The 72,089-nt window shown below is 40.5% G+C and overlaps 1 protein-coding gene across 1 annotated transcript; it reads right to left on the bottom strand.

Annotated features, from left to right (window-relative positions):
* Positions 1-13,824: 13,824 nt before the first annotated feature.
* LOC128653541 (tubulin alpha-1C chain) lies at positions 13,825-56,397 on the bottom strand. The gene is made up of 5 exons (XM_053706911.1): positions 56,243-56,397; positions 49,799-50,021; positions 44,207-44,355; positions 43,413-44,093; positions 13,825-14,201 (listed from the first exon to the last, which is right to left on the bottom strand). Exons 1-5 carry the CDS (start codon positions 56,243-56,245, stop codon positions 13,908-13,910), a joined length of 1,350 nt encoding a protein of 449 aa, XP_053562886.1. The 5' UTR covers positions 56,246-56,397; the 3' UTR covers positions 13,825-13,907.
* Between the last annotated feature and the right edge of the window lie 15,692 nt (positions 56,398-72,089).

Raw genomic sequence — 72,089 nt, 5'->3', positions numbered from 1 at the left:
CAATATAAAATTCTCACAGCTCTGCTGAGAGAATCTACCTCCCTCCAAAGAAGTTTGAAGACCCCTGAGATCTGTCAGAGATGAACCGGATCATGCAGGAAATATAAGAGTAACTGACTGGAATTTTTTGATGCGTAGCAAAGAGCGCCAAAAACGGCCCCTCCCCCTCACACACAGCAGTGAAGAGAAACGAAACTGTCACAATTAAAACCAAACAACTGCCAAGTGGAAAATAATGCCCAAATATTTATTCACTCAGTACCTCAGAAATGTAAACGATTCTACATTCCAGCAAAAACGTTTAACATGATAAATACTTATTAAAAGGATTAGTGACTTTTAACAGAGTAGTTCCGGTGAAATACCATCCCCAGAATACTGAAGTGTATACATACATGTCATTATAACGGTATGGCAGGATTTTCTCATCAATTCCATTCAGAAAATAAAAACTGCTACATACCTCAATGCAGATTCATCTGCCCGCTGTTCCCTGATCTGAAGCTTTTACCTCCCTCAGATGGCCGAGAACAGCAATATGATCTTAACTACTCCGGTTAAAATCATAGTAAAAAACTCTGGTAGATTCTTCCTCAAACTCTGCCAGAGAAGTAATAACACGCTCCGGTGCTATTGTAAAATAACAAACTTTTGATTGAAGTCATAAAAACTAAGTATAATCACCATAGTCCTCTCACACATCCTATCTAGTCGTTGGGTGCAAGAGAATGACTGGGACTGACGTAGAGGGGAGGAGCTATATGCAGCTCTGCTGGGTGAATCCTCTTGCATTTCCTGTTGGGGAGGAGTTATATCCCAGAAGTAATGATGACCCGTGGACTGATCACACATAACAGAAGAAATAAGTCATTATTATAATTATATAAACATATGTTATAAAATAAACCTACTTTTTTTTACTGAAATGAAGCTTCTAAATATGTTTGCTTTAACTTTTTAATTTCTGTAAAATGAGCATTAAAGACCTCCCATAAAAATAGGCAGGGTTTATGTAAATTATTTCCGTGCCCCATCCAATAGGGATGTGTTCTGCCCATTACATTTTAATATTCATAGCCAGGCTGGCTGAAGGTGAATGTTTTGGAACATAAATTATATATTATTATAATAATGGGGATCCTGACAATGTGACCCCTGACCCCCCCCCCCCCACAGATTGTTATTCCTCTGACCCCAGCTACTGAAATCATGTGTTATTAATGACAACCAGCTGCCTGTCAGCAGTCACTTCCTGCAGTGCTCAAATCACAAACATTATACAATTACACTACACGCTCCTTAGCACTGCACCACCTTTTATCAGTAGCTCCATATATACTATCAGACATTAGTGGGCGGCACACCAGAGCGTCTCAGCGCTGAAGATTCACTGATGGTGATTGTGCTAACTATCAAAATAAGAAGTCCAATGTTTTGGAACTTGCATTATCACAGCCTCCATGCTAGCCCAGCTTCCCCCAGCCCTGCCGCCAGCTGTCAAACAGCGCAGAGATTCACGGAGCTAGCCGGCTCCCCTCAGCATTACTCTCAGCCTCAAACCTTCAAAAGTGACTCCGGACTTCATATAGAAAAACTTTATTATAACAAAAAAGCCATAAGAAAGAGTTTTTTTCTATATGAAGTCCGGAGTCACTTTTGAAGGTTTGAGGCTGAGAGTAATGCTGAGGGGATCCGGCTAGCTCTGTGAATCTCTGCGCTGTTTGACAGCTGGCGGCAGGGCTGGGGGAAGCTGGGCTAGCATGGAGGCTGTGATAATGCAAGTTCCAAAACATTGGACTTCTTATTTTGATAGTTAGCACAATCACCATCAGTGAATCTTCAGCGCTGAGACGCTCTGGTGTGCCGCCCACTAATGTCTAATAGTATATATGGAGCTACTGATATAAGGTGGTGCAGTGCTAAGGAGCGTGTAGTGTAATTGTATAATGTTTGTGATTTGAGCACTGCAGGAAGTGACTGCTGACAGGCAGCTGGTTGTCATTAATAACACACATGATTTCAGTAGCTGGGGTCAGAGGGGTCTCTTCAGCGCTGAGAGCTGTCTACCCTGCTTTCTGATGACGTGCCACAGAAGAACTGAGGGGAACCAAAATGCGCATGCGTTACTCAGAAAATGTTATATGCGCATGCGGGCCACCATGATGTTTCTACCTAGGTAGAACATCTTTATAGGGTATGCAGAATGAGGAAAAACTGGGTTTGGCGAAATATGGAATTTGTTTTAGAAATAACAAGAAAAGGACAGGAAACTTTTAATAGGTACTTATTGTAAATATGTATAATACTTAATGATGTTTTATAAAAAAATTAAATATTTTTTGAGTTTACTATCCCTTTAAGGTACGCGTCTTAAAGGGACACTGAACCCAATTTTTTTCTGTCGTGATTCAAATAGAGCATGCAATTTTAAGCAACTTTCTAATTTACTCCTATTATCAATTTTTCTTTGTTCTCTTGCTATCTTTATTTTAGTTGAAATAATCTTTATTGTACAACATATATGAACAAAAAAAAGTAAAGAATGCAACACATCTCTTACAATTTCTCTTAAAGACACCCTTTCCCCCTCTCTTATAGAAAGAGTCCCCTTTTTTTTAAGAGTTTATCATATTAGTTCTGGTTTAATCAACCAAGTTTAAAGCGTGAACCGTCTCTTTCATTAAACCACATGCTTCAACTCTTCGGGTTTGGAAAGTGGTCTCGGTCTGTGTGTCTAGCAATCCTTCTTTGATATTAATTGAGAATAGAGGATATGATTTTGAAGCTGCAGAAAAAAGTTCGGACTCCCTTGTTTTCCTCTCTTTCTCTATTTTTGTTGTTGCATTTTCTTAAAACAAATAACTCATTTCTCTTCACCCTCTAATCTTTCCTCTCTCTATATCATAACGTTAAATCTTATGTGATCAACATTAACCCATACAACACCCCCATCCCTCCCCCCCTTAAACTTAAATTCAAACAAGAACTTGCCTGTCTTCATTCTGCTCCTGTCGCTGATCCAGGGAGAGAGCCCCACCAAGTTCAAACCTGCAAACGTCTATTAATGTCACCCTTCGTCTCTCGTCTCCCTGTATATTTCCTAGGTCTTGACTGTCTATGTAAACATCTTTTTCTTTTTTGTGTGTAAGGCTTAGTAGCCACTCAGTATCCAATAGTTCCAAACCTTAAGGAATTGTTCATGGTTAGCCTGTATAAATGATGCTGACTCAGTTAGCGTATACGTGATCTTAATCTTTTCCATTACCTCTCCCCATGAGGGTATCCCCATTTTCCAATAACGAGCTACACTTATCCTGGTGGCTGTGCAAAGAGTGCGTATGAATGTATTTGTAGCTGAGTTAAATGGTTTCACTCGCTCGTTTAGTAGAGCCTGAGTTAGGGTTAAATTAATATCTTCAGAGAGCACCTCACTCAATAGTCTAGATAAATTGGTCCATATGTGTTGTATCTGTGGGCATTCCCACCACATGTGAATATAGGTTCCCACTTCCCTGCACCCCCTATAGCAGTTCCTACTCCTGTTTTGGCTGTAGTGCGAAGTGATAATTGGAGTTAGATAACATCTAAAAACTGTTTTTATACAGTTTTCCTTAAAGTCAGCACTGATCATGCCTTTACCTGAGTTCTGAAATATCTCTTCCCACTCATCTTTTGTGTGTGTGATGTTAGTGTCTCGTTCCCATCTGTCCATCAAAAGGGACTTTGTAGCAGCTTTAGTTGTTTGTAGAGTGAGATAGATGGTGGAAATTAGTTTTTTATGTCTAGATTCAGTGCAGCAAAGTTTTTCCATTGTAGTCATGTTTGTCTTTCTAGTGTGAGGTAACATCTTTGAGACAGCTGACGCCACTTGCAAATACAAAAACCATTGCAATTTGTCTGGTAATATTTTTTCCTGTATCTGTTGGTATGTAGCTATTTTTCCCCCATGGAGGAAGTCCACTACTCTGTATAGCCCCTTATTCTCCCATTTTCCTAACTGTCCATGATAATCTTGACATAGTAGTGTCCTGAGTGGTCTTATTAGAGAGTCTGATGGCATCAGCTTCAAATTAGTAACTAGGGAATGCCACATTGTCATCGTTTCTGTTATTGGGTTTGGGGCTTTTGTCAGTTTTTGTTTGTATTTCGCGTGATCCCATAGTATATCGTCTGAATGGTTGTACCCAGCCATCAGCGTTTCCATTTTAACCCATACCAGTGTGTTATTTTTTTGGCTCAGAAGTGTAGCTTGCGCCAGTCTCGCTGAGTGGTAATAATTAGTCAAATTTGGCACCCCAACCCCCCCCAATTGTCTATGTTGATTAATATCTGTGAGGGTACCCTAACCTTCTTGTTCCCTCTCAAAAATCCTATTAGATCTGTCTGAAGTTTGGCCAGCTCGGGTAAGGGGATCTTTATCGGTAAAGCCCTAAAAAGATAAAGTAATCTCGGGAGAATATTCATTTTAATCGCCGTCAGTCGGCCGTACCACGAAAAGCCACCTCCTCTCCACTTTGTAATCTCTTTTCTAATGGATTTGTATAAAGGGATGTAATTCAATTTATAGAGTTGTGTATGGTCATTTGAGATGTAAACTCCTAAGTATTTAATTGCCTCTTTGGCCCATATAAAGGAGAAGTTAGTTTCAATAAGTTTTTTAGTGTGGGTCGGAAGGGCTATAGATAGTGCTTCACATTTGTCTTGATTGATCTTATATCCTGAGATACATGAATAGTCTTGTAATATTTGATATAGGTGGGGCAGGGATATCATAGGTTTAGTCAGTGTAAGGAGTACGTCGTCTGCAAATAGAGAGATTTTGAATTCTTCTCCCCCTATTGAGACCCCATGAATTTCTGGGTCAAGGCGAATCTTTGCCGCTAGAGGCTCTATACAAATTGCAAAGAGGAGTGGCGATAAGGGGCATCCTTGTCGTGTACCATTTCTAATGTCTATTCTTTTGGATTGGTAGCCTGCTGCTCTTATGTGTGCTGTAGGATATGAGTATATGCTTTTTATTGCTTGGAGAAACGGTCCCTTAAATCCCATCTTATCCATGACTTCCAACATGAAGTCCCAGTCTATTCTATCGAACGCCTTCTCCGCGTCCAACGAGAGGATCAGAGAAGGCGTTCGCGTCTTGCTGAGGTAGTCTATCAGGGAAATCGTGCGTCTAGTGTTGTCCGGGGATTCCCTATCTGATATGAACCCTACCTGGTCCGGATGGATCAGGGTGGGTAAATGTGTTTTAAGTCTGTTTGCCAGAATTTTAGTAAATATCTTTATATCTTGGTTGATTAAGGAGATGGGTCTATAGCTTTGGCATAGTTTTGGGTTCCGTCCTGGTTTGGGAATTACGATTATTTTAGCTTGTAGTATTTGCTTCGGAATCTCCATTCCTTGTAAGATGTCATTGCAAAATTTAACTATATGGGGAGTGAGAGTTGATTTAAAGAGTTTATAGTATTCCCCTGGGAATCCATCCGGACCAGCCGCCTTTCCTGGTTTAAGTTCCTTAATAGCTAAAAGGACCTCCCTAGCCGACACCTCTTCGTTTAGCATATCCCTAACCTTACTATCTATTGGTGTGAGTTTGGCATCATTCAGGAATGTATGTAGTAGTTGTCTGTTCTGTTCACTCTGCGTCGTCTTTTTCCCGTCATATAGGTGGGCATAGTAGTTGGCAAAGTCGTCAGCTATCTCCTGTGGGTTTGAGGTGCATGTACCGTCCTCCCTCTGTATAAGTGGTATGGAGAAAGCTTTTGTTTTCTCTCTAAGTTTGTGTGCCAAGTATTTGTCTGGTTTGTTGGAATAAAGGAAATAGTGTGCTTTCAATTTATGAGCTGCTCTAAGAGATGCCCTATTCATGATCGTTGACAATTCTAGTCTCTTGGTCTGTAATTCTTGAAAAGTTGTAGGTGATAAATGTTGTTGGTGTAGTCTAGTAAGTGCGTCTATTTGAGTTTGTAAGGAGTCTATTTGGTTTCTGTTAGCTTTGGTCAGGATTGCCTTTTCTTTGATGAGTAACCCTCTGAGATAGGGCTTGTGTGCTGCCCATGTGTAGATAGTATTAGTCGTAGAACCTGTATTCAGGGTCCAGTATTCTCGCATAGCTTGGGTGGTGGAGTCCAATACGTCTGGTTTTTGTAATACTCTAGGGTCATAGTTCCAGGCCCTCACTGAACTAATATAGAATGTATCTTTTATGGTCACCTGAACAATGGAATGGTCAGACCATGCACATGCGTGTATCGTAGATGATATTAAGTCAGGAATCCATATCTGGCTCAAGTAAACATAATCTAGCTTTGAGTATTTTTTGTGCACATGTGAGTAGTAAGTGAAGTCTGATGTCTTCCCATATAGGGTGTCCCACGAGTCTATAATGTTTTGTGTTAAAAAGATTTCTTTAATTTTCTTAATCATGGAGTTGTGTCTCAATTGTTTTTGAGTCAGTCTTAAGTTATTTGTTAGTTGGTGTGCATACATTTCCACATTAAAATCTCCTCCCAATAGTATCCTACTCTGTGACCATTGTGTCAATAAATAAGAAATGTGGGAAAAAAAATGAGATCTGTGTCTCGTTGGGTGCGTATATGTTGCATAGAGTAATATGCTTATCTCTTAACCGTCCCCTCACTATTAAAAATCTCCCTTCTGGGTCGCTAGTCGTCTCCTCCAGCACAAAACCCAAGGATCTATGGATTAGAATTGACACCCCTCTCTTTTTTTTATCGGTTGTTGAATGATAATTTTGAGTAAAGTCTTTCGTCCAGTATTTTGGGACTACATTTTTTGTGAAGTGTGTCTCTTGCAGAAATATTATGTTAGCTCTAAGTCGTTGGTATTGGGTCAATGCAGTTCTGCGCTTTGGATCTGTGTTAAGGCCCCTCACATTATGTGATATTAAACGTATATCCCCGGTCATTACTTACAGTTTGATGTCTGGGGCTCTCCCCCCTGGATCCGCCGCCTCTACATATTTTGTATTTCTTTCTTTAAGTTGATAGATATAAGTCTCTTTCCCTTTTTCTTTTCCTCTTTCTATCTCTACGCATATCTCGGATAAATGACATAAACAATCAGAAACAAGCAGGTAAATAAACAGGTTACATAGTGATTTCATCCTAGCATTTCCTCCTCTATAAATGAAGACAGTACCATTACTAAAAAACAGGTTTCTCTCACAATTCCCAACTGTTTGCAAAAGAAAAAACAGTAACATACAAACAATAACTTTACCCCCCCTCTCTCCCCCTTCAGAAATCTTAATGTTAAAACATTATACTCCCACTGCTAGTGGATAGTCAATAGGCAAAACAAATATTTGTATTTGTTCTAGATAGTCTATATCTTGGGTGGCTTTTGGTCCATTCTTCAGCTAGCTTATTATGGCGAGTCAAATATTCCAAGACTGTATATCTAAGGAGACAAATTAAATTATATCATATTACCTCTTGGATTTGTGGCTGTCGTAAACTAGAAGGAGAGAATTCACTCTCTTTGGGAAGTTATCTATGTATGTTCCCACATTGTGGGATAGATAAGACTTAGCTTAAAGTTATATGTTGGATTGAGATATCATATCTTGACTTTTTTCTTTGCTACTCTTGTCCATTTTTGTCTTTGTGATTGGTGTGCTCCAGTGGATGATTGCAGCATATCTTCTTTTTGCTCTGGATGCGGTAGTTCAGGAGTTTCCAAATTAAGTTTATTACAAATCATTGGTATCTCTGCTGGTTCTTTGAGGCTCATAGCTCTCCCGTTGTGCATGATGTGTAGATTAAAGGGGAACCCCCACTTGTACCTGATCTGATGTTTCCTCAAGATTGAAGTAAGAGGTCTTAGACAACTTCTTCTCTGTAGTGTCTTGACACATAGATCCTGGTAAAATTGGATCACCGATCCTTGAAATTTGAACGTGGGATTTTTCCTCGCTGCTGCCATTACTTCTTCTTTTTCTGGAAATCTAGCGAATTTAACCACCACATCCCTTGGTGGAGCTTCCCCCTTTGGCTTGGCTCGTAGCGCTCTATGTGCTCTTTCTAGTTGAAATTTTCCATCCTCTGTGTCACCTGTGATGGCTTGAAAAAGCTGGTATAAATAGATATTTATTTCCTCTGCTGAGATAGATTCAGGGATGCCCTTTAAACGCAGATTGCATCTGCGGCTTCTGTTTTCAAGATCTTCTAATTTGTCCTGCAAATCAGTGATCTCTTGTTGCTGCGCAGTTAATTGTTGATTAACATTAGTAAGATCTTCTGTTACTGAAGTTTCTGCATCTTCCAGGGCCATAACTCTGGAGCCCAAATCAGTAACATCTTGCTTTATCTCCGTTAGGCTATTAGTCACTGTATTTTGGAATGCATCAAACTTATCCCACAGTTTCTCAAAGTTTTTGTTAATGTCTTGTTTAGATACCAGGGTTCTCAGATCTGCCTTAGTTGCAGGGATAGTCATCTTCATTTGTCTGAGAATCTGTTTCAGAGTCTATATCTTCTTCTAAGACAGTGTTCGTTGGTTCTAGCATTTTCTCCTTGATAGGTTTGAAAAACAGAGTAGCCGCTGGTGCTTTAGTTCCCTGAGAGGATTTAGTTTGTTTTCTAGCTGACATATTAGTGATGAAAGGACAAAGTTAAGCAGAAGGATGCTGTATTATTAGCAGTAAAGATTCGTGCAGAGCCCTCCAATTCTGTATAGTCTCTGATAGTTATAGGTATCTGTGTGCTATATTCCTGTACCTCAGTACTGTAGAGGGCTGTTTATGTCTTCCCAAAATCAAGTGTTTTTTATATTAACTGTTGCCAACAGATTCTTCATTTTGTGGCTATTATGATTTCTCTCATTTTATTGTGCACTCCTGTAGCTGTGTCTTAATTCAATACTATGCTGTATCAGGGTGTATTTATATATGAGGCTGCATTGCTTTCTAACCGTTGCTTTTATGTGCCTATTATTGCAGTACTGTTATTTTCTTCCCTGCCATGTGATATCCATAGCATCGTTGTTTTGCTTTTGGTGTATTTGACTGATTTTTCCCCCTCTGATTTTCTGTATGAACCGTTACATTAATTGTAGAAAGCAGAGTTTTATCTCTTATCTATTTATTATATCCATTTTGTTCCTGAGTATTAGTTGCCTAGTCAGATATCATCTATCCAATGTTTCTACTGAAACCACATGGCTTATTTTCTTGTATACTTAATAGGCCGTTGAGCATATGAGCGCTATTATCTTATTGCTTCGCACCCTTAAATTATCAAAACGTTAGGTGAGTATTTTGCACAGTGTTTGTTCGGCGTGTCGCCGCTCACCTTATGTAGCCCAGGCTTGAATCGCTCAGTAGATGTCCCGCTCCAACTTTTCAGCGTGGCTTATTGGTGTACCTCTCAGCTTTCTGTCGCCTTCACTTTTATTTCTAGTCAGTGCTGCTTACTTGTAAGCTGGGCAGGTTTTCAACAGCTATCCCCGCTGTTTTGTTGCTCTCCGCTGTGAGTCTCTGGGTGCCTGACAGGTTCCGTCGGCTCTGTAAGTTAGACCACCTCGTGGTCAAGATGGCGGATCACTCCGCATAGTCCTCTGTGCAGCCGTTGCTTTTCGGCACGCTCCGTGTCCCAAATCTTCACCTTTCTCCTCCCGGCATTTTTACCGTGATTTCATAGGTCTCTACTGTTATTTGTGGTTAGCTGTTTGCCTTCTATAGATATATATTTTTAAAGCAGTGGTTAGCGGAGCTCCTCTATTCCGCCACCATCCTTGTTGAGCTCCAGGCTCCGCCCCCCTGCTATCTTTATTTTAAAAAGGCATCTAAACTTTTTTTTGGTTCAGAACTTTTTATTGGTGGAAGAATGTATCCACCCAATCAGCAAGGACAAGCCTGGTTGTTCTCCAAAAATGGGCTGGCATCTAAATGTACATTCTTGCATTTCAAAAAAAGATACCAAGAGAATAAAGAAAATTTGATAATAGGAGTAAATTAGAAAGCTGCTTAAAATGTCATGCTCTATCTTTATCACGAAAGAAAATGTTTGGGTTCAGTATCCCTTTAAGTCTACAGTGGACATGAACAGACACTCTTTAACAAGGGGAAGAATGTACCTTATTGTTTCCATCTTGAATGTGAGAACCTTTACAAATTTGTTGAGTCCTTTCAAATCCAAAATAGGGTAGAACATGCCCTCCGTTGTGGGAACCACAAAGATTGGACTAGATCTCTTTTCCCTTTTTTGTTTGCGGAACTGGGACCACTACTCCCCATGGCGCAGAGTTCGTCCACACAACAGGGAGAGCTCTTTACGCGGTTTTACAAAACTCTTGAGAGCGAGACAGTACCTCGAAGGATGAAACCAAAATACTATTCTGTAGCGCTATTTAACAATGTCCAGAACCCAAGGGCCCTGAGGGAAGTAAGATTATTCCTCCTGAAAGAAGGAAAGTCTGCCCCACCATGACCTGCTCACAGGCCGGGGGTGAACCTGTGATGTTGACTTGTCTTGAGAAGTCTTCTTAGGCTGCCAGTTCTTAATACACCCTTGAGTAGACTTCCAAGTTGCCCTAGGGGACTCAGTCTTAGGTGTCTCCGCACCCCACTGACTCTTGTTTAGCCAAAAAGACTCCGCCTAACGATTATTAGGCTTTGATTTCTTATCTTGTTGTAGGAAAGATCCCTTGCCACCTGTAACAGTAGCAATAAGAGCCCAAACCTAGATCAAATAAGACACTTGCCAATACAGGGCAAGCATAAAAACTAAAACTTAAACGTGGTCCGCAGACCACGACTTAAACAACAGAGCTCTCCTGGCCATAACTGCAAAACTGGCGTTCTTAGCATTGATGCAAATAATCTGTAGCATAACATCCCCGACTGGCATTTGCCAGTTTCAGAGATTTAATATGACCCTGAATCTCCTCTAAAGGAGTTGACTAATCTGTCCTGCTAAGGATTTACACCAGAACTTAGTTGCCACAGGGACTGCAGCGATTCCCACAGCAGGGTGAAACAGGGCGCCAGACTAAAGAGTCGCCAAAAAAGGATGTGCTGTCATTTCTTAAGTGAGATTGTAGTGCGCTTGGCTAATGTGGAGATAGCTCCATCTACCTTAGGGTCGCTGTTCCAGACCTCCGCATGGGCAGCTGGAATGAGAAAGGATCTTCTAAAGACCGCTGAAGGAGCAAATGGGGTCCTTGGCTTTTCCCCATTCCCTAGAGATGATCTTCACAATAATCTTGGGTACCAGGGAGACCACCAGGACCCTAGGCCTAAACACCGTTTCCAGTTTTTGAACCTGGTCCCCTTCTAGCAGCTTAACCCTCAGAAATTCCCAGGACCTACTTAGGAAAGAGCGGAAGTTTATTAGATATCAGTCTAATCATGCCCTCTTCAGAGTCCTCTTGACTCACCTTCAGAAGGGTCAGAGCAAAAAATTTCTCCTTCAGAGCTAAAGCGTCTTCTTCAGAAGGCTGCCCAAAACTATCGGTCACGGCCTCTGCCATCACACCAGGGCTACATGTCTGAGAACAATGCTCAATCTTTCCCCTCTCTCATACAGGTCTAGTGTTTAGGTTAGCAGACACAGCCGCTTCTATGCAAGCCAAGATAGACTGGTTGGATGGCCCACCCCAGCCAGAGCTGAGCCACTTTCCGAATTAGTTGGCTGTTGAACAGGGATGTCTACATCAGCCGAGTCATGAGAAACTGTAGTAGTGCCTTCCAGGGATCAAGCCGAGAAGGCTCTGACCACTTGGGCCTCCTGAGTGAAACGTCAGGACATATGATAAGCAGCTAGTACAGAGCTGTGCTGGAGGGTTTACAGTTGATAGTTTGCAAAGCATACACTTATCAAAAGTCACAGAGAAAGATTCCTCCAGATTTTCTAATAGCGTAGAATCGTCCATGAGTTATTTGTGAACACACAGCAGGGTATTTAGGTCCCAAGCACTAAATAACCCCCTTCTAAGCCTTGTTGAAGGCGGCTTAACCACTCCGCATTGAGCCGCATTGCCACTGCTCTCCCACAGGACTACTGTGCAACTGAAGCAGGAAAAGGCGTTAAAACGCCCTAGGGCGGGAACAAGTTGCCTCCCACTTCTGCAGGTTGTATTAACACATAACCTAGCCTTCTATTACACCCCTTGACAGGGAATATGTAACACTGGTCACTGTCCTGTAATTAACATGCCAAGTTGATAAATGTGAAGACAGCACAGAAACAAAACAAATCTCACCTCTTTATTAGACATTTCCATGAAAGAGGGGCAAACTTACCTATCATAAGTCTGATAACGAGGTGTTTCACACTAGATTGCACACAGGGAATTTAGGTTAAACTGGAAAGGAGGCATGGGAAATCCAACATCAACCAGCACAATAAATACCAATACTCCATTGAGATTTACATGGCTATATCATCCCCGGCTCACTGAGCCAATCCATCTTTATTTCTTCTTAAGAAAACACCTTTCTGCCTACCTCCATGATACGAGGCAAAGAACTACTGGAGGGTGGAAGTAGGAGGGGTATTTATAGCCTTTGGTTGTGGGGTCTTTGCCTCCTCCTGGGGGCCAGGAATAGTATTTCCACAGGTTATGAATGTTATTGTGGACTCACTGCAAGTTGAGGGGGGGGGGGGGTGTATATATATATATATATATATGTTTTGAAAGGTAAATACATTTTTATTCGTTTAATGGAGTGATGCCAGGTCATAGCTCTAGAATGTAGGGATGTTTTGCCTCAGTGAACAGGCAAAGTAATCCTGCATGTGATTATCTCAACATCCTATGAAAGAAATGCACATTTCACCTGGGGACATGTGACATCTCCACAAAGAAGATCTCACAGCCCAGCTAAACTCCTTTGTTTACCCTATTTTCTCACTCTATGCTTTCTGGACAGAATACACAAGAACCTTGGGCATGAAAACCAAGCACTTCATAGTTTAACCTGTTCAATTCTAGAGGCAAACCATAACTGAGGAATGTTGGGAGAAGTAAATCAGGAAATATCACATGTTATTCATGAATTCACTATCATTTAAAAGCAAATATATAGGGGTCTATTTATATATGTGCGGACAGACATGATCCGCTATAGCGAACCATGTCCGCCGCACATCGATAAATGCCGACAGCATACGCTGTCAGCATTTATCATTGCACTAGCAGGGGGTGTCAATCAGCCCGATCGTACATGATCGGGCAGATATACGCTGCCGTCATACGGCGTATGAGTTTAGGAGCACGGTCTTAAGACAGCTGCTTCTTAACTCCTGTTTGTTAAATAGACCCCATGGACTTTATCATCTGAAAGTAATCAGACAATATAGTTCTAAAACAGTACTTTGAATGTCAATTAAATCTTCCCCATAATGAACAAAAGAATAAGCCTTAGCTAAAATGTAACTTGTATTAAAACAGAATTCTTGCACAAACTTAACTCCCCCTGAATCCCCCCCCTAATGTCAAACACCAAATCATAATTTCTGAAATATATTATGAGCAATCTATTTGAGTTTATAAAGTGTACTAAAATTTGTGTTCTCCATTGCCCCAATATTGAAATAATTCATAATAAAAAACGTTTTAGAAGTTCCTTTGAGTTGTTTATTGCACTAAAATTTAAATTGATATTACAATAGAAACCTTTTTTCAGTGCATTTATTTGGGGGGGGTGATACATATATTTATAAAAGGTATAATCACTTTTACACTTTCTTTATGTGCTCAAGCGCCAATGTTACAATCTTAATTAACTGCTAGTAATTTCAGTTGACTTAGTCATCAGAAAAAAAGGGTGTCAGACCAAGACACATAAAACACAATATCCACTTTTGAAAGAGATTTTATTTCTAAGTCATAATAGGAATGATAATTTTTGTTGGATAAAATACTTTTTCAGGCAAATTTTATTAATACTCCTCTCCGTCCTCGTCACCTTCCACAGAGTCGGTACCAACCTCTTCATAATCTTTTTCCAGTGCAGCAAGATCCTCTCGTGCTTCTGAAAACTCTCCCTCCTCCATTCCCTCACCCACATACCAGTGTACAAAGGCACGTTTTGCATACATTAGGTCAAACTTGTGGTCTAGACGTGCCCAAGCTTCAGCTATTGCAGTTGTATTACTAAGCATGCAGACGGCTCGCTGTACTTTAGCTAGGTCTCCACCTGGCACCACAGTAGGAGGCTGATAATTTATTCCCACCTGAGAATTAAGAACAGTTTAAGAACAGGTTATGAAAGACAATTTAAATTTATAAGATATTAAAAGCTTTAAAACTTGAGACCATACGACATTTAGACTTTAAACTAGATTAAAAAAAAAATAGTGTTAAGTAATAAAAAGGTTAATTGAATTTGTGTGGTGTGGAAAGGTTTTTATAGGGTATATTATATAACATGTAAGTCTATATATGCACATAAAGTCAAAATAAACATAGAAATCAGATAGGAGCATGCAGTTTTAAAAACACTTTCCATTTTACTTCCATTATCAAATTTTGCAGTCTTAAAGGGACACTGAACCCAATTTTTTTCTTTTGTAATTCAGAAAGAGCATGATAAGCAACTTTCTAATTTGCTCCTATTATCAATTTTTCTTAATTCTCTTGCTATCTTTATTTGAAAAAGAAGCCATCTAAGCTTTTTTTGGTTTCAGTACTCTGGACAGCACTTTTTATTGGTGGATGAATTTATCCACCTATCAGCAAGGGCAACCCAGGTTGTTCACCAAAAATGGGCCGGCATCTAAACTTACATTTGTGCATTTCAAATAAAGATACAAAGAGAATGAAGAAAATTTGATAATAGGAGTAAATTAGAAAGTTGCTTAAAATTTCATGTTCAATCTGAATCACAAAAGAAAATTTGGGTACAGTGTCCCTTTAATATTCACACTTTCTGGTGAACAAGATCCTACTGAGCATGTGCACAAGTTCAAAAGGTATACGTATACTAGCCTGTGATTGGCTGATGTCTGTCCCATGATACAGGGGGGCAGAAAATGAGAAAAAACTGAATTTATGCTTACCTGATAAATTACTTTCTCTTGCGGTGTATCCAGTCCACGGATTCATCCTTTACTTGTGGGATATTCTCATTCCCTACAGGAAGTGGCAAAGAGCACACAACAAAGCTGCCCATATAGCTCCCCATCTAGATCCACCCCCCAGTCATTCGACCAAAGGTTAGGAAGAAAAAGGAGAAACCATAGGGTGCAGTGGTGACTGTAGTTTAAACAAAAAAATTTTACCTGACTTAAATGCCAGGGCGGGCCGTGGACTGGATACACCGCAAGAGAAAGTTATTTATCAGGTAAGCATAAATTCTGTTTTCTCTTGCAAGGTGTATCCAGTCCACGGATTCATCCTTTACTTGTGGGATACCAATACCAAAGCTTTAGGACAGGGATGAAGGGAGGGAACAAGACAGGTACCTTAAACGGAAGGCACCACTGCTTGCAAAACCTCTCTCCCAAAAATAGCCTCTGAAGAAGCAAAAGTATCGAATTTGTAAAATTTGGCAAAAGTATGCAGTGAAGACCAAGTCGCTGCCTTACAAATCTGTTCAACAGAAGCCTCATTTTTGAAAGCCCATGTGGAAGCCACTGCTCTAGTAGAATGAGCAGTAATTCTTTCAGGAGGCTGCTGGCCAGCAGTCTCGTAGGCCAAACGGATGATGCTTTCAGCCAAAAGGAAAGAGAGGTAGTAGTCGCTTTCTGACCTCTCCTCTTACCAGAATAGATAACAAACAAGGAAGATGTTTGTCTGAAATCCTTAGTTGCTTGTAAATAGAACTTTAAAGCACGAACTACATCAAGATTGTGTAATAGACGTTCCTTCTTCGAAGATGGATTAGGACACAGAGAAGGAACAACTATTTCCTGGTTAATATTCTTGTTGGAAACAACTTTAGGAAGAAAACCAGGTTTGGTACGCAAAACTACCTTATCTGCGTGGAACACCAGGTAAGGTGAATCACACTGTAAGGCAGATAATTCTGAAACTCTTCGAGCAGAAGGGATAGCTACTAAAAACAAAACTTTCCAAGATAACAGCTTAATATCTATGGAATGTAAAGGTTCAAACGGAACCCCTTGAAGAACTGAAAGAACTAGATTTAGACTCCATGGCGGAGCCACAGGTTTATAGACAGGCTTGATTCTGACTAAAGCCTGAGCAAACGCTTGAACGTCTGGTACCTCTGCCAGACGCTCGTGTAAAAGGATAGACAGAGCAGATATTTGTCCTTTTAAGGAACTAGCTGACAAACCTTTCTCCAATCCTTCTTGGAGAAAAGACAATATCCTGGGAATCCTAATCTTACTCCACGAGTAACCCTTGGATTCACACCAACAAAGATATCTCTGCCATATCTTATGGTAGATTTTTCTGGTGACAGGCTTTCTAGCCTGAATCAGAGTATCTATAACTGACTCAGAGAAACCACGCTTTGATAGAATTAAGCGTTCAATCTCCAAGCAGTCAGACGTAGAGAAACTAGATTTGGATGCTTGAACAGACCCTGAATTAGAAGATCCTGCCTCATTGGCAGTATCCATGGTGGGACAGATGACATGTCCACTAGGTCTGCACACCAAGTCCTGCGTGGCCACGCAGGCGCTATCAGAATCACCGAAGCCTTCTCCTGCTTGATTCTGGCAACCAGACGAGGAAGGAGAGGAAACGCTGCTAGAGCATCTATCAATACCGCCTTGGGTAGAGAGGAAGTTTGGTGTTCTGACGGGACGCCATCAGATACAATTCTGGAGTGCCCCATAGCTGAGTCAGCTGGGCAAATACCTCCGGGTGGAGTTCCCACTCCCCCCGGGTGAAAAGTCTTACGACTTAGAAAATCCACCTCCCAGTTGTCTACTCCTGGGATGTGAATTGCTGAGAGATGGCAGGAGTGATCCTCCGCCCACCTGATTATTTTGGTTACTTCCGTCATCGCTAGGGAACTCTTTGTTCCCCCCTGATGATTGACGTAAGCTACAGTCGTGATGTTGTCCGACTGAAATCTGATGAATTTGGCCGCAGCTAGTTGAGGCCATGCCTGAAGAGCGTTGAATATCGCTCTCAGTTCCAGAATGTTTATCGGGAGAAGAGTTTCTTCCCGAGACCATAAGCCCTGAGCTTTCAGGGAGTCCCAGACCGCACCCCAGCCTAACAGACTGGCGTCGGTCGTTACAATGACCCACTCTGGCCTGCGGAAACAAATTCCCTGAGACAGGTGGTCCTGAGACAACCACCAGAGAAGAGAATCTCTGGTCTCCTGCTCCAACTGAATTTGAGGAGACAAATCTGCATAATCCCCATTCCACTGTTTGAGCATGCATAGTTGCAGTGGTCTGAGGTGTATCCGAGCAAAAGGGACTATGTCCATTGCCGCTACCATTAATCCGATTGCCTCCATGCACTGAGCTACAGATGGCCGAGGAATGGAATGAAAAACTCGGCAAGTAGTTAAAAGTTTCAACTTTCTGACCTCCATCAGAAATATTCTCATTTCTACTGAATCTACTAGTGTTCCTAGGAAGGGAACCCTTGGGAGTGGGGACAGGGAACTCTTTTTGATGTTCACCTTCCACCCGTGAGACCTCAGAAAGGCCAATACAATCTCTGTGTGAGCCTTGGCTCTGTGAAAGGACGGCGCCTGAATTAAGATGTCGTCCAAATAAGGCACCACTGCTATGCCCCGCGGTCTTAGAACCGCCAAAAGGGACCCTAGCACCTTTGTGAAAATTCAGTGGCTAAACCGAATGGAAGAGCCACGAACTGGGAATGCTTGTCTAGGAAAGCGAACCTGAGGAACTGATGATCTTTGTGGATAGGGATATGCAGGTACGCATCCTTTAGATCCACGGTAGTCATATTGACCTTCCTGGATCATAGGCAAGATTGTCCGAATGGTCTCCATCTTGAATGATGGGACTCTGAGGAATCTGTTTAGAATTTTTAGATCCAGGATTGGTCTGAAAGTTCCTTCTTTTTTGGGAACCACAAACAGGTTTGAGTAAAAACCCAGACCTTGTTCTGCCATTGGAACTGGGTATATCACTCCCATCGTATGTAGATCTTCTACACAGCGTAAGAACGCCTCTTTCTTTGTCTGGTCTGTAGACAGACGAGAAATGTGGAACCTTCCCTTTGGAGGGGAGTCCTTGAATTCTAGAAGATATCCCTGGGTAACAATCTCTAATGCCCAGGGATCGTGAACATCTCTTGCCCAGGCCTGAGCGAAGAGAGAGAGAGTGTCTGCCCCCTACTAGATTCGGTCCCGGATTGGGGGCTACCCCTTCATGCTGCCTTGGTAGCAGCTGCAGGCTTTTTGGCCTGTTTACCCTTGTTCCAGCCCTGGTAAGGCTTCCAGGTTGCCTTGGGCTGTGAAGTGTTACCCTCTTGCTTTGCAGCTGTAGAGGCTGAAGCGGGACCGCTCCTGAAGTTACGAAAGGAACGAAAATTAGCTTTGTTTCTAGCCTTAAAGGGCTTGTCCTGAGGGAGAGCATGGCCCTTTCCTCCGGTGATTTCTGAAATAATCTCTTTCAATTCTGGCCCGAAAAGGGTCTTTGCCTTGAAAGGGATATTTAATAATTTTGATTTTGACGACACATCAGCCGACCATGACTTGAGCCAAAGCGCTCTGCGCGCCATAATGGTGAAACCTGAATTTTTTGCCGCTAACTTAGCTAATTGCAAAGCGGCATCTGTGATAAAAGAATTAGCCAGCTTTAGAGCCTTAATTCTATCCATAATTTCGTCATACGAGGTCTCCGTCTGGAGCGACTCCTCCAGCGCCTCAAACCAGAAAGCCACTGCAGTAGTTACAGGAATAATGCAGGCAATAGATTGGAGAAGGAAACCTTGAACAAAAATTTTCTTAAGTAAACCTTCTAACTTTTTATCCATAGGATCTTTAAAAGCACAACTGTTTTCAATTGGTATGGTTGTGCGCTTAGCAAGTGAAGAAACAGCCCCCTCTACCTTAGGGACCGTCTGCCACGAGTCCCGCCTGGGGTCAGTTATGGGGAACATTTTCTTAATAATAGGGGGGGGGGGGGGAACAAAAGGGACACCTGGTCTATCCCACTCCCTAGAAACAATATCCGCAACCCTTTTAGGGATCGGAAACGCATCAGTGTATACAGGGACCTCTAGGTACTTGTCCATTTTACACAATTTCTCTGGGACCACCATAGGGTCACAATCACCCAGAGTGGCTAATACCTCCCTGAGCAATACGCGGAGGTGTTCCAGTTTAAATGCTAATGAATCTGACTCTGCCTGATGAGAAACCTTTCCTGAGTGGGAAATTTCTCCCACAGACATCAAATCCCTCACCCCCACTTCGGAGTGTTGTGAGGGTACATCGGATAAGGCTACCAAAGCTTCAGACTGCTCATAATCTGTTCTTAAAACAGAGCTATCGCGCTTTGCAGGAAAAACTGGCAGTTTGGATAGAAAGGCCGCAAGGGAATTATCCATGACTGTCGCTAGCTGTTGCAATGTAATAGGGGCAGACGCACTAGAGGTACTAGGCATCGCTTGAGCGGGCGTAACTGGTTGTGACACATGGGGAGAGGTAGACGGACTATCCTCATTACCTTCAGGCTGAGAATCATCTAGGGCCACACTTTTAAGTGCAACAATATGATCTTTAAAAAGTGTATAGACATATTAGTGCAATTGGGACACATTCTGAGAGGGGGTTCCACCATGGCTTCTAAACACATCGAACAAGGATTTTCCTTAGTGTCAGACATGTTTAACAGACTAGTAGCATACACTAGCAGGCTTGGAAAACACTTTAATCAAATAAAAAAACACAATTTGAAAAAACGTTACTGTGCCTTTAAGAAATTAAAAGCACACAATTTTACAAAACAATGAAGAATGCACCAATCATTTTGAAATTTTCACAGTATGTACCTAAGGCTTTATATGATTGCACAGCAAGTTTCAGAACGATTAACCCCTTAATGCCCAAACCGGAGCAGCCTAAAGCCAACAACCGGTTAATTAACTACAGCACCTTGCCACAGCTTACTGCTGTGGCCCTACCTGCCCATAGGGATCAGTTTTGGGGGAATAAAGCTTCTTTTAGGCCCTCAATCAGCAGCTGGACCCTCCATATGAAGCAGCATGCAACAGCCTTTCAATTTTAACTGCGCATCTGAGGCGCGAAATTAGGCCCCTCCCACTCCGGAGTTGTAAGGCCTACAAAAATCACTTCTAAGTGACTACATTTATGCCATGTGGATAATAACCCCAGTAAAACACTCCAAAGTGCTTAAAAAGGTGTCTCCAACGAGTATATCTTAAATAAAATAATAGATTGCCCTGCATTAGTGTCAACCAGCCTATTTAGCCCTGTCATGTAAGCATTCAATTCTATACTAAGTCTCGGAACATAGCTTACCCTCCCCCACATGGGGATCTTGTCAGTCTTCTAGCATTATCTCAGTCTTGTCTAGAAATAAATCACTGAACATACCTCATTGCAGTCAAGCCTGCAAACTGTTCCCCCCAACTGAAGTTTTCTGGTACTCCTCAGTCCTGTGTGGGAACAGCAATGGATTTTAGCTACAACATGCTAAAATCATTTTCCTCTCAGCAGAATTCTTCATCACTTTTCTGCTAGAGAGTAAATAGTACAAACCGGTACCATTTCAAAATAAACTTTTGATTGAAGATATAAAACTACAAATCTAACACCAAATTCACTTTACCCTCCCATAGAGAGACCCTAGTGCTTAGAGACGGCAAAGAGAATGACTGGGGGGTGGAGCTAGAGGGGGAGCTATATGGACAGCTTTGCTGTGTGCTCTCTTTGCCACTTCCTGTAGGGAATGAGAATATCCCACAAGTAAAGGATGAATCCGTGGACTGGATACACCTTGCAAGAGAAAAAGTGCTTTTAAAAAAAAAAAAAAAAGGTATAGAAAATAAAAGTGTCCAAAAAAAGCATGTAAATATTCTACACTAATCAGACATGTGCCCTACTCTTGCAAATCTTTTCGATTATTATTGAATATTGAAAAACCTACAGTTTAAAACGTCAAATAGTTCCTGGCTGCAGTGTCCGATCCTCCCTTTAAAAAAGAGGTAGTTTGGTGCTACACGATCCTCAGCCAATCACAAAGTACATGCTTTTTAGCCCTATTTCGCCCGAGAATTAATCTTATATGGGCGTTTTTGTCAACGCTGACGTAGGTCATATGAGCAGTGCAGTTAGAATATTGTTAGTGACGTTTCATATTGGGCCATTCTTGAGTAAGGTGATTGACAGACCCACGTATTTAGGTTGGATTCACAATCTGCAATGACATGTCTTTTAGGGACACTAATCCTCTTATTTTATAGACATATATATATATATATATATATATAAATTGCCTATATTTAACTACAGCTGCATGTGAAATTGTTGTCAATTAGGAATGCTATTTACAGATTATGCTTGGAAATACATCGTTATGATCGCGTATGCCATAAATTTATATAAATTTCAGACATTTGATAAAAGGAATGAATTAAACTCATTTTTTAATATTAATGCAGAGTAAAATAAAGCTGAAAAAAAAGTAGATTCTTTACAGAATAATGGCTGATCGTTACAATTCTAGCAATGCAGTGAAGTTCTTAACATACATGGTACACACATACCGAAAAACTTGCTATATTTTTTTTTATTGCAAAGGTGAGTTTCAGTCATCCTTTTTATCAAATGTGTATAAATTATATATATTTATGGCACAAAATTGTGTGCAGTAATAAAGATGCATTTCCAAGCATATCGACTTATACTTGCATCTTTTATAGTTGTCTTTATATTTTAAATATTTAAAATGTAAATAGCCTTTATATTTAAAACCAATTTATTATTAAAATAAAAATAAACTTTGCAGATTCATTGCATTGGTAGGATCGTGATGATCAGTGTTTTTCCGTTTCCTGTGTCCAACACACTCTGTTCACACCACTTCGTCCAGCCCATACTCCAACCTACTTGATCACAGTAACACCCTGTATGGAACTACATGAGTGTTACCGTGACGTTGCAGAGGCATACGGATTATTGTGCGCATGTGCCGTCAGCCATGATGGAAGGTATTGATATGTGCGTACGATTGCACTTATTGGGAGTTTAACGTTTGCTTCTGGAGGGCTTGGGCTAGGTTATTACAATCATAAGGTAAAATACTTAAAAATGATAAATATTCGCTAACAACATTATATTGCAATATAACTTTTGATGCTGAGTTTTATGCAATGCAAAAGAGAATATTTGTGAGTGTTCTATCCCTTTAAAATTCAGAGTAAGTGCTATTGCATTGTTCTTTTTTATGCACTTGTTAATTATGCAGTTATACTGCATTGAGTGGTCCTTTAAAATATGTTCTAAACTGGAGTGTACTGTGGGAAAACAGAATATAGTCACTTAGGCAACAGAAATGGGTAGTTAAAAAAGTTTCTTACTAATCTCCCTTTGAGCACCATAGGCAAAGACCATTAAAGGGACATGAAACCCCAAAAAAAAATTCATGATTCAAAAAAAGCAAACTATTTTAAACAACTTAATTTATTTCTATTATCAAATTTGTTCCATTTTCTTGTAATCCTTTTCTGAAGGAGCAGTAAAGCACTTCTTGGGAGCTGCCTGGACACATTTTTGCAGTGTTTTTCAACCAGTGTGCCGTGAGAGATCCTCAGTAGGCAGGCAAGCAATATTTTAAAAATGTCACAATGTTGTCAGTTTTTTACTCTGGGCCGTTTTTTTTTATTTTGAGTGAGATGATGACTGAGGGTAACTGTGCAGCGGCAGCTCGCCTCCCGGACCCGTGTTCACACTTGGAAGGAACCCCCACAACATGTGCCTAGTGCCGGCTCTACCCGCAGCACCACGCGACACTTCAATCCCCCATGCATGCTGGCGCAGTTTTGCTCCTCCTCCACATATAAGCTTGTGCTCCTCTTTTCCCAGTTTGCGGGGGGAGGACAACTTTTCCCAGTGCGGGGATGTTCCTCTTTCAAATGTTGAAATATTGGGAGGTATGTGACAGGATCATCAGGCAGGCATCATTTACAACCATGACATATTGACATTCATTCACAGACAATCATTATGATTGTTTGTGAATGAATGTCAATATGTCACATATAGTTTGTAAGAGGCATGACAGCACAGTACGTGTGTGTGTGTATGTATACATACATACACACACGCGCTGTATTAGGCTACAATGTGTGATTTTGTAAAATTTTGGGATGGTGGTGTGCCGCAGGATTTTTTTTAAATGTAAAAATGTCTGCCACGGCAAAAAAAAAAAAAAAGGTTGAAAATCACTGCATTATTGGATGAGTTAATGAAGTCACTTGTTAGTTATGCAAATCTAAAAATGCATTTATGTGACGCCACCAGTCAGCAGCTAGGTCCCAATAGTTATGCACATTCTTTAAATAGATACTCAGTACAAAGTAAATTTGAAAATAAGTGAATCTAAGTGTCTTAAAATTACATGCTCTATCTAGTTTAATTTGACTTTCCTATCCATTTAAATGGAGAAAAATAATTAACAAAGTGGATTATAAAAAGAAAGCAATTACTAAATGAGCAGATTTTCACACATTTCAAAATTCCCTTTGCCGTCTCACCCAGTAACTTTTTGCACATGCTCGCGGTTGCCTCAGAAAGTGTGCACATAAAAAAAAAACCTGCACAATACGATAATGGAAGTAAATTAGAAAGTAGCTTAAAACCACATGCTTTATCAGAAACAGGAGTTCTTAATCCTTACTTTAGTATCCCTTTAACATTCTTTTTACATGAATGCAATGTGACTTTTCATTCAGAAGATACATTTTGCCTTTGTCTAGTATCTCAGATGTATTTCCAAAGAGATTATAAAGATTTGTAACAGATTGGGCTTCCATCTATATTAGTTTAAGTTTTAAACCAGAACTTCCCTTTCCAATAGCCCTAGAGTTCATGGCAACATAGGATATATCCATGTAGGTGACAAAGACGCTAAAATAAATCAAATTTTCTAGGTCAGACTTAAGTTTGCACGCATTGAAATATGTTACCAGCTCACCTGGTGTGGTTGGGTTGAAAAGGAGGATATTGAGATCTATAAACGCAAAAATATTTATCATTTGAATTTTATAGAATAAAAAAAGTGACATGAACCTCAACTTTTTTCTTTCATGATTCAGATAGAACATACAGGTTTTAAAACATTACAATTTACTGCTATTATCAAATCTTTGTTTTCTTGTTATACTTTGTTGGAAAGCAAGATGGTAAGTTCAGGAGTGTGCATGTGTCTGCAGCACTATATGGCAGCAGTTTTGCCACAATGTTCTACAACAGCAAGACCACTAACTGGCAGCACTATTTCCTAGTGCTGCAGACATGCGCACGCCACCTATCTGGATATCTCTAACTAACATGAAGCAAATTCAATAAGAGAATACAATTTTAAAAATGTTTCCAATTTACTTCTATCATGTCGCTTTAAGCAAAAAATGTTAGGTTCCCTTACAGATAGCAGGAGTTATTATGAAGAAAAGAATGCAATGTCTGGAAAATTTAGGACAACCAATGTAGTTGTCAAAACAAGGTAAAGAGCCATTACTACCAGCAGCCTATAGACCTATCATTACGGATTACAATATTAATGAACATTCTTTGCTTTCAGATTTAAAATAAAAAAATCCTCCGGTTTTAATTATTATTATTATTGTTGTTTTGTAGAGCGTCAACAGATTCCGCAGCGCTATAAACATAGGCGGAATACAAGAAAACATTTATAGGGATCAGACAGGTAGAGGGCCTTGCCAAGAGTTTCACTGTTGTAGTCAGCTCTAAAGAAGGTGATCTACAAACAGCATGGCTCTTAAAGGACCAGTCAACACATTAGATTTGCATAATCAACAAATGCAAGATAACAAGACAATGCAATAGCACTTAGTCTGAACTTCAAATGAGTAGTAGATTTTTTTATAACAAATTTTAAAGTTATGTATATTTCCACTCCCCTTGTACCATGTGATAGGAATCAGCCAATCACAAATGCATATACGTATAGTCTGAATTCTTGCACATGCTCAGTAGGATCTGGTGACTCAAAAATTGTAAATATAAAAGACTGTGCACATTATTTTTTAATGGAAGTAAATTGGAAAGTTGTTTAAAATTACATGCTGTATCTGAATCATGAAAATTTAATTTAACCTGAGTGTCCCTTTAAGCTTACAGTGAGAGGACAGACAGGAAGAGATGTGAGAAAGACAGTGACACGGGTTAGCGAGGAAGGAGATAGGTCTGGTGCAGAGAAGTAGATTTGGATGTTGTCTGCATACAAATGATATTGGAACCCGTGGGACTTTATTAGGGAACCTGACATGTCGATTGAGAAGGGGACAGAGGACAGAGCCTTGTGGTACCCCAACAGAAAGTGGTGACGGGGCAGAGGAGGCCCCAGAGAAGGCTACACTAAAGGTACGGTTCGACAGGTCGGACGAGAACCACTAGAGGGCTGCGTCACAAATGCCGAAGGATTGGAGGGTTTGGAGCAAGAGGGTGGTCAACAGTATCAAAGGCTGCGGACAGATCAAGGAGGATAAGCAGAGAGAAGTGGCCTTTTGATTTTGCTGTAAGTAGGTCGTTGGTAACCTTAACGATTGCAGTCTCTGTGGAGTGATGGGGACGAAATTGGGATTGCAGTGGGTCGAGTAGGGATTTTAATGTAAGGAAATGGGATAGGCGTGCATATACTAGCTTTTCAATATACTTTGAGGCAAAAGGGAGTAGGGAAATAGAGCAGTAGGTGAATGGGGAGGTTGGATCAAGAGGTTTTGGAGGATAGGTGTGACCAGTGTGTGCTGAGGGGTCGAAAATGTGTGCGAGTATAGGGTAGAAGAGAGGGAGGGGAGCAGCTTTGAGGGGATAGGTAGTGAGGTGAGAGCTCAGTATAAGTGCCGAAACTTAACAGGGGAGAAAGAGCTAAATTTATGGCTATGTGGGTTGTGGTTGATTGTGAGCATTTGAGGGGGTGAGAGAATGGAAGTATGTTGAGAGCTGATTTAGTTTATGATGAAGTCAACTTTGTTATTGAAGTGGCTGGCAAAGTCTTTAGCTGACAGAAGTTGTATTAGGGGGTGGGCGGAGAAGAATATTAAAAGTGGAGAAGAGACTTTTTGGGTTTGAAGATTAGCGATAAGAGTAGAGAAGTAGTGTTGCTCATAGAGATTAAGGGCAGAATAGTAGGAATTCAAAATTAACTTATAATGAAGAAAATCAGCTGAGCTCTGAGATTTTCTCCAGTGCCACTCAGCAGTATCGGAACATCTGCGTAGCTACCGTGTCAGAGGAGTATGCCAGGGCTGAGGATGAGTGTGTGATTTCCGAACAATGGTAAGAGGGGCCAGATTGTCAAGGACCGATGTAAAGGTGGAATGATAGTGGTAGATAGATTGGTCAGGGTACAAGAAGATGGATGAGATGTTAGAGGGAATTAGCAAGCTTAGACCGCAATGGTTTTATAATTGGAAGCAAGCGGTTTTTAATATTAGGACATTTTCCTCTGACAGCTGCATCTCCACCTGTCTAGAGCAATCCTTTCTCCAGCTTGTTCTTCCCAGAGATTAGTGGCTGTGAGAAGGTTAATAGAGGACAGCTCTAACATGGACTCTGTATAGCATCTGAACTTTACACCATAGTGAAACTGTTTCCTGTCAAAATAACTTACCATGGTACCTAAAAGCAATTTGTGTTTCATAGTTAATAAAAAAAAAAATCTGGATTGGAGATGAAGCTTTCAAAGCATATATGTTGTACTGCCGCTGAGACCTAGATGTAATTTTGGATATTTAAGCAATGCACTTTAACCCACTTCTGTGGGGACAGTGCAAAAACACTAAATGAAAGGCACTTCACTTTTACTAGAACAATTGAATTAGTACTGGAACATTCCACTGGGCTACCTTTGAGGGATATGGAATAATGGCTTTTTGGTAGTGACTGGGTTTAACGGACAGTTCACTATAAAATGGTTCTCTGAATGTGTTACCCCTGACTTGTTATACTAACTGCAGCGTATAAAAATGATTACTAATTAATGCTTCTTTTTGCAAAATAACTGGATTTGCTCTTTATTTTTTTTATTGTTCAACCTTTTGATAATAATATCATCATACATACACAAAATACTCTGCTCCCAGGGATATCAAACAATTGCAAACAGGTTAAACAAATCATCTTTGTTAAATATAGGTGTAGCACAATTATTGGCACCCTTTAAGTCAATACTTTGTACTACCTCCCATTGCTAAGATAACAGCCGAGTCTTTTTCCTATAATGCCTGATGTGTTTGGAAAATACATGGCAAGGGATCCGAGAGCAATTCCTTCATATTTTGAGGTTGACACTGGTAGAATCTTCTCTTCAGTTCACCCCACATGTATTCTATGAGGTTTAAGTCAAGGGACTGGGATGGCCATGACAGGACCTTGATTGTGTGGTCAGTAAACTATTTGTGTTTTTTTTTTCTTTTTAATGTTTTTTGGATCATTGTCCTGCTGGAAGATCCAACCATGGTCCATTTTAATCTTTCTGTTAGAGGCAGTCAGGTGTTATAATATCAGTTGATAATTAATATAGCCAATAATGCCATGTAGCCTTAGAAAATATCCAGGTCTTCTGGCAGAAAAACAGCCCCAAAACAGTTAAGAGCCACTACCATATTTAACCCTGAGCATGAGGTACTTTTCCATATGGCTACCTCTCTGTGTGCGCCAAACCCACTTCTGGTGTTTATTGCCAACGATGTCTATTGTGGTTCAATCTGACCATAGAACCCAATTCCATTTAAAGTTTCAGTAGTGTCTAGCAAACAGAAGATGCTTGAGTTTGTTTTTGGATGAGTAGAGATTTTCCTTGAAACCCTTCTAGTTTTGGAGAAACTGACCCAAAGACACAACTAACTTCTGCAATTCTCCAGCTGTGCTCCTTGGAGATAAAGTGACAGTTTACACCAGAGTTTTTATTGTTTAAAAAGATAGATAATCCCCTTTATTACCCATTCCCTAGTTTTGCACAACCAACAGTTATATAAATACACCTATGTGATTACCTTGTAATTAAGCGTCTACAAACTGCCCACTTATTTCAGTTCTTTTTAAAGACATCCATTTTAGCCAATCAGAGCTGGCCTCACATACATTTAAAAATAGTCTGGATACATATTTGTATATAAACAAGTAAGTAGTGTAAGTATTTTAAATTTGTATAGGTTGAACTTGATGGACTTCGGTCTTTTCAACCTTATCTACTGTTACCTGAACTGCATGTGCATGAGCGCCCACGAACTAACACCCTCTAGTGGTAAAAAAACTGTCAAAATGCTTTGAGAGAAGAGGCGGCCTTCAAGAAATTAGCATAAGAACCTCCTCAGTTTCAACTAAAAATACCAAGAAAACAAAGCAAAATTGGTAAAAGAAAATGTATGCTTACCTGATAAATGTATTTCTTTTTTGACACGATAAGTCCATGGATCATCTTAATTACTAATGGAATATTCACCTCCTAGTCAGCATGAGGTAAAGCACACCACAGCAGAGCTGCATATATAGCTCCTCCCTTCCCTCCCACTCCAGTCATTCGACCGAAGTTAGGAAGCGAAAGGAAAAGCCAAGGTGCAGAGGTGTCTGAAGTTTACATACCCCACAAACTGTGTACAAGAACAGGGCGGGCCGTGGACTCAGTGTCAAAAAAGAAATAAATTTATCAGGTAAGCATACATTTTCTTTTTTTCAAGACACGATGAGTCCACGGATCATCTTAATTACTAATGGGATTCAATACCCAAGCTAGAGTACACAGATGATACGGGATGATACTGTTATAATTCCCAATCAAGTTACTCTTGTATTAGGAACAAAGGAACTATTTTCCAATTCTACCTTCCACCCGAGATACCACAATGTCTGTGTGTGGATCTTGCTGTTTTAAGAATAGCTCCTGGACTGGGATGTCGTACAGATAGGACACCACTGCAATGTCCCGTAACCGAAGCACCGCCTAACAGCGATTCCCAAACCCTTGTGAGAATTCTGGGAGCTGTGGCAAGACAGAATGGAAAAAGAGTCTAGAAAGACAAGGAACGCGTGAGATCCCTATAAATGGGAACATGCAGGTACGCGTCCTTTAAAAACCACTGTTGTCATAAACTGACCCTCTTTGATCAAAGGGAGAATGGAATGAATAGTTTTGATTCTAAAGGATGGTACTTTAAGAAATTTGTTTAGACTCTTAAGATTTAAAATTGACCTGAAAATTTCCTCTTCTTAGGGAATCACAAACGGATATGAATAAAATCCAGACCCCACTTCCAGGTCAGAGAAATATCCTACACCGTGTAAGAACGCTTCTCTAGTTTGTATCTCTAGGACACTAGTCCTATTGCCCAGGGATACTGAGTGAAGAAGAAAAGTCTGCCCCCTACAAGATCCAGTCCCAGATCAGGGGCATGCCCTTCATGCTGTCTTTGGTTGAATAGCAGGTTTCTTGGATTGTTTTCCCTTATTCCAAACCTGATTTGGTCTCCATGAAGGTATATAGACTGTTCCTGCTTGGATGCACACAAGGAAGAATTTCCCTTGAAATCTTGAAAGGAACAAAAAATACTCTGTCCTGTTCGTTTCACTTATCCTGAGGGAGAAAATTACCTTTACCTCCCGAGATATCAGAGATAATTTCCGTCAAGCCAGGTCCCAACAATTTCTTCCCCTTGTAGGGAATTGCTAAAAACTTAGACTTAGAGGTCACATCCACAGACCAAGGTTTTAACCCTAATGCTCTGATCTGGAACAGAGAAACCTATGCTCCCATTTTGATAACTTGAAGCAAAGAATTCGAAATAAAGGATTAGCCAATTAGAAAGCTTTTATCCTATCCTGGATTTCACCCACGGGAGTTTGACGTAATAGCATCAGATAACGCATCAAACCAATATGCCGTTGCACTAGTGACGGTAGGCACTGCATGTGGGCCATAAAATTGTGGCATAGTTTGACAAGACTTCTAAACCGCAAACGCCTTAGGTGTAGATTCTGAAAAGTGTGACATTTTGGAATAAAATTTAATTTATAAAAAAAAAAAAAAATTGTACTGTCTCTTTAAATTTAAAAAATAACTATTTGTGTGAATAAATAAACTAAAATACACAATTAATGCAGAAGTTATCCAACCCTCAGCAAAACATTGCTGAGGTGCCCTACTAATAGGTTAAATTATAATTATGCTCAAAAACCTAAGAACAACATAACTGTAGTAATGTATCAGATTTATTGTTCTTTTATTCCAGTCGCTGCAACAGGGAGACTGATGGAAGTTAAACCATGAAATTGTGTTTAGCAGGGACTATCATATGCTCTCATGACCAAGTGCAATATGATCCTGACGTAGCTGTATTGTCAGCGACCACTAATTACTACGTTTCCAGCAACAGAGTTAGAGATTAGAGTGTGCAGCCCAAATTGGCGCCACCCATAGCTCCGCCCTTTGTGGGCGTCACAATGTCAAGCTCCCGTCTTTGATATGATGCAGCCTTTAACCCACCAGGTGCGCAGCCCAAAAAAGCGCCACCTGAAGCTCCGCCCATCGTGGACGTTATAATATCAAACTCCCAGTCACTATTATGCTTGATAAGATGTCTTAACCCACTAGAATAATGGGGCTGATATTACAGCCATTATGCCACCGGAAGCTAACTGAAACAAATCTATCTGGGGCAAATTTGGCTACCACATTATATATTGTAGCTTAGCAAAAAAAAATAAAAAAATAATGTGACCAAAGAGTCTTCTCGTGAGCGTTCTAATCGCAAGCTCCCTTTACTCCGCCCAATACAAAGCCCCCAGAAAAAGCCACCATCTCCTCAGCCCCAGTGCCTGCTAATAAAATGCTGTCACTTTGAACTCACTCCCTTTAATGTATAGGAGCTATATCCCACTAAATAAAGTACTTCACTCATCTGAGATTTCAGACCCAGAATAAAAAGTCAGCACTTCCCTTTCAATTCTGCCCGACAGCAGGGCAGCTCAGCAGGTTTAAGAGGTCCTCTCCCTCCCATAGCCCTGTGGATAAAGATAAAGCCTGAGTCATCTTACTTAAGCTATTAGGATTAGGGCAGCATCAATGTATGGGAGGCACAGTGAGAATTATGTCCCACAAGTTTCCATTGCTCTAAAGCCACCAAAGCTCTACTGAAGAGACTGATATTGACTATGGCTACACCCTAGAACAAAGCAGCACAATCTTGCACTACTTTAAAAATAATAAACTCTTGATTGAAGAATCTATACTAACACCTCACTTTACCTCTTCCTATCACCAACGTAGGCAAAGAGAATGACTGGGGTGGGAAGGAAGGAGTTATTTAACAGCTCTGCTGTGGTGCTCTTTGCCTCTTCCTGCTGACCAGGAGGGGAGTATCCCATTAGTAATTTAGATGATCCGTGGACTCATCGGGTCTTAAAAAAGAAAAGTATATTGGAAAATTGTTTAAAATTACATTTTCTTTCTGACTCAAAAGTTTATTTTGGACTATACTTTCCCTTTAAGGCCACTCGAACCATCCTCCACAGAGCGTTGAGACAATATTGACACGTCCTCTTCCATGTTGATTCATAACATTACCAGTTAACTGGAACTTAAATTGTTGCTCTGATGGTGGAAATGGACATTTTCAATGCTTAGCTATCTCCTTAGAAACACTTACCATTTTGTGAAACTCAACAACCTTTTGCCAAACAGCCATATTCCTTTGTCTTCTTACCCATTATTATGAATGACTAAGGGAATTTGGCCTGTGTGTTACCTCATTTATACCCCTGTGAAACAGGAAGTCATTGTTGAACAATTTCCAGTTCCTAGTCGCCCAGATGTAGCGAATATTGTAAACTATCAATGGGAATAAACTTTTTTTTTTTTATAAACCTGTGGTGTGTTTGCAATTGTTTGATATCCATGAGAGCAGGGTATTTTTATTTTTTGAACAAAAGACCACAACATCTTCAGTGTGGAAAAAGTTGCTGTTAGGGGTCTGCTCTATGCTATGCTGCAGGTTTAATTGACAATGTCCCGGTAAATAGAATAAACTGATATTAATCCATGCAGCAGTGAGTCTATGGGGTCAATTTATCAAGCTCCATACAGAGCTTGATGCCCCGTGTTCTCAGCGAGCCTTCAAAAGACCACTGCTCCATAACCTGTCTGCCTGCTCTGAAGCAGCAGACAGAAATCAACCCGATCAAATACGATTGGGTTATTGACAGCCCCTGCTAGCGGCCGATTGGCCACGAATCTGCAGGGGCGGCATTGCACCAGCAGTTCACAAGAACTGCTGGTGCAATGATAAAAGCAGCATTTATCGACGTGCAGCGGACAAAAATGGACCCCTATATGGTCAAACCTAAAATTTGTTTGAGGGTTTTAATAGGTTTCAAGTAATTAGACATTAAACATGTATTTTATAATCTGCAGGTTTGATCGCCTTTAGATCTAGAAAACATAATTTATGCTTACCTGATAAATTCCTTTCTTCTGTTGTGTGATCAGTCCACGGGTCATCATTACTTCTGGGATATAACTCCTCCCCAACAGGAAATGCAAGAGGATTCACCCAGCAGAGCTGCATATAGCTCCTCCCCTCTACGTCACTCCCAGTCATTCGACCAAGAATCAACGAGAAAGGAGAAACCAAGGGTGAAGTGGTGACTGGAGTATAATTTAAAAAATCTTTACCTGCCTTAAAAAACAGGGCGGGCCGTGGACTGATCACACAACAGAAGAAAGGAATTTATCAGGTAAGCATAAATTATGTTTTCTTCTGTTATGTGTGATCAGTCCACGGGTCATCATTACTTCTGGGATACCAATACCAAAGCAAAAGTACACGGATGACGGGAGGGATAGGCAGGCTCATTATACAGAAGGAACCACTGCCTGAAGAACCTTTCTCCCAAAAATAGCCTCCGAAGAAGCAAAAGTGTCAAATTTGTAAAATTTGGAAAAAGTATGAAGCGAAGACCAAGTTGCAGCCTTGCAAATCTGTTCAACAGAGGCCTCATTCTTAAAGGCCCAAGTGGAAGCCACAGCTCTAGTAGAATGAGCTGTAATTCTTTCAGGAGGCTGCTGTCCAGCAGTCTCATAGGCTAAACGAATTATGCTATGAAGCCAGAAGGAGAGAGAGGTAGCCGAAGCCTTATGACCTCTCCTCTGACCAGAGTACACGACAAACAGGGAAGACGTTTGTCGAAAATCCTTAGTTGCCTGCAAGTAGAACTTGAGGGCACGAACTACATCCAGATTGTGTAGAAGACGTTCCTTCTTTGAAGAAGGATTCGGGCACAGGGAAGGCACCACGATCTCTTGATTGATGTTCCTGTTAGTGACTACCTTGGGTAAGAACCCAGGTTTTGTACGCAGAACTACCTTATCTGAATGAAAAATCAAATAAGGAGAATCACAATGTAAAGCTGATAACTCAGAGACTCTCCGAGCCGAAGAAATAGCCATTAAAAATAACACTTTCCAAGATAACAACTTTATATCAATGGAATGAAGGGGTTCAAACGGAACTCCTTGTAGAACGTTAAGAACAAGGTTTAAACTCCATGGCGGAGCAACAGATTTAAACACAGGCTTGATCCTAGCTAAAGCCTGACAAAAGGCCTGGACGTCTGGATTTTCTGACAGACGCCTGTGTAACAAGATGGACAGAGCTGAGATCTGTCCCTTTAATGAGCTAGCCGATAAACCCTTTTCTAAACCTTCTTGTAGAAAGGACAATATCCTAGGAATCCTAACCTTACTCCAGGAGTAACGTTTGGATTCGCACCAGTATAGGTATTTACGCCATATCTTATGGTAAATCCTTCTGGTAACAGGCTTCCTAGCCTGTATCAGGGTATCAATAACCGACTCAGAAAAACCACGTTTTGATAAAATCAAGCGTTCAATTTCCAAGCAGTCATCTTCAGAGAAGTTAGATTTTGATGTTTGAATGGACCCTGTATCAGAAGGTCCTGTCTTAGAGGTAGAGACCAAGGCGGACAGGATGACATGTCCACTAGATCTGCATACCAAGTCCTGCGTGGCCATGCAGGCGCTATTAGAATCACTGATGCTCTCTCCTGTTTGATTTTGGCAATCAATCGAGGAAGCAGCGGGAAGGGTGGAAACACGTAAGCCATCCCGAAGTTCCAAGGTGCTGTCAAAGCATCTATCAGAACCGCTCCCGGATCCCTGGATCTGGACTCGTAGCGAGGAAGTTTGGCGTTCTGGCGAGACGCCATGAGATCTATCTCTGGTTTGCCCCAACGTCGAAGTATTTGGGCAAAGACCTCCGGATGAAGTTCCCACTCCCCCGGATGAAAAGTCTGGCGACTCAAGAAATCCGCCTCCCAGTTCTCCACTCCCGGGATGTGGATTGCTGACAGGTGGCAAGAGTGAGACTCTGCCCAGCGAATTATCTTTGATACTTCCATCATTGCTAGGGAGCTTCTTGTCCCTCCTTGATGGTTGATGTAAGCTACAGTCGTGATGTTGTCCGACTGAAACCTGATGAACCCCCGAGTTTTTAACTGGGGCCAAGCCAGAAGGGCATTGAGAACTGCTCTCAATTCCAGAATGTTTATTGGCAGGAGACTTTCCTCCTGATTCCATTGTCCCTGAGCCTTCAGAGAATTCCAGACAGCGCCCCAACCTAGTAGGCTGGCGTCTGTTGTTACAATTGTCCAGTCCGGCCTGCTGAATGGCATCCCCCTGGACAGATGTGGCCGAGAAAGCCACCATAGAAGAGAGTTTCTGGTCTCTTGATCCAGATTCAGAGTAGGGGACAAGTCTGAGTAATCCCCATTCCACTGACTCAGCATGCACAATTGCAGCGGTCTGAGATGTAGACGTGCAAAGGGTACTATGTACATTGCTGCTACCATTAAGCCGATCACCTCCATGCATTGAGCTACTGACGGGAGTTGAATGGAATGAAGGACACGGCATGCATTTAGAAGCTTTGTTAATCTGTCTTCTGTCAGATAAATCTTCATTTCTACAGAATCTATAAGAGTCCCCAAGAATGGAACTCTTGTGAGAGGAAAGAGAGAACTCTTCTTTTCGTTCACTTTCCATCCATGTGACCTTAGAAATGCCAGAACTAACTCTGTATGAGACTTGGCAGTTTGAAAGCTTGAAGCTTGTATCAGAATGTCGTCTAGGTACGGAGCTACCGAAATTCCTCGCGGTCTTAGTACCGCCAGAAGGGCACCCAGAACCTTTGTGAAGATTCTTGGAGCCGTAGCCAATCCGAATGGAAGAGCTACAAACTGGTAATGCCTGTCTAAGAAGGCAAACCTTAGATACCGGTAATGATCTTTGTGAATCGGTATGTGAAGGTAAGCATCCTTTAAATCCACTGTGGTCATGTACTGACCCTTTTGGATCATGGGTAAGATTGTCCGAATAGTTTCCATTTTGAACGATGGAACTCTTAGGAATTTGTTTAGGATCTTTAAGTCCAGGATTGGCCTGAAAGTTCCCTCTTTTTTGGGAACCACAAACAGGTTTGAGTAAAACCCTTGTCCTTGTTCCGACCGCGGAACCGGATGGATCACTCCCATTAATAACAGATCTTGTACACAGCGTAGAAACGCTTCTTTCTTTATCTGGTTTGTTGACAACCTTGACAGATGAAATCTCCCTCTTGGGGGAGAGAATTTGAAGTCTAGAAGGTATCCCTGAGATATGATCTCTAGCGCCCAGGGATCCTGAACATCTCTTGCCCAAGCCTGGGCGAAGAGAGAGAGTCTGCCCCCCCACTAGATCCGGTCCCGGATCGGGGGCCCTCGGTTCATGCTGTCTTTGGGGCAGCAGCAGGTTTCCTGGCCTGCTTGCCCTTGTTCCAGGACTGGTTAGGTTTCCAGCCTTGTCTGTAACGAGCAACAGCTCCTTCCTGTTTTGGTGCAGTGGAAGTTGGTGCTGCTCCTGCTTTGAAATTCCGAAAGGGACGAAAATTAGACTGTCTAGCCTTAGCTTTGGCTTTGTCTTGAGGCAGGGCGTGGCCCTTACCTCCTGTAATGTCAGCGATAATTTCTTTCAAACCGGGCCCAAATAAAGTTTGCCCCTTGAAAGGTATATTAAGCAATTTGGACTTAGAAGTTACATCAGCTGACCAGGATTTTAGCCACAGCGCCCTACGTGCCTGAATGGCGAATCCTGAGTTCTTAGCCGTAAGTTTGGTTTAAATGTACTACGGCCTCCGAAATGAATGAATTAGCTAGTTTAAGGACTCTAAGCCTGTCCGTAATGTCGTCCAGCGTAGCTGAACTAAGGTTCTCTTCCAGAGACTCAATCCAAAATGCTGCCGCAGCCGTAATCGGCGCGATGCATGCAAGGGGTTGCAATATAAAACCTTGTTGAACAAACATTTTCTTAAGGTACCCCTCTAATTTTTTATCCATTGGATCTGAAAAAGCACAGCTATCCTCCACCGGGATAGTGGTACGCTTAGCTAAAGTAGAAACTGCTCCCTCCACCTTAGGGACCGTTTGCCATAAGTCCCGTGTGGTGGCGTCTATTGGAAACATCTTTCTAAATATTGGAGGGGGTGAGAACGGCACACCGGGTCTATCCCACTCCTTAGTAACAATTTCAGTTAGTCTCTTAGGTATAGGAAAAACGTCAGTACTCGCCGGTACCGCAAAGTATTTATCCAACCTACACAATTTCTCTGGTATTGCAACAGTGTTACAATCATTAAGAGCCGCTAAAACCTCCCCTAGTAATACACGGAGGTTCTCCAATTTAAATTTAAAATTTGAAATATCTGAATCCAATCTGTTTGGATCAGAACCGTCACCCACAGAATGAAGCTCTCCGTCCTCATGCTCTGCAAGCTGTGACGCAGTATCCGACATGGCCCTAGTATTATCAGCGCACTCTGTTCTCACCCCAGAGTGATCACGCTTGCCTCTTAGTTCTGGTAATTTAGCCAAAACTTCAGTCATAACAGTAGCCATATCTTGTAATGTTATCTGTAATGGCCGCCCAGATGTACTAGGCGCCACAATATCACGCACCTCCCGGGCGGGAGATGCAGGTACTGACACGTGAGGCGAGTTAGTCGGCATAACTCTCCCCTCGCTGTTTGGTGAAATTTGTTCAATTTGTACAGATTGGCTTTTATTTAAAGTAGCATCAATACAGTTAGTACATAAATTTCTATTGGGCTCCACCTTGGCATTGGAACAAATGACACAGGTATCTTCCTCTGAATCAGACATGTTTAACACACTAGCAATAAACTTGCAACTTGGTTACAATCTTATTTAACAAAAACGTACTGTGCCTTAAAGAAGCACTAAACGATTAAATGACAGTTGAAATAATGAACTGAAAAAAACAGTTATAGCATCAATCCTTAAAAACAACACAACTTTTAGCAAAGGTTTGTTCCCATTAGTAAAGTAACAATAATTAAATTTGAAACATAAAAATTACAGAGCAACGTTTTTAATCACAGTCAATATATAAGTCTCACAGCTCTGCTGAGAGAATCTACCTCCCTCCAAAGAAGTTTGAAGACCCCTGAGTTCTGTTAGAGATGAACCGGATCATGCAGGAAATACAAGAGTAACTGACTGGAAATTTTTGATGCGTAGCAAAGAGCGCCAAAAACGGCCCCACCCCCTCACACACAGCAGTGAGAGAGAAACGAAACTGTCACAATTAAAAACAAGCAACTGCCAAGTGGAAAAAAAAAAAATGCCCAAACATTTATTCACTCAGTACCTCAGAAAATGCAAACGATTCTACATTCCAGCAAAAACGTTTAACATAATAAATACCTATTAAAAGGTTTAATGTACTTTTAACAGAGTAATTCCAGTGAAATACCATCCCCAGAATACTGAAGTGTAGAGTATACATACATGTCATTATAACGGTATGGCAGGATTTTCTCATCAATTCCATTCAGAAAATAAAAACTGCTACATACCTTAATGCAGATTCATCTGCCCGCTGTCCCCTGATCTGAAGCTTTTACCTCCCTCAGATGGCCGAGAAACAGCAATATGATCTTAACTACTCCGGTTAAAATCATAGTAAAAAACTCTGGTAGATTCTTCAAACTCTGCCAGAGAGGCAATAACACGCTCCTGTGCTATTGTAAAATAACAAACTTTTGATTGAAGTTATAAAAACTAAGTATAATCACCATAGTCCTCTCACACATCCTATCTAGTCGTTGGGTGCAAGAGAATGACTGGGAGTGACGTAGAGGGGAGGAGCTATATGCAGCTCTGCTGGGTGAATCCTCTTGCATTTCCTGTTGGGGAGGAGTTATATCCCAGAAGTAATGATGACCCGTGGACTGATCACACATAACAGAAGAAAATCCTATTAATTTTACAAATCGAGCTTTTCCCTCAGTAACCATCCTGGACATACATGATGTAGTTCTGGTCAGCTAACATGGCCATTCAAATTGCAAAATATTACTAATACTGTTAAAGGGACAGTCAAGTACAAAATAATATTTCATGATTCAAATAGGACATGTAATTTTAATCAACTTTCCAATTTACTTTCATCACCAATTTTGCTTTGTTCACTTGGTATTCTTTGTTGAAAGCTAAACCTAGTTAAGTTCATATGCTCCTAGATTATTATTAATAGGCAGACAATTGCATTGGACATTTAAGTTCTTTGGGATAGAAAGATTTTGGTACAGTAATATGCTCTATTGTTTCTCCTCTATTTTAAGGTTTCCATTGTGTAACTATTTTAATGTAAATGTACTATTATTGGTTTAAAGTGAAGGTCAATTTTCATGTGAAAGTGCCCAGTATAAAAAAAAAAAAACTATTAAAAACAGTGGCACTTTCATTCATGAAAATTGACAATTCACCAGTTTTCTTAAAATACTTATCTTTTCTTCTTTAAGCCGCTCCAGTACTTCACCAGCCGGTCGCAAGCCTCTTCAAACGTCAGCAATAACTATTCCGGCATCCTCCAATCAGGGCTTCCCCCGGGAGAATCATTGCCCGAGGCAACACCGTGATTGGAGGAAGCCGGCTGGTTAAGTAAACCAGGAAGAAGCAGGCGGGGCATGGTGATCTGACGTTACAGAAGTAGAGTATTGATAAAATACGGTGCAATGTCAATTTTTAGGAATGAATGTGCCCCTCTTTTTAATAGTTTTTTTAAAAACTGGGAAAATTGACCTTCACTTTAAAATATATTTATTTTAAGCTTTGATTTGTCCAATATCTGAACTGCATTACCAAAGAGACCTAACACTGTACTTTATTCCCCCCATTTATTTTTTATTCTAGCACCCAATGAAGTACATCATGTACTTGCAGAGTGATAGAGGAAAACATCCCAACTATAATATAAACCTACATGTATTTATGCAAAATTCTCACCAGTCCCTGAAAAATCTGAAATTTGGTGAATATATAGTATTTTTAGGTTTTGGCGTTTCTGCTAATAAATTATAAGAATATTTACCTCCATGCCCGTCCGTCTTTTCTACGCATTTTTTTTACCTTTTAAATCACTGTAGTGAACTATCCCTCCCTTTCCCCTGCCTAACATTCACCACCCCAAAGATTGTTACAGACCGTGTCACTAACTATTGGCAATCTGGCATGATCTGTGCTCCCTTAGCATATGAACCCTGGTTGTAGCTCCACCTGTCAAAGCTGATAGCAGGGAGAACATGCACCTCTGTGCTAAACTTAAGTACTACAACGAAGTACGCTGGGCAAAGTACTTTATGATGTAGTACCTACGGCTATTTGGCATAAGGGGTTAATACTTTGGCTGATAGTGAGGTCTGGAATACATTACAATCTAACATTAAAGCCCTCTGACAGCCACGATAAAACTAAGAAAATTAAGATTTCAATCAAAGCCAACTAAAAGGGGCACAGGCTTAATTACTGGCTGGCAGTGTGGTTACATTACTGACTTACTATCTACATTCTGTAAAGCAAATAGGCAATTAAATTATATTGTAGAGTGGGGACTTCCGGTGGGTGGTGTACCAATATGGCAGCAATGCACTGAAGCTCTGCTACAGCTAGTGAATAAAAGACCTTTTTGCTGCAAAAATACTCTGCCATCCACGCCTCTCTTGACAGCTTTGTGTCCGAGAACTATAGTGGATAGAGAAATAACATCTTCTCTCCCACGGAAGGCATTTAGAAGAAGATTGAAGAGAAATGATCAGAAGTGAGCGAGAACGCACATGCCCTGATACACACAGACCTCTTGATTCTGTTCCAATGAACACCGCTATCCTATCTGAAGATAGCCCGGTACAGAACGTACTCTCTGCACTAAAAACCCTCCTTTCTCCTGCATTTACTAAACTGGAAACAGCCATGCAACGTCTATCGACTGAGACGAAGGCCCCTAAGTCGCCATCTTTATTGGCTGGACGCCACCATCTCCCGGAGGCTCGGCACCAAGAAGATGCTGGCCAGACTGAGCCACACACACAGACACCGGTGAGACAAGAGCAGGACAAACAAGAATCGAAAGCTGCTGCAGGGTCTTTTAAAAGGAAAATTGGACCAAGTATTGCCCTCGGTAAGCAAGTAACAGAAGGCTTATACCATGCAACTGCAATTAACCATGGGGGACGGCACTTCTGGCAGAGAGATGGAGACCTGCAGGAAGTGGATACGGCTTCACCCTCCCTACATAGGCGACTCCAAAACTGTCAGCTTGCCCTAGCTCATGAGGGACTTTTGCTGCAGATGGCTATCTTAGCCTCAGACACAGTTTTCAATCAAGATAAAGCAGAAAGATCTCCTGACAGCGCTTCTCATTTTACAATGGCGGCAAAGGACTATTACGGCTCTCTGGGACATAATTCTATCTCCCCACCTCGTGGGGGCATTGGCTGAATTAACCAACTAGTCCCATACATTGTTCGCTGGGCCACAGCTCCTCCGGGTGTTCTCCTGGGCTGGCGGACGCTTAGACCATTCCTGCTGTTTGACGCCATAGGAACAATGCTACCGGAGCATAGCAGGGACAAAACATTTGTGGTAATCTTTTAAGGCAAATCTGACAAAGGCATTAGACCAATATAGTGCTTTAAGGACTCTTAGAACTACATATTGTGTAGGATGTGTTCCAACTGAGCTGGGGTTTCATTCAGTAACAGGCTAACCCTCAAGGGGATCATAAATTGTAAGCTGTCTCCTTATGCTGTACTCTCTCTAGCGTAGTCATCTTTCACACGGAGCGCTGGATCTCAGTAATATATCTCACAAAGCTGAACTTAACTTTATGTCATAGCACATACAGTCCTGAAAATTGTTTAATGCATCATTTGTACATTCTCTCTCCCATTCTCCCCCTCATATTGGTGTACAGGTCAGCGGTTTTTATGTAGCAGATCAATATTAATCATGTCATTCTGTTCTCCTCCTCCTGCTAATTCAATCTGAGACTTGCAAAAATCAGGTTCACATATGCTCATGAGTTAGCTATAATGTTGGTCATATTGCACACCTATGTTTACTTTCCAGTGCTGTCATTGAGACTACCCTGTAAGCTTGAGGCAGGAAATATGAAGTACAGGCATACACGCCAACAATTACACTGCAACATGTACAATGCTATCCACCCTTGTTTAAAATAATGTATATATTGAATTAGACTGTATTTCCCTGACTCATGTCTCTCTCACCTGTGTACCGTACCTTGACTAATACCCCCTGTATGATTTGGACTGTACAAGCTGCCACTCAAAGTTGCATTTACCTGCCTTATAGTATATACTGAAGCTGCAAGGGGCTACTCTAGGCCACTCTATTTACAATAGTGTAATTATATATTCTCAGCATAACACTGGCCATGGTGCTGGTCAGGGGTATGGCTCACTCAGTTAACTGGGATATTCAAATTTGTGGTAATGCCACCTTCAATTATACCACTGTGCTAACCCTTGTGACTTTACCGCTTTATACATGTCTGTATACTTAACCTGCTTGATCACGCACAATCATATGTTTAACTTCATATCATGATCAGGCATAGTAAATATGCACCACATTTAAATAATGGCGGCATCCGCCCAGTTAGCGAACACAGAGCTGTTGTAGACTCCGTTGATGAAATTCTAACGCCACCACAAACAACTTAGTTTTTCTCCCTGACTGGTAACATGGATAGGGATGGTTACAAGGGCAATGATGTTTTGCCTTAATGTTTGGTAGTGTGTTATGGTTGTTTTGTCATTTGCTATGTTTGTCTTTATCGTATTGTTTTGTTTTTGCTTTGCCCTAACTGAGATAGCTTGCAAGTCACACAAAACTGGCAACGTTTTTAATACTGGCAAAACTATAGTCCGTTCTCTCATGATAGCCTGGGACATGCATGCTCGCACCATACTTCTAGGGGGGGTCACTCCTCCCTTTTAAGCCTTCTAAGTAACATGTAGTTCAATCCACACTAACATAGTACAAGTTCAGAGGTTCAAGTAGGCTTTTGATACTGTCGCCACGTCGAGTAATGATATGGCAAGTGCTCCCGACATTATTTCAGGCATCATCCCGAACAACCTACAAGGTATTTGCGACCTTAATTGCATATCCTCAATATAACCCTAGTCATGATGGAGGTCTGGGGTGTAGTTTACTTAGCTAATCTATCAATACTATGCTAATTCTTTCGATAAGTTTACGTAGCACGCGTCCAAATATCTCACTTGCTTGACTTACCTAAATATATATATATATATATATATATATATATATATATATATATATATATATATATATATATATATATATATATATATATATATATATATATATATATATTCCCACACGTGGGCTAGGCATAGTACATAATCTACACACTTGCACTATGATATAATTTGTTCAGTTCACAGGGCCAGAGCTTTTTGGTTTTGTCTTGTTTAGGTTTGTCTGTTTGTCTATGGTAGTTTGGTTTAGTTATGTTATAAAAAATAGAACAACTCCCATCACTGTATACAAATATTTCTCGAGTGAAAGTTATGGATCTATCAGTGATATACCAGAAAAACACATTAACAGAACTTAATTTTATGTCTATATCTGCCAAATGTACCTGTTCTTCTCTCTGTTTTCACTCAAATGTATGACATAAGGCCCTGCGTGGCGAAATTACATATACTGTTTTGTGAACCTGTATACAGTGTTGGATATAAATAAAATTAAAAAAAAAAATTATATTGTAGAGTAATGCTAGGATTTTTATTAAATTGCCCTACACCCAACAGAAAATATATATGTCATACAATCCTAGGACAAGCTGGCAAATTTAAAAAAAAAAATGACTCACCTTGAAGCCAGTTGGACACCAGTCCACAAACTGTATGCTACGCTTCGTCTTTATGGCAGCAATAGCAGAATTCACATCCTTGGGTACTACATCTCCACGGTATAACATACAACAAGCCATGTACTTGCCATGACGTGGGTCACACTTTACCATCTGGTTTGCTGGTTCAAAACATGCATTTGTGATCTCAGAGACTGAAAGCTGCTCATGGTATGCCTTCTCAGCAGAAATAATAGGAGAATAAGTCACCAATGGGAAGTGTATACGTGGATATGGCACAAGATTTGTTTGGAATTCAGTCAGATCCACATTAAGAGCCCCATCAAAGCGCAGTGAGGCAGTGATAGAGGAGACTATCTGACCAATCAATCGATTAAGATTAGTATATGTTGGACGCTCTATGTCTAGGTTACGCCTACAGATATCATAAATAGCCTCATTGTCCACCATGAAAGCACAGTCAGAGTGCTCCAGGGTGGTGTGTGTAGTCAAGATGGAGTTGTAAGGTTCCACAACAGCAGTTGACACTTGTGGGGCTGGGTAGATTGCAAACTCCAGTTTTGACTTCTTGCCATAGTCCACAGAGAGTCTCTCCATGAGCAAAGAAGTGAATCCAGACCCTGTGCCCCCTCCAAAGCTATGAAAAATCAGGAAGCCCTGGAGACCAGTACACTGATCAGCCTGGAACAGAAACAAGATAATAAGACAAATAAAAACAAAATGACCGAAACTTCTGTAGGAGTGATTTCCTACAATAGGTTTCTCAAGTTAACACCTTAACCATAAAAACTCACCAGTTTCCTCACTCTCTCCAAAACCAGGTCTATTATTTCCTTTCCCACAGTATAATGCCCACGTGCATAGTTGTTGGCGGCATCCTCCTTCCCAGTTATCAGCTGCTCCGGGTGAAACAGTTGACGATATGTACCATTTCTAACCTCATCTGAAATGAGACAGATATTCATTCAGCAACTAAATGTACTTTTAAAATATTTGAGGGTTAATATAATCACATCACAAAATGCAAAATGAATTTTGCAAACTATCACCTAGATTTAAAGTTCTGCGTTAGCCGTCAAAAGCAGCGTTAAAGGGACAGTATACACTCATTTTCATATAACTGCATGTAATAGACACTACTATAAAGAATAATATGGACAGATACGGATATAAAAATCCAGTATAAAACTGTTTAAAAACTTACTTAGAAGCTGTCACTGGCTCTGTTGAAAAGGTAGCTGGAAAGCCCACTGCAAGTGGCAAATAAGACACTCCCCCCCTCCCCCTTCTTTTGCATATGAAAAGACCCTTTACACAAACAGGAGCAAGCTGGAGTAGGTAGTCGAGCGTATTCACATAAAACTTTGGGGCTTGGTTAGGAGTCTGAAAATCAGAGCAATGTTATTTAAAAATAAGCAAAACTATACATTAATTAAAAAAAAAAAAAAAAAACTTTATGGGCTATATAAATAGATTATCTACAAAACATTTATGCAAAGAAAAAATGAGTGTATAATGTCCCTTTAAGGGAACCTAACCATACTTTTTACCGCCCGCTGGTATTTAGAGTCAGGCAGGAAAGGGTCTAACGCTCACTTCCCTACCACGATTCTAGGCTACCACAGATCCCCTTACGCCAATTGCGTATCCTATCTTTTCAATGGGATCTGCCTAACGCCGGTATTTGGAGAAGTGAGCGGTAGACCCTCTACCGACAAAAAAAGTCAGTAGTTAAGAGCTTTATGGGCTAACGCGTGAATATAAAGCTCTTATCTACTGTGCTCTAAAGTACACCAACACCCATAAACTACCTGTGTACCCCTAAACCGAGACCCCCCCACATCGCAACCACTATAATAAAATATTTTAACCCCTAATCTGCTGACCGGACACCGCCGCCACCTACATTATAGCTATAAACCCCTAATCTGCTGCCCTTAACATAGCCGACCCCTATATTATATTTATTAACCCCTAATCTGCCCCCCCCAACGTCGCCGCTACCTTACCTACACTTATTAACCCTCAATCTGTCGACCGGACCTCGCCGCCACTATAATAAATGTATTAACCCCTAAACCGCCGCACTCCCGCCTCGCAAAGGGCTTTTTGCGGGGCATTGCCGCAAAGTAATCAGCTCTTTTACCTGAAAATAAAAATACAATACCCCCCCCCCCCCAACATTACAACCCACCACCCACATACCCCTACTCTAACCCACCCAAACCCCCCTAAAAAAAAAAAAAAAATATCGCTAACCCCCTGAAGATCTCCCTACCTTGAGTCGTCTTCACCCAGCCGAGCTGAATTCTTCACCCAAGGTGCGCAAAGGAGGGCCTCCATCCGGTAGAAGTGTTCATCCAGGCGGCGTCTTCAATCTTCAGCCATCCGGAGCGGAGCCATTCTTCAGCCAATCGGATTGAACTTCAATCTGATTGGCTGATTGCATCAGCCAATCAGATTTTTTTCTACCTTAATTCCGATTGACTGATAGAATTCTATCAGCCAATCCGAACTGAAGGGACTCCATCTTGGATGACGTCCCTTAAAGGAACCTTCATTCATCGGGAAGTCGTCGGTTGAAGAGTATGGCTCCGCGTCGGCTCCATTGAAGATGGCTCCGCATGGATGACTATTGAAGACGCCGCCTGGATGAACACTTCTACCGGATGGAGGACCTCTATGCTGCTTGGATGAAGACTTCTACCGGATCAAGGACCTCCTCTGCGCATCTTGGATGAAGAATTCTGCTCGGCTGGGAGAAGACTCCTCAAGGTAGGGAGATCTTCAGGGGGTTAGCGATAGGTTTTGTTTTTAATGGGGGGTTGTATTGTATTTTTATTTTCAGGTAAAAGCTGATTAACTTTGGGGCAATGCCCCACAAAAAGCCCTTTTAAGGGCTGGTTAAAGAGCTGATTACTTTATTAATTTAGAATAGGGTAGGGCATTTTTTATTTTGGGGGGCTTTGATTAGGTGTAATTCGTTTAAACTTCTTGTAATATTTTTTATTTTTTGTAATTTAGTGTTTGTTTTTTGTATTATAGAATAGTTTATTTTATTGTATTTTAATTGATGTGCACTATTATCTGTTTGCACAATTATTAGCAGAATGCTTGCTATTGCTGATTATATGTACTGTATAAACAAACTTGTAAGGCTTTGTACGGTTATTGATATATATATAGTCAATAACGCTTTTTATTATTATTATTTTATTAAATTGTGATATGTACCAGAATATATACATATACACACACATACACAGGTGGCCCTCGTTTTACAACGGTTCAATTTACACCGTTTCAGAATAACTTTTTCCAGTCATGTGACTGCTATTGAAAAGCATTGAGAAGCAGTGCATTTATTAAAATAGCCAGTAGGTGGAGCTGTCTGCTTGTGTTGCAGCAAAGCAAGCTGAAATTAATCAGTTTAACCAGACCTGAGCTATCGAGCAGATTTCAAAGGAACAAGATCTTCCTGTCTATAAATCAGTCCAGATTGGAATGCATAGAAAGAACTGTTTGCAGAAAAATGAAAGTGAAGTCTGTGTTGTGTGATTATTTTATTAGTTTTTAAATGCTGTTTAGCAAATGTTTTTGTTCATTTAGCTTAGTTTAATTATATATTCGGTGTTGTGTGATTATTTTATTAGGTTTATAATGCTGTCTAGCATTTAAAGTCTTCATTTCAAAGCTTTAAAAATAATGTATTCGGTGTTACTTTTGACAATTTTGAGAGGTACCTGGAACCTATCTCCCTCACTTCCCATTGAATTACATTATAAACTGGGTTTCAATTTACAACGGTTTCGATTTACAACCATTCCTTCTGGAACCTAACCCCGGCGTAAACTGAGGGCTACCTGTATATATAATATTTTTATAGCGGACTAGATATTTTCTCCTAACCTTTATAGCTGATTATTTACCATTGCATATAGATATTCAAGATATTTTTTATGTTAGAATGAAGTCCAGGCTTACTTTAGTAAGAGGCCCCTTGTCAAGGTGGAAAACACTTTGCATTGAAAAAGCTTACAAAGACAAATACCCCACTTTGGCGAAATTGGCAAAACCCTACTTATGCATCTCAAGCACCTCAACGCCATCTGAGTGCCTCTTCTCTGCTGCAGGAAATATAGCTGCAAACAGAGAACCCGCCTTAACCAGGAACATGTTGAGATTTTTGCATTTCAATGCAAAGTTTCTGAAAGAGTGAATAACAATGTTAAACAATGATAGTCTACCTGTTTCTAGTTCTAACTCTTTTCAATCAGTTTGCGGTTGTTTTACTTAATTGTAAAATACTCTGCTGCTTAAATATTGGACAAACAGTTGTGTTAATGTAATGTTTTACATAGTGACATAGTAGATAAGGTTGAAAAAAGACTGAAGTCCATTGAGTTCATCTATGCATGTTCAGCTATAAGTCTGTTACTGCTATCAGTAAGGAAGTTTGACGCTAAGCTGAACAGTCTCACTTTTCACACTACTGCATGGGTCAGAAAGATAGTTTTGGGCCAATTAAATCAGTTTATTTACTGCCCCGTACTACAGGGGTTTGTCTGAATGAGGTACAGTGATCTCTCCCAGGTCCAGGTAGGCTTCCAGCTGTATAGTAGCAGCTTTTGGAGCACTGCTGACATACAATACAAATAACAGCAAATTGTATTGGCAGACCAGAAGTGAACAATTTTTAGTTAAGTCTTCACTCCAGCTTAAAATGAAACAGGAACATGCAGTTTGAAATGCCACAAGATGGCATATGGGTAGGAAGTGGGGGTATTGGTTAAAGTATTGGTGCATTTGCACGAGTACCCATGCAAATACTTGGTATTGGCACTGACACTAGTATCAGTATTGGTGAAACCCTAGTTAGTAGCATCTTCACACTGGGAGAACATTTGTTACCTGGCTGAATTTCTATCTAACCCATTTGTCGGTTCTCTGAGGAGCATAATAGGGTCTCATAAGGTTAGAGGAACCCTTTCAATGGACTTGTAGAGCAACTTATCAGATTTCACCATCACACCTTGCTAGAGGCAAAAAAACCTGATTAAGCTATCATGGTAAGCTGGGAGAAATGAACTCTTATGTGGGGTGCTTTGCCCCTCCTGTAGAACTGGACTTTAATCCACACACTCTTGGACTCTCACCATCTAATAAGGAGGGGGGGGGGAGAATATTGCTGTTAAATATTTCTTTACTGTACATAGCTGAACATTTCACATTAAAATCTAAAGGTGATTATTGTCCCTGCAACCAGCTATATTCAAGCAATAGTGCAATGATAAAATTATCTAACATTACAGCATTTTACTTTTGCACTTATGTCCCTTTAAAAAGTGACTAAAGTTTAACAAATTAAAGCCGGTATCTTAAAAAAAAAAAAAAAAAAAAACTCTTAAAAATAGGGGCACTTTAATTCATTAAAGGGACAATCAAAACCAGAATTGCTGGTGTTTTAAATATTTTAATTCTTTGGACAGAGTTGCATTTTAGCCAATCAGTGCTCACTCCTCGGTAAATTCATGTGCATGAGCTTAATGTTATCTATATGAAACACATGAACTAATGTCCTCTACGCATTCAGCTTAGAGGCGGCCTTCAAGGTCTAAGAAATTAGCATATGAACCTCAGGTTTAGCTTTCAACTAAGAAAACCAAGAAAACTAAGCAAAATTGGTGATAAAAAGTACATTTTAAAGTTGTTCAAAATTACATGCCCTATTTGAATCATGAAAGGTTTTTTTGGACTTGACTGTCCCTTTAAAAACTTTACAACGCTTTTTAAATACTTACCTTTTTGTTAATTTAAACGGACCAGCAATACTCCATCCTCATCTTCTTCTGTATTTTGCAGATTGATGACGAATCCGGCTTCCTCCTAAAGTTGTGTGCCCCCATTGGCGTCCAGCTCGTGGGGTACGCAGCGATTGAAAGAAGCCAGATTCGTCATCTATATGCAAATTACAGAAGAAGCAGGCGGAGGATCGCCGGTCTGATTAAAATAAAGAAAAAAAGGTAAGTATTAAAAAAAACAAAAAACAAACCAGCATCATTGTAAAGTTTAAGGAATTAAAGTGCCCCTGTTTTTAAAGAGTATTTTTAGATACCGGGCTTTAATTAGTTAAAACTTTACAATCACTTTAAGGTAAATGACAACCATTTTCATTTCCATTATGTAATTTAAGGGAAAAAGGTTTTTTGTTTTTTTTTAGAAATACTGAAATAAAAACAGGATTGTAGTAACAGGCTTTTGCACCCCTAAGTATATATACTGACCTATTTAATAGGCACAGCACCCAGCTACTTCATGCTACCTGACTGGCAAAATTTATGTGGCAAACACTGATACACGAAAAAAAATATAAAAAAATACTTCACCGATAACTGCAGATTCCAGATCCACAAACACTGCTCTGGGAACATGTTTTCCAGCTCCAGTTTCACTGAAGAAAGTGTTGAATGAGTCATCACCACCACCAATAGTTTTGTCACTTGGCATCTGTCCATCCGGCTGGATCCCATGTTCAAGACAGTAAAGCTCCCAGCATGCATTGCCAATTTGCACTCCTGCCTGACCAACATGGATGGATATGCACTCACGCTAGAAGAGGAAGGGTATAATTAGGTGAGCAATTAAAACAAAAAGGAGCAGGTAAAAGTGAGATCAGAGGTATTGGATAAATCAAACAAACTGCCTTAATTACAAAGTACGATATTGGGAAATTTTAGGATTACCCAAGTGGATGCGGGTAAAGCCTGGTGCACTGTAATTCTCCCATTGTAAACCTCATTCCCCAAGGATCACTTGGGTTGGATGCCAGAGGAGACAGGGCGCCTTCCTTGAACACCCCAGGTGGAGGCAAAAGAAACAGTGTAGATGGGGGAATTGCAATACATTGTGATTTACCCACAGCCACTTGGGTAATATCCCTTTTACCCTAATAATCCAAGGATTTGTCTGTAGCGTCCACTGCAGTGACCGCCTCAGACAGCCAACGGCAGAACCCTATTTTATCAGAGGTGATTTTAGCTAATAGTGTGCTAGCTATCTGGCTTAAATGCCAGCTGACCCACACGGCTATTGACTAAGATGGAAACATTGGTGCTTTGAAGTTTAACATTACGCAATCTTTTTTACCATGTCTGAGGCTGCTAACAGTTTTGTTTTATGGGACTTGGAGGCTACTTTATATACATATGAGGAAGAGGACATTTTTGACGATAATATAAACACCTTAGATGGCCTCTTTTTCCAGATTGACGAATTGAGACGCAAGGATATCAAGCTTGATCTTGATATCAAGACTTTTCTGCTGTACAAAAAACAAGCAAGAATACCTAGGGGACCAAGGATTAGAAAATTTCCCTCCTTTGTAGTAACGGACACTGAGTTTATTAATAAGTGGAACAATATATTGAATGTCTGTTCTTTTGCACTAATAGATCTCCTGGTAGAATATAACAACAAAGATTAGATTTAGTTACACAAATAAAATTGGTGCAGCAGGATTTGCTTGATTTTCAAATTGATGTTAACTTCAAACCTTATGATAATAAGTTTGAGGCAAATATGGCGAAATTTACAAAGGAATTGTGGGAATTCAAAAAGCAAAAACTGTCTAGGGCAGGGCTCGACAAAACCAGGAGCCTGGGAGCCACTGGCTCCTAGAATTTTACCCCTGGCTCCTAACTTTTTGGGTTATTCTCGATATATCTATATACAAATCAAACTGTCTGGCTCCTAAAAATATGCCTGGCTCCTAATTTTTGAACATATTTGTCAAGCACTGGTCTAGGGATAAGAGAGATTATGACTTTGACAAAGTTTACAGGTGGAACAATTCCAGACAGGGGTATAGACATCATGGTCATAGATTCCATAAGTCAAATCAAAATAAGGATATTTCTTAACTGAATAAAAAGGTGCATTTTGCAGAAACAGACTGATGTAGAGACCTCTGATCCCGATTCCAATGATGATGTAGTATTACCTAGTACTGTATCAGTTTTGGATAACCCAAGCAACAGCATTAGTGAGTCAAAAAACGAGAGGCGCCTGGGGGCAAAGCAAAAAAGAAAAAAACACGAAGGGGCAGGAGGGGAGGTAACAAATGCAAACACACAAAGCAGGTACCAAACGAGGACACAGACAAGAAAGTATCTTTAAAAAACAAATCTTTCGAAGGTTACTTTAACACAAACTGACACAGAGGTATTAAGTTTAGGTCTTGGTTTTCTCCCACATCCCATTTCAGCCTTTTTGGTACCATCCACAATGTTAATTTATTTGTGCGAAAGCTCACTCTTAAAAAAACATTTTTTGGTAGTGTGGATGATCCCGAACAGGCTGTGGATACAAGTGTTTGCAGTAACCAACAAACTAACAAAGATTCACTTAGATTTGACGAACAATGTTTGATTTTGGATATGACCACTCTCTGCAATGAGGATACTCAGCAGTCTGAGGGTATTTTCAAACCATCCTCTTTTTTCTAGTATGAAAAAGTGATTTTTACCCTGTGCATAGTAGGAGTAAAAATATTGACGTGTTCCAGCGTACGGTTGAGAAAAAAACAATTACTTTGAGGAGATTCACTCCAGTAATACCAAAAAGGATTTGTTTAGACATAACCTTATGCTGGCACAACGTCAAGCCTTTACTGCTTTGGGAAATACAGCCTTGGTCATCAAAGAGTCAGACAAGGGAGGAAATGTGGTAGTAATGGACAGGGAGTATTACATCAATGAATCATATAGACAACTAAACGATACAGATGTTTATAAAAGGCTCACTTTTAACCCCACTATTGCCTATATACCCTTAGTGGAGGACATACTCACTTTTGGTTTACAGAAAGGGGTTATACCATCTTCACTATTTAATTCATTACTTCCGAAAAATCCATGACCCCATTTTATATTTTCTGCCAAAACTGCATAAGGATGCTTCCAACCCTCCTGGTCACCCCATTATCTCAGGGGTAGGCTCCCTTTTGGAGCCTCTCTGAATTAGTAGATTCCCTCTTACAGCCCCTAGTGGTTAGTCTTATGAGTTACATTAGGGATGCTATTCAGGTTCTCAGGGCAGTACAGGATATTATATGGGAAGAGACATACCGTTTTGTCATAGATGTAGTCTCTCTCTATACCTCCATTCCACACCAGCAGGGATTGAATGTGGTATCTTATTTTGGATAACTATTCTAATTACTCAGCAGAATTGTACTGAAGCACTGAATTTTTGCTTACACACAATTTTTTTGTTTGAGGGTTGTTGCTACCTCCAGAGATGTGGAACAGCTATGGGGCAAAATTTGCCCCCTCCTATGCCAATCTCTATGTGGGATAGTGGGAGCTGTTCTATAGGGGTGGCAACCCTTTCAAAGATAATATTTACTTTGGCCGCTATATTGATGATCTGCTGCTGGTGTGGAATGGGGATGATAATAGTGTTGTGAAGTTCATTGAGCATGTCAACAGAAATGAGGCAAACCTGAAGTTCACTTTTGAACAACATCGACTACAGATTCGATTTCTAGATATATAGCTTAATGCACAGATATCTACACATACTATTGATACTAGCCTATATAGGAAACCTACCAGTGGCAACACTATTTTGAATTACAAATCCTGCCATCCCAAACATGTCCTGAGGGCAATATCCAAGGGCCAATACATTAGAACAAGAAGAATTTGTTCTAATGATATTGCGTATCAGGAACAAATGGATATTTTGGAGGGTAGGCTATCTCAGCGAGGCTATTCTATTAAACTCCTACAGTCTACCAAGGAACAGGTTAGCCAGATTCCACGCAACCGGCTTTTGGAATACAAACGTGATGATAGGGCTCTATCAAAACGTGGTGAATGTAGGGACAAGCTAATTTTTAGCACCCCATATAGCCTTGAATTTAATAAGATCTGCAACCTTATCAGGGAATGTTTACCCATTCTCGCCACCGATCCATCTTTGGAGAAGGTGGCAAACAATGGTTGCAAATTTGTAGCTAGGAAATCGAGAAACATAGGCAATATAGTGGCTCCCTCACAGTTGCCTGCACATAAGACACGTACTTGGCTGCCACACAGAACAGGATTTTACAAACGCAAATCAAATTTGCAAGACTTGCAATTATGTTGCTGAGGGTGAGTTGTTCCAGTCCTCAGTTTCCAACATGACCTATCGGATCAGACACCATTTAAATTGCAATTCTACATATGTAGTTTACCTTTTGACCAGCAGGGGGTGCCAGATCCAATATGTTGGAAAAACTAAGAGGATGCTCTGGGACAGAGCCCTTGAACACATCAGGGACATTGATAATCCTGATGTCTTCAAATATGCACGCAGCTGACTCATCCCTGGCATCTTTTCAAGCTATTGGCCATATTCCTAAACACAAAAGAGGTGGCGACAGGGAATATAAACTGTGCTATAAAGAAGCCCAGTGGATATTCACACTCAATACTAGACACCCTCTTGGTATAAATATGGAAGCTGAAGTTCACTTGATATCCTTGTGTTACATATGTATATATAAATGTTCTCTCTCTCTCTCTCCAAGCCCTATTACAATATTTTAGTATAAGTAAATAATTTGGTATTTTGTACATTCTCTATTGATTACTGATGTATTATACTAGCTTCTCTTATGTGATAAAAATGTGTATTTAACCTTTTAACATAAACAGGTAGGGTCAACATCACATATGTTTGAAATTTGATCTGATGATTTGCCTTTATAAGGCGTATCCAGTGTGTGCAATCAATCAACATCAGTGAACAAGTGTGGAGGCCCCACACGAAACATGTTTGCCGTTCCTTGCATTACTGGAACCCTGTTCCTGATCTTGTGAGCTGTGTCTCACGCTTTTTGGTTTTATGTTATACAACCTTCAATAAAGACTTTGTTATACTTTTTAACTTGGGAGTCCCTGTGCTTTCATAAGGAAGAGTTGCTACGGACTATCTGGTTTTAACCTGTGATTTTAGCCAATAGCGTGCTAGCTATCCACTTTCATTTAAAATAGCTTTGAATATCGAGTAATTTAGAATTCTTAGAAAGTCAGATACACCCTGCAGACTTCTCAAGGCTAACACTGCGAAATATCTGTCCCTAACCGACTTCAGATAACTTCAAAAACCTATGTACTTTACACTAACTTTATGACACTGGTTAGCCTTGTCTGTTGACTAAAGCCCAGAATTGCACCTCCAAATAAGGCAGTGGGTGGAGTTTTGCAATTGAAAACTTATTGCAGCAAAAAAAAATAATTGTTAATTTGTTTTTAAAACAACAACACTGTTAAACCTCTAAATTTCTGCCTGTTTCTAAGTCACTACAGACAGCGTCTTATCACATGCTTTTTATTAGCTTTTCAAAGACACTGCTAATAAATTTGTCATATAGATAATATTGTTCTCTATCCCGTGGAGTTGTGTAGGACACAGCACTAATTGACTAAAATGCAAGTCAATAGCTAAATAAATAGCCCTGAGATAAGGGGGATGTCTCCACAGGCTTAGATACAAGTTAATCACAAAAGTAAAAAGTATATTATACTTTATTTATGAAGCGCCATCATATTCCGCAGCGCTGTCCATAGATACAGTTCATTTAAATAAAACAATAACATAAAACTTTTGAGACAGGACAAAATTTACAAACACATACAGGAGGAATAGAGGGCCCTATTCCCGTGGGAATTTACAATCTAGAACGGTAGGAGGTTGAGAAACAGGAAGGGAGGACTGCAAGATTGAGAGAGATGTTAATGCAGATGAGGGAAATGTTGTTAGGTAAGAGAAATATTGAGTTGGGTGGTAGGCTTCTCTGAACAGAAATATAAACAAAACCATATTTGCTGTGCAAAACTGGGGTCATGGGTAATAAACAGATTATCTATATTTTTAAATAACATTTTTGGAGTAACTATCCCTCTAAGCTTTATTTGCACGCAAAACATTTAACATTTTAAATGAGTACAGCAGGAATTTGCTGAATTTAATTATATGCTGCTGAAAGAATTACACCTACTAGAACCATTTTTCTAAGATTGCTAAAACCCTTCTATTCCATCTTGAGCTGCAATTATGCATGTTTGACAGTTGTACTCCATTAACGTTTTTTCTCACATTAGGAAAAAATATGCTTTTCATGCAGTCTAATAGGAATGCTAAGCGACATTACATGATAAACACATTCCAGGAACTTCCAGAATTTTTCAGACTACTGGCTAAGGGTGACTGTATCGCCCTCTGGCAGTCAAAGCATGTAACAGTAACTAGTGTCTCGGGTTTCATCTACCGGCAGCTTTTGATGACGTAAAGATGAACTTCAAAGTATCATTGCATGACGCTTAAACCGGCCAGGCCTGTTCATAATGCTAAGACAACAGAACCGTAGCCAAACAACACCCTAATCTTAGCACAACCCACAAAAGGAAAATTGCGAGAGGAACGGTATTTTTGGGCTCCCGGGGTGAATTCGGGCATAAAATGATAGGCCATTGAAAAATAAGCCCGGAAGTCAGCAACCTTGGACATAATTTGCTAATATGTTGCATAAGCAAAACAAAATGTCTAAATAAACTATGCCACGAAAAGTTAATATGAATAGCGTAAAGTTAATAACACATATAGGCAATAGTTACGATACATTTAGAACACTTAATGCCTGAAACTACAAAATACGTACGCATTATGAATTCAACTGAAATATCAAGCGTTATACGAAGCTTCGGCTTTTGTGGAAGGTGACAAGTTTTGGCGCAATTTTCTGGTTTTACCTATTACAACCCCAATTTCCCGGTTCTCACCATTTTCGTTAGCTCTCACGCTGTGCACACGTAAAACAAACTGTACCAAACAAAGGATCGGATGACTTCTTTCTCAAATCCGTCGACAACAGACGCGCTACGGGTCTCTGCCAACACAGCAACTACTGCTCCCGCCTTAGGAAGTTCTATATATAACCCACGGAGGGGTAGGGTAAGCGCATGTTATTGGCTAGGACGCAGATTTGCTGCAACACTGTTGGCTGGAAAAAAGGTTTGAATAATCGTTCTGACTGGCGTGATTCATTTGAGGAGGTGGAGTAGATGTTACTTTACGGCTCAGCTTCCTGCTACTATTATAGCTGGCCTTCACATTTTAGTATGTCGTCATTCTTTACTTTTATCCAACTTTCTTTGCGTTGACTTTCCATTAAAATAGATTAATTATTGTATGCTTAAATTACGCTATTAATAACTATAACGATCCGTTATGATTACCGGTTTAAAACACGATTTCTCAATAGCGTTCAAATATGTACACAAGCCTTAAAGTACTCCCGAAATTCCTTGACGTTATATAAAACACATTAAGATTCTTATATTTTTAAAACGTAAATTATACACAGTGAATAACTTTGCAACATGTTTTCTTTTTGTTAATACATTTGAAAAAAGTAGGCTTTTTAAATTCAGAGAATTAGAAGTGCACTCCTAAGACTATAAAACCTTCACGCATATCTGTCCCACTCCCTTATTAGCATAATTAATCAGGAGATAAGATAACACTGCTATGCAAATTACTGTGGCTAGCTTTGACTACTCCAGAAACAAGTCCAGATCATGGGGTAAAACTGTGCCAAAGAGCAAGGTAGCAATTACCCACCACTCTTGGTGATGGAATCAGGGCCAGTGCAGTGTTTTATTTTTTGGTAATCTATTTAACCCCTTCCCGCCGTTAGGATGTTCCATGCCATCCTATGCGCTCGGCTTTACGCTGTTAAGACAACATGAAATTGGAATGTACTTGACGTTTGGCTGTCCAGAAGCCATAGCCACTTCCTAAATGGGATTGCAGACTGGAGGGTGTGCCTTGCGTTATAGGCACTCCCCCTGACCCAATCCCATTATTGAAATCACGCGATCGCATGAACGATCGTGTGATTTTCATTTTTACTTATTTGTTTACATTGGAACTTTGTTCCAATTTAGACAAGTCCCGTCAGGAAAGGGTCTACCGCTTCACGACATTAGGATGTTCCATGCCGTCCTTACAGCGCTGGTCTTTAATGCCATCAGGACGGCATGGAATGTCCTACCTTATATGGAGTCCTGCAGTTTCCTTTCATTGAATGGAACATCGGATGGGGGGGGGGGGCATGCCTAGCATCATAGGCAGACCCCCATGATCTGATCCCCACCTTGAAATCATTTACGATTGTGTGATTTCATTTTTCCAGCAAGTGTTTACATCAGAACTTTGTTCCAAAGTTAATTACTTGTCTCCAGCATGAAGGGGTTAAATGTGTATCTATATACAAATAAATAGATGCATAGTGTTTCTTTGTAGCTGTAGATATGTTCACACCATGCTGTCTATCCCTAAACTGCCATTGACAGTGATATGTCTGCCCGGCTCAGTGCCCAGTTCAATATGTACCATAGCTGTGGGTTGCTGCCTGTACTCCCAAGAGATCCTGGTTACTAGATGTGTATTTGTTTCATTAAAAATGCAAATATGTTAATGAAACACGGATATTCAATTTTATATTCCTTGTCACTCTGCAAAGTATTCACTGCACTCTGGTGTTTTTCCTCTCCTGTAACTCTATTATGGTATGTGAATATATTCCTTGTCACTCTGCAAAGTATTCACTGCACTCTGGTGTTTTTCCTCTCCTGTAACTCTATTTTGGTATGTGAATATATTCCTTGTCACTCTGCAAAGTATTCACTGCACTCTGGTGTTTTTCCTCTCCTGTAACTCTATTTTGGTATGTGAATATTTACATAGAGCAAATGATTTTAGTTTGTTAATTTGTTGTACTATTGTTGTACTATTATCCAATGTCTTACTTCTAATGTTTTGTTTATTGCCATGTGATGCTCAATCCTTATCAATACTTGCTATTATTCTAAAATGTATAGCTTTCTTATGCCACAGTTTTAACCCCCTCCAAATTTTATTGTCTGTTTACTTAACATCTCACCCTGACCAGACCAGAATCTAACTTTCCAATTCGCCTTTCCAATTGTCTTCGATTAGCAATCATCTAATTTACTGGACTCAGCTGACTGCTCTGCCTGCATATATTTCACACTAGTTTGGGCTGTGCATTGCTACAACAACATATGTTCACATTTTCAAAGTGAATATTTTATAAGTGAGGCATTAACAATATAATTATACAAGAATTGAACAAGGATTGGGCAAGGGGCAAGCAATTATGCAATTGCTACTGTAATTCGGTGTCTTATGTGCTTAATTGGTTCCCACTTTTGTAAAAATGCTCAATATATTCATAATCATTTTTGCTACCTCTTGTCTCTATAACAAACTACATTATTCAATTACTCCTTCTCCCTCTCCACCTGCACTGTTCATTAGCCCATCTCTCTTAAACTCACCTTACTTTTGTACTCATGAACTTTACCTATTCCTAAACACTCTCTCTCCCCCCTGAAGCTCGTCTCAAAAGCAGTCTCACTACTGCAAATCTGTATCTCATCTCTTGTCACTCTCCCTCTTGCTTTTACTTACTGCTCCCCTAATCCTGGTCCCCAACCATTGCCTAGCCGTGCACATCCATGTGTACCGTCCCATAGACTCAGAAAACAAAACTCTGCAAACCTTACTCACATTCCTCTTGCATCAAAAGCCACTACCCCTTTCACTTGCGAACTCTGGAACTCTCGCTCTGTTTGCAACAAGCTCACTTCTATACATGACCTCTTCATCTCGCGCTCCCTAAACCTTCTGGCTCTAACAGAAACCTGGTTCTCTCCCCTAGACACAGTATTCACTGCTGCTCTGTCACATGGGGGTCTCCACTTCAGCCACACTCCTAGGTCTGGTAATAGACAAGGAGGTGGTGTAGGTATTTTACTTTCCTCTCGTTGCACCTTTCAACAAATACATCCCATCTCTTCCCTCACATTTCCCTCATTTGAAACCCACATGATTCGCTTATTCTCCGCTCTCTCTGTACGTGTTGCAGTCATATACTGACCCCCTGGCTCCTCAACTCAATTTCTAGATCACTTGGCTGCCTGGCTACCTTATTTCCTTTCCTCAGACACCCCTGCCCTCATTCTTGGCGACTTCAACATCCCTCTTGACAATCCCACTGCCTCATCTGCAAAACAACTTCTGCAACTCACTTCCTCTTTCGGTCTGTCACAATGGACTGATTCTCCCACTCACAAAGACGGTCACTCTCTTGACCTGATCTTTAGCTATCGATGCACTCTCTCAAACTTTACAAACTCCCCCTTTCTTCTTTCTGACCACCATCTGCTTACTTGCAACATATCATCCCTCCCTACAACTCTCCCTCCTTCTACTCCTCACACCAGCATTATTTCATTAGATCAGCAACAGCTTGCTAATTCCCTCAAACCTCTCCTCTCATCCTTTTCCTGCCCTGAACAATCTATCTGCCACTATAATTCCACCCTTATATCCGTCCTTGACAATCTCGCCCCTCTTGCCATAGCTCGGAAATCACACACTCATCCTCAGCCCTGACATACTCCTCTGATACGGTACCTACGCAGATTTTCCCGCTAAACGGCACTGGAGAAAATCTCTGAGTTCAGCTGATTTTCTTCATTACTAATTCATCTTGAACTCCTACTATTCTGCCCTTAATCTCCATAAGCAACACTACTTCTCTACTCATCTCTAATCTTTCTTCAAACCCAAAACGTCTGTTCTTCACTCTCAATACTCTCCTACGCCCTCCTCCACCTCCTAATACAACTTCTCTATCAGCTCAAGACTTTGCCAGCCACTTCAATAACAAAATCGACTCTATCAGGAATGAAATCAGCTCTCAACGTAATTCCATTCTCTCCTCAAATGCTCTCACTCAACCACAACCCACATAACCTTAAACTTAGCTTGTTCTCCCCTGTTACTGAGGAAGAAGTTTCGGCACTTACACTGTGCTCTGACCTTACTACCTGTTCCCTTGACCCTAATCCCCTCACAGCTACTCCCCTCCCTCTCTGCTACCCTTACCCCTATACTAACACACATTTTCAACCTCTCCCTCAGCACCGGTATATTTTCCTCATCGCTGAAACATGCACTGGTCACACCTATCCTCAAAAAACCTTCCCTTGATACTACCTCCCCATCCAACTACCGCCCTATTTCCCTCCTCCCTCTTGCATCAAAGCTTCTCGAAAAACTAGTATATGCACGCCTATCCCATTTCCTTACGTTAAACTCCCTTCTTGACCCACTGAAATCTGGATTTCGTCCCCATCACTCCACAGAGACAGCTATTGTTAAGGTTATCAACGACCTACTTACAGCAAAATCAAAAGGCCACTTCTCTCTGCTTATCCTCCTTGATCTGTCCGCTGCCTTTGACACTGTTGACCACCCTCTTTTGCTCCAAACCCTCCAATCCTTCGGCATCTGTGACACAGCCCTTTAATGGCTCTCTTCCTACCTGTTAAACCGTACCTTTAGTGTAGCCTTCTCTGGGGCCTCCTCTGCCCCATCACCACTTTCTGTTGGAGTACCGCAAGGCTCTGTCCTCGGTCCCCTCTCTTCTCAATCTACACGTCATAACTAGGTTCCCTAATAAAGTCCCACGGTTTCCAATATCATTTGTATGCAGACGACACCCAAATCTATTTCTCTGCACCAGACCTATCTCCTTCCTTGCTATCCCGTGTCACTAACTGTCTTTCTCACATGTCTTCTTGGATGTTCTCTCACTACCTCAAGCTAAATCTCTCCAAAACTGAGCTCCTCATTTACCCCCCTTCTTCTAAAATTTCCACCCCCAATCTCTCTATAACTGTTGACAACTCCATCATTACCCCTACCCCGCATGCCCGATGTCTCGGGGTCACATTTGACTCAGATCTTTCTTTCACTCCTCACATTCAGTCCTTGGCTAAAGCCTGCCGCTTCCACCTTAAAAACATCTCTAAAATTAGACACTTCCTTACACAAGACACAACTAAGATTTTATTCCACTCTCTCATTCTTTCCCGCTTCGATTACTGCAACTCTGTCCTCTCTGGTCTCACCACCTGCCGCCTAGCTCCTTTACAATCCATATTGAATGTCTCTGCCAGGCTCATCTTCCTTACACATCGCTCTTCATCTGCTGCACCTCTCTGCCAATCCCTTCACTGGCTTCCTCTTGCCTCTAGGATCAAACACAAAATTCTCACTCTGACATACAAAGCCCTCAACTGCACTGCTCCCCCCTATATCTCAGACTTTGTCTCCAGATACTCTCCCTCCCGTTCCCTTCGCTCTGCTCATGACCTCCTACTCTCCTCCTCTCCCGTTTATAGGACTTCTCCAGACTGGCTCCCATCTTGTGGAACTCTCTGCCTCGCTCCACAAGACTCTCCCCTAGTTTTGAAAGCTTCAAGCACTCCCTAAAGACTCTACTGTTCAGGGATGCATACAACCTATGCTAACCTTACTTTATACCAGTTCCACTCCTCCATTGCTATCCCTTGAACCCACTTAGCATGTAAGCCTAAGAGTCCAGCTGTTTGTAGATCACCTTCTTAAGAGCTGACTACAACAGTGCAACTCTTGGCAGGGCCCTCTACCCATTTGATCCCTATAATTGTTTTGTTCTACTCCCTCTTTGTTTATAGCACTGCGGAATCTGTTGGCGCTCTACAAATAACCGATAATAATAATTAATAATAATTTTCAAGAGACAAATATCCGAATGAATGCACACCGAAATTTAAAGAAAACAAATAAGTACTATTGAAATTCGGAAGTGTTCATTAGTTTCTTTTAAATTACTTTTGGGTTAAGCGCGTTAATCCCGATCTTTCTTCACATAGCCCCAGGGTGTGCTAATAGGAGGCTTAGCGCAGAGGATCCCAGGGCCTGTGTTAAAGGGACAGTAAAGTACAAATTAAACTTTCATGATTCAGAGAGGGCAGGCAATTTTAAACATCTTCCAAATTTACTTTTATCATCAAATTTGCTTTATTCCCTTGATATTCTTTTTTGAAGACTAATCCTAGGTAGGCACATATGTTGATTTCTAAGCCCTTGAAGGCCGCCTCTTATCTCAGTGCATTTTATTAACTTTCCACAGCTAGCCAGTGCTAGTTCATGTGTGCCATATAGATAACATTGTGCTAACTCCCGTGGGGTTATGCAAGAGTCAGCACTAATTGGCTGCCAGAGGCTTAGATAGATGGTCATCAAAGAGGTAAAAAGTGTTTTAAAAGGACATGAAATTCAATTTTTTTCTTTCATGATTCAGATAGAGAATACAATTTTCAAAACATTCCAATTTATTTCTATTATCTGATTTGCGTCATTCTTTAGGTATCCTTTGTTAAAGAAATAGCAATGCACATGGGTGAGCCAATCATCTATGTGCAGCCATCAATCAGCAGTTACTAAGCCTATTTAGATATGCTTTTAAACAAAGATATCAAAAGAATAAAGCAAACTAGAATACAAATAAATTAGAAACTCATGAAAGAATACATTTGGGTTTCATGTCCCTTTAATACAAGTGTTGGTTATGCAAAACTGGGGATTGGGTAATGAAGGGATTGTCTATCGTTAAATAATAAAAACGTTTCAAGTAGACTGTCCCTTTAAAGGCAAAGGTCTTTTATGTCAGGCCCTTGGATCCGCCATGCTAAACGTCCTATTGTCGTGCCCGAGGGCTCTGTGAAGAAGGGATTAATGCAGCTCTCCAGCTTGCTAAAGGTAAGTATTTAGCATTACACATTTTTCATCTGTAGCAATGGAACATTTATATTCGTTTAACGAAAATTAATGTAAATGCTCCTTGGATGTTCAGTATTTGTTTTGTTTAAAAATAAACAAATACTGAATATTTGTTTAATACTGAAAATTAAACAAATACTGAATACAAAGTTTTTTTAATATTCGTAACAAAAGATTCGGCTGAACCAAATTTTTCGCCCCTGCACACCCATACTGGTTACAGATGTAGGCTGCCCTACATGCATATCTCTAACTGGCAACTGCATATCTGATAACCAAGGATCCACTACCATTTTATTGTTTTGTGATATCAAATATAGCATTTTAAAAGTGGTGGGTTTATATACATGGGCTACTGGGTGCCAAATTTATCAGTCCTCCCCTGGTCCAGATTCACTAATCCAAATAAGGCACATGGTAGGGGAATGTTTGGCCTTTGGGAAACAATCACATTAATAGGTGTTTAGACAATTGTTTGCACTCTGCTAGTATTTTAATTTATTTCAATACTTCAAACAATTCTTGTAATTTACAGGGTGTTTTATGTCCCTTAGTGTGAGACCCATTACCCTATTAAATAAAAAGGTTTAGGCTTTTCTCTCTCTAAGTTGTGTCCATGCACACCTTATTTTTTCAAAGCCCAAAATTATTGTTGTTTTTTGTTTTTTTTTAATTGTGCAAAGCTTGTTTGAGGCTGGACTTTGAAGGAAGTCCTGCCATTTCAGGTCTGTGGTGGGAAATCTGCAATTGAAATGAATGGAAATTGCAGATAATGCCCCTTCACCTTCTAGCTCCTACTTTGCATTCTCAAGCTCATAGCCACGATCTGCATCAATCTGTATCTGCTCTTACTCGTGCTTGGGAATAGGAACTACAGTTCCTACCAAGATAATATCCACTCTATTTTCTAACGCCTAGATTTAGAGTTTTGCATTAGCCGACAAAACCAGCGTATAGGGCTTCTAACGTTTGTTTTTACCGCCCTCCGGTATTTAGAGTTTACTTACCGACACTCAAAAATCTCTGAACGCACAAATCTCTACCGACAGCTCAGACCCTGTAGTTAACATCTACCGACAAAATAAACATCCACGAATCACAAAACAAATATTACACAAACTACACTTACACTCATACAAACACTACACTATATTTATTTTTCAGATTTAATATTTTTTCATCAAAATAGAAAGGATCAAAGTTGCGAGATCTCGGGTGTTAGAAAAAAAACAACACAAATCCATTTTGCCATTGACTTACATTGACAGACGGGAAAACACACTCATATAGCTTAATCTAACTAATAATATTATCACAAACATACACTCATCGATGCATACATGCAAACAATATACACCACATTACATACACAAACAAGTTTTTTTTTACAAAATGAACACGATTTAGCTACTTTTTAACACAAGACCATGACGTCACTCACTTTACGTTCAAAACCAGTCTTGGATTTTATTTACACACAAATTTTGAGCCTCCATTGACTTCTATGGGGAAGACGTGCTCGTGCACGCGACAGATTTCCCTAACGCACGCAAAAAGCGTAGACAAAAAAACTCCAAATACCAGCGCTAGAAATCGGAAAAAAACCATGCTTTTCTGCGTTAGACCCAGCTATGACAAATAGATCAAGAAATGCCTATTTCCCTATGGTGGACTTATGGATTTTACTTATTGAATATTCACAACAGCATTAAATTGTTTGATACTTTTACATTACATCAACTACAAATCAACATCACTAGTAACAAACATTTACAACAATTACATCACATTTAAACGGACACAAAAATAATTTAAACATTTCAGGATTCACAAACAGTAGACAATGGGAAACACCTCTCATTTACCTTTATTATTGCATTTCATTTATTCAACTCATATGCTTGCAGCAACAGCATATCTACATAAGCTTAACACATTATCAGTCATTGATGCACATACATTACTTTTATCATTCACTCATACATGTGCATTCAAATGATGGGGGAAAAACACATTACATTCTCTCTATGAATCACAAAACAGAACATATGGATTTTAATGTACTTTTAACATCATGATTCGATCACAATAAACCATTAGGAATTACGTACAATAACAACATCATTACAACAGATTACAGCTGTCACTTTATGGGAAGGAACAACAATGCCAGACCGCTATATAGAAGTCAGCATATGTGGGACACAATCACAATATATACGTATATGTACATAACACGCATCACGCAACCACAAAGCACACATTTATATTTTATTCAGCACACAATAACAATGTAGTACAATACAACAACACAATGAGGATTTCAGAACTACATAGGCAGGTTAATAATATGATGACGTCATTAGAAGATTCAAAAATACACATTACAGCTTTACGACTGTACCGCCCCTTTCATAAATTTACAACACAATACTACATATACGTAAACAACAGTTTGGAACATCATTATTAGGGCGATTTGAATGGGACAATTAATAAATATTGTCAGCTCGCAAATCACTTATATATATAATACTACAGATGACAGCCGGAAGTTCTTCAGTATTAGTGCGATTTTAATTGAAATATATTTTTATTAAGCACACTCCTCCAACAAAGACATCAAAAAAGCAAAAGAGAAAATACAGACTTTCAATCATTAGAAAACATCAGATCTTAGGGAACAAAATCACATTTCAAAGAGGATTGTCCTTCAATAGAATTTCTGATTCCAACAAGTCTCTTTTCTGTTTGAGGTTTGTTCCTGTGAAATTAGTCCCTTTCACTTTGTACGTTTTTCATTACATTTTCAAGCAGGAGTGTGTTATTTAGATATAAACACATGGTCCCTCAAACATTTTCTAAACAATGCCCATCATGTATTATTTATTTGGGGATCATGTAATATGTAGGAGGCATGGTCTTCAAAGATTCCCCGCCTCATTAACAATAACTCAAAACTAAAACTATGTAAACATGAAAAACATAAATCAATGCATGTATCAAACTTATACCTTAATATTTAAGCGCTGTATTTTGTGTTTTTAACATTTCAAGGAGTTGGTTTCTCATCTTATCTTGCTCCCAAAGGTAGTAACTAATTCCATTCCTCATCTACTCTTCTCTTCCCTCACACCCTATCTCTCTCCCCTCTCCATTCCATCTCCCCCTCAGCTGCCCTAGAAGTCAGATTATTATCCCCCTCCAGCATCCAATAAAACCAGACTTTCTGGAATTGGGCTTCCGTATCTTGGATCTGTGCAGCAGATTCATACATTGAGAATACCAACTTAATTCTAGATACCACTTCTGACCACGACGGTACCTCCGTCTTCCAGTATTTAGCGATCACTATTCTGGTCGTGGTGCACAATATTCTAATAAACGTATTAATGTATTTGTTCAAACTAGGGATACGTTCATGCAATAAAGCCTGAGCCGGGGTTAGATCAATCCGTTCGCCCAACACTTTTCCCAGTAGGGAAGATAATTCTTGCCATACTCTACATACTTTGGGGCATCCCCACCACATGTGTAGATATGAACCTACCTCTTTGCACCCTCTGTAACAAAATTTAGAGCTCTCTTTTCCCATATGGGCAGTCTTAGCTGGGGTAAGGTACCATCTGAAAGATGTTTTTAATGCATTTTCTCTTAGATCGGCACTAATGAGGCCCTTACAGGTTTGGTGTAATGTTTCTTGCCATTTGTCTCTTTCTAACTCTTTATCTATATCTGCTTCCCATTTTACCATTAATGTTGTCTTAGAGTCACTTTTAGAGTCTTGGATTGAAATGTATAGCCTAGATATTGCCCTCTTAGGTCGAGCAGTTGCTGTGCAAAGGTGTTCAAGCTCAGATTGCCTAGTGTGTGTCGGGATTTATCTATATATGTACGTACGGCTGATACTACTTGGAGGTATAAGAACCATGGTAATGGAAGAGGTTCAAGTTTCTGTTGGAGCTGTGTGAAGGTCAGCAAATTGCCTTGGGAGTACATGTCGGCTACCCTATATAACCCCTTATTTTCCCATTTTTTTATGTGGAATTTAAATTCTTCATTAATAATGAATTTCAAGGGCCGAATCTTTGTGTGTGCGGGTAGAATTCCCTCCATGGTCCGTGTGGGTGGCCACTGTCGTCTAGAGAGTAATGTGGTTTTATTTTGGTATATGGGATGTCCATCAAACAGTTTTTTGGACCAAAGGATGCCATCTGGAGTCTCCTGTCCCACCATCTCTGCTTCCAAGAGAGGCCATATTACATCTTCCTGTCTCCTACTTAAGAGGGAATCCTGGGCCAGTCTTGCCGCTCTATAATAATCAAGTAGGTTGGGGACCCCTATCCCTCCCAGTTGTCTATGTCTGTTTAAGATAGTGTGAGGAATTCTCGGGTGCTTATTGTCTCTTAGGAAGCCATGTATGTCTCTTTGAAGGTTAGCAATGTCTGTAATGTTAATCCTGATCGGGAGCACCCTAAATAAGTATAGTATTCTAGGTAGAGTCGTCATTTTTATCGCGGATAGTCTCCCATACCAAGAGAAACCCATTTTCTTCCATTTTCCCAAATCAGATCTAATCGCTTTAAGTAAAGGGGTATAGTTTGCGTCATATAGCTTCGAGGAATGTGACACCAACTTTATGCCTAAATATTTCAACCCATCTAAAGCCCAATTAAAATCAAAGTTTGTTTCTATCAGTTTGATAGTATGCTTAGGATAGAAAGGGGTAGCGCCTCACATTTATCTATATTTATTTTATATCCCGATATTTTAGAAAACTGCTGAATTGCTTGATATATATATGGTAGTGAATGCAGAGGTTTGGAGATAGTCAGCAGCAAATCGTCCGCAAATAGGGTAATTTTATGGTGGAATCTTCCAATCTCTAGGCCGAATATATCAGGACAATTGCGTATATACGCCGCCAGTGGTTCAATGCATATGGCAAAGATCAGAGGCGAGAGTGGGCAACCTTGTCTGGTACCATTGAGTATACGGAAGGTTTCTGATTGGTGTCCTATCGCCCGAACAAATGCTGTAGGCCTTGAGTATAACCCCTGAACCGCCTTCATGAAGTTGCCTTCAAATCCCATGTGTGACAGAAGACTCAGCATGTATTTCCAGTCAACCCTGTCAAATGCCTTCTCCGCATCCAATGATAGGACCAGAGAAGGCACTTTTCTGTCTCGCAATAAGTCTATTATCGATACCATTCTACGGATATTGTCCGGGGCTTCCCTATCCTTAATGAATCCCACTTGGTCAGGGTGGATAATACTTGGTAGAATATGTTTGAGTCGGTTGGCCAGGATTTTTGTCACAATCTTAACATCTTGATTGACAAGGGAGATAGGCCTGTAGCTACTACATAAATTAGGGTTTTTCCCTTGTTTTGGTATTACCACAATTTTGGCTCTAAGGAGTTCTTCTGGTATCGGTCTCCCATAATATGATTTGCAAATGTTATCAAGTGTGGCACCAGGACTTCCTTAAACGCCTTATAGTACTCCCCCGGGAATCCATCAGGTCCCGGGGCTTTGCCAGGCCTAAGGTCTTTTATAGCCGCTATCACCTCAGCTCTTGTGATCTCAGCATTAAGACTAGTTCTGTCTCCTTCAGTTATCACTGGTAAGCCTGCCCTATCCATAAAGGAGTTAAAAGCCTCTTTCGTGCCATCATATAATATCTGATAAAATTTGGCAAACGTGTCAACAATGTCCTGTGGGTGAGTCGTGGTCTGGCCTGTCGGTGTCTGAATGGATGGAATAGAAAGGGATTGGTAGTTGTCTCTAAGTTTTTTTGCTAGATATTTGTCAGGCTTGTTGGCAAAGATAAAATAGTTCGTCTTTAGTCTATGTGCAGCTTTTATAGAGTGCCCATTCAGCATAGATTGTAGAGTTTGTTTTTTTTCAACTAGCTTGGTGAGTGTGGCTCCAGAGTGGTTTGACTTGTGTAATTTTTCTAATGTGGCAATTTCTGTGTTCAGTTGATTAATAAGGTCGTTGTACTTTTTTTTATGTAATGCCTTTTCTTTAATTAGGACCCCTCTAATCACCGCCTTATGGGCCGCCCAGGGTGTAGCTGTGTTTTCTGTAGTCCCAACATTAATTTTCCAATATTCTTGTAGGCTATGTAAAATCCTGCTCTTAACGGGCGGGTGTTTGGTGCTAGACGCATCGTATGTCCATGTCCTAGTTCTCTTAGGATCCGCTAAGTCTCCTAGAGTAAGCGCTGTAAGAGAGTGATCTGACCAGACACATGGGTGAATATCTAATGAATGTATTGCTGGTTGTAATATCTGGCTAGTAAATACGTAGTCTATTTTTGAATAGCTGTCGTGTGGTGCTGAATAAAATGTAGTGTCCCCTAGCCCACCATGTCGTGTTTGCCATGTGTCCTGTAGTGTGTGTTGAGCTAAGGTGTCTAGAATGTTCTTAGCAATACTCTTCTGTCTCTGTTTTTTCTTAGACTGTTGGGTAGTTGTTTGTTTAGTCAATGATTGTAGGTCAATGTTGAAATCCCCCGCCAGTATTATTCTTAGTCTAGACCAGTCAGTTAGCAGATTTGAAATAACAGTAAAGAATTTATCTTGTTGTTCATTTGGGGCGTATATATTGCATAAAAGAATTTCTACACCCCCCAAACACCCAAACACTACAAAGGTATCTACCTTCCTTATCAGATATAGTCTCTCTATGAGTAATGGGTATTGAGGAGTGTATAAGGATAGAGACCCCTCTTTTTTTGGAATCTAAAGCAGAGTGGTATTGCTTTGAGTAGTCTCTTGCCCAGTACTTGGGGATAGTATCTTTCAGAAAATGAGTCTCCTGAAGAAAAATAACATTAGCTTTAAGCCGTCTATAATGTGACATGGCCGTCCTCCTTTTAACATCTGTGTTTAGTCCTCTCACATTATGCGAGATCAAAACTATCTTAGGAATAAGCATCACAATTTGTGCACCCACATTTCCTCTCAATCCCTCCCTTGGTATCAGGGACCCCAGACAGCAAATCTCCCTCCGAGCTCCGGTATCTAAATTTGTAGCCTGAAAATAGAAGCTTGTTAATTTCCCTCTTCCTACTCTGTCTTTCTAATTGTCTCTTCCTTTTCCTATAACCTTGTAGAGCATTTCCGTAAGATGAGTTTAGTAAAGTTATACAACATGGTATGCATTGAGATATTAATAGTATAAACAAACAAATATAATAACACAACATTAAAAAACAATTAAACAATTGAATGGAAATATATCGAAACCAGCACATAGAACCTGTACTGTGCAAGTCCGACATGGAATTTCAACTTTGCATCACCTGCACCCGGTGAAGAGTCCCAAACCCATCTTGTGAGTCTGAGTTGTAGTCGGCCACTCGGCCGTTTTCTGCAACCCCTAAGTCTGAGGGGAGGCCCCAGAATGCAAGAAAAAAGAAAAAAAGAATAGGCATTCTCGTCTCTGGCACTCACGTATTGCTTGGATGTCTCATGTTTTGGGTTTCTTTTTGTTAGTCACCTTTTTCCATTTTGGTCTTTGGGGTTTCACCTTTAGTGGCAATACAGCAGAAGAGGTAGATGTCGAATCCTCCCCCAAAATGGCCGGTGGTTCCAAGTCCAGGGACTTGCAGATTTCTGGGATCTCCTCAGTGGCTTTAATAGTAAGCATTTTGTCATTTCACATCACTTGCAACGCGAAGGGGAAGCCCCATCTGTAGGGGATATTATTTTTCCTCAGGAGAAGAGTGAGAGGTTTCAGTGCATATCTTTTCTGTAGCGTTTTAATGCAAAGGTCCTGGAAAAACTGGATAATGTTGCCCTGGAACTTGAATGTGGGGTTGTTTCTGGCAGCCAGTAGAATCTTTTCTCTATCAGGGAACCGTAAGAGCTTAACAATAACGTCTCTTGGTGGGTGCTCTGGTTTGGGCTTTGCTTTAAGGGCTCTGTGTGCTCTTTCTATTGGGCACTCAGAATCCATCGGCCCTCCCAGTATAGCATGGAATAATTGCTGGAGATAGCTGTGTAGATCTTCTGCTCCAATTGACTCAGGGATACCTTTGAGCCTGATGTTGGAGCGTCTGCTCCGGTTTTCCAGATCTTCAATTTTTTCTTCTAGATCTTGTATGTGTTGGCTGTGTGAGTCAAGAGTTTGGGAGACTGTTGTAATTTCTTCCCCCATTTCCTCTGTAGCTGTTTCTAAGGAGTCTACTCGGGTGCCCAGCTCTAGTATCTCTGTTTTAATGTCCGTAAGACTGTTAGTGACTGTAGTTTGGAAGCTATCCATCTTCTCCCACAGTTTCTCAAAATTAGAAGCTATATCCTGTTTGGATACCAGGCCCTGCAAGTCTGCTTTAGTTGCGGGGGTTAGATCTGCAATTTCCTCTTCAGTTTCTGAATCCGTGTCTTCCCCGATTTCCGCCTGGGCAGCTTCTTGAGTCTTGGAGATTTTAGAGGCTTTGAAAAAGGTGTCTACTGAGAAGGATTTTAGACTTTTGTCTCCTTTGTTTCCTTTTCTTGTAGCCATAATGTGAGCGCTGATAGATCAGCTATTCTTTGCTGCTTTTGATTTTGTTGCTGTTAAGTACCCAGTAGGTGTTGCTAAATGTCCCTTTTCCCTCTTTAGAGAGATTTCAATTCACCTAGACCTCCACTGGGTATTATGGTATGCTTTATCACTGCTGCTCCCTCTCTATTGCTCTTCATTCCCTGCAGATATAGTTAGTAGGCTATGGACGCCTCGCCTTTCATGGCTTGTGTGAGCATTTCTGCAAACTTATTTTCTTTTTAGTAGAAATGGGTGAAAGGCGATGACATCACAAGTGATGCAATAATGGGTATAGGGTTAGCTGTAGTCATCCATGTCAGACTGTCTCAGCACAGTGTATCTCAGGCAGTTACATCCTCTTTATTACCTATTTCTAGGTATTTGCCAA

This window comes from Bombina bombina, chromosome 3, assembly GCF_027579735.1.
Source record: "Bombina bombina isolate aBomBom1 chromosome 3, aBomBom1.pri, whole genome shotgun sequence".
Classification (NCBI taxonomy): Eukaryota; Metazoa; Chordata; class Amphibia; order Anura; family Bombinatoridae; genus Bombina; species Bombina bombina.
This window is presented reverse-complemented; position numbering and strand designations above follow the sequence as displayed.

Bases quoted from the DNA above. Each gene is read 5' to 3' on its own strand.
- LOC128653541 (XM_053706911.1), bottom strand. The intron at 44,356-49,798 runs GTGAAGTATTTT...GTCTCATTTCAG, and splicing joins TCTGGAATCTGCAGTTATCG to ATGAGGTTAGAAATGGTACA. The intron at 14,202-43,412 runs GTGAGTCATTTT...CTTAATTCTCAG, and splicing joins GGTGTCCAACTGGCTTCAAG to GTGGGAATAAATTATCAGCC.